The sequence below is a fragment of the Astatotilapia calliptera genome, chromosome 23 (genome assembly GCF_900246225.1).
Source record: "Astatotilapia calliptera chromosome 23, fAstCal1.2, whole genome shotgun sequence".
Lineage (NCBI taxonomy): Eukaryota > Metazoa > Chordata > Actinopteri > Cichliformes > Cichlidae > Astatotilapia > Astatotilapia calliptera.
This window is the reverse complement of record NC_039323.1, coordinates 42,971,468-43,042,966: the sequence shown is the minus strand read 5'-3', so window position 1 is coordinate 43,042,966 and position 71,499 is coordinate 42,971,468. Positions and strand designations below refer to the sequence as shown.

General features: G+C 43.4%; 3 protein-coding genes across 11 annotated transcripts in view; 2 read left to right on the top strand and 1 right to left on the bottom strand.

Moving 5' to 3' along the window:
* Positions 1–16,062: 16,062 nt before the first annotated feature.
* On the top strand, positions 16,063–30,987 carry cd99 (CD99 molecule). 6 transcript variants are annotated; one of them, XM_026158248.1, is made up of 14 exons: positions 16,066–16,393; positions 20,776–20,808; positions 20,891–20,950; positions 21,417–21,449; positions 21,660–21,707; positions 21,872–21,910; positions 22,294–22,347; positions 22,786–22,863; positions 24,765–24,785; positions 25,045–25,065; positions 25,433–25,453; positions 27,740–27,850; positions 27,948–28,001; positions 29,350–30,987. In XM_026158248.1, the coding sequence occupies exons 1-14, from the start codon at positions 16,333–16,335 to the stop codon at positions 29,376–29,378; spliced, it is 663 nt and encodes a 220-aa protein (XP_026014033.1). In that variant the 5' UTR covers positions 16,066–16,332; the 3' UTR covers positions 29,379–30,987. The 6 variants fall into 6 exon arrangements, with proteins under 6 accessions (XP_026014039.1, XP_026014038.1, XP_026014033.1 ...); XM_026158250.1 differs by lacking the exon at positions 24,765–24,785; XM_026158249.1 differs by lacking the exon at positions 25,433–25,453 and having other exon boundaries at positions 16,067–16,393.
* Positions 30,988–32,773: 1,786 nt separating this feature from the next.
* gyg2 (glycogenin 2) lies at positions 32,774–43,866 on the top strand. 2 transcript variants are annotated; one of them, XM_026158237.1, is made up of 9 exons: positions 32,774–33,186; positions 35,953–36,091; positions 37,815–37,989; positions 38,799–38,961; positions 39,991–40,117; positions 41,265–41,451; positions 42,163–42,288; positions 42,761–42,809; positions 42,890–42,999. In XM_026158237.1, exons 1-9 carry the CDS (start codon positions 33,180–33,182, stop codon positions 42,937–42,939), a joined length of 1,023 nt encoding a protein of 340 aa, XP_026014022.1. In that variant the 5' UTR covers positions 32,774–33,179; the 3' UTR covers positions 42,940–42,999. The 2 variants fall into 2 exon arrangements, with proteins under 2 accessions (XP_026014022.1, XP_026014021.1); XM_026158236.1 differs by lacking the exon at positions 42,761–42,809 and adding an exon at positions 43,731–43,866 and having other exon boundaries at positions 32,775–33,186; positions 42,890–43,021.
* Positions 43,867–62,221: 18,355 nt separating this feature from the next.
* The window catches only part of mxra5a (matrix-remodelling associated 5a), a 21,068-nt gene continuing 11,790 nt past the window's right edge, over positions 62,222–71,499 (bottom strand). For all 3 annotated transcript variants that reach the window (XM_026158219.1, XM_026158216.1, XM_026158217.1), the window contains 4 exons: positions 68,828–71,499; positions 67,205–68,120; positions 66,758–67,084; positions 62,222–64,965 (listed from right to left, as the gene is read on the bottom strand). The exon at positions 68,828–71,499 is cut by the window's right edge and continues 1,126 nt beyond it. In XM_026158219.1, the coding sequence (XP_026014004.1) occupies positions 63,375–64,965; positions 66,758–67,084; positions 67,205–68,120; positions 68,828–71,499 (5,506 nt within the window). In that variant the 3' untranslated portion in view covers positions 62,222–63,374. The remainder of the gene's footprint in view (positions 64,966–66,757; positions 67,085–67,204; positions 68,121–68,827) is intronic.

The following is a 71,499-nucleotide window of genomic DNA, read 5'->3' as shown; positions in this document are numbered from 1 at the left end:
TCTACCGCAGTGAGAGTCAACACCAAGCGCGAGCCTCATTACATGGCAAAATATAATGGCACAAAAGGAGGGTGTGTGTGATGTTTGGTGATGCATGTTGTACCTTCATCCCTGACAATACTGCTGCTAATAGTTCTTTTACATAAACAGTCAGTAAATTAGAAACATTGGCTGATGGATTTAAATATAACATTTGATAAAGATGTCTCACATAAATGAACAACTTATTTAAATAAAGTTTTAAAGCTCTCTTTATGCAGTAGAACAACTAATGCTAATGTACTATGTGCTAACTAATGCTTTGTACAACGAGTGTGAAGACGGGAAAAGAACTGACTGTAAGCTTTGCTCAAGACCATGACAAACTTCATTATCAAGCTGGTGTCATGATGGTGAGAATTTCACTCCCAGCCACTGAGTTGAGGAAGGAATCTTGTCTTTTTCTCAATGCTGGTACAAACCCCATTATTATTATTATTATTGATCACTTTGCAAAGTTTTTAACGTTCGTTCAATAAATCTCAGAAAATCAGTTTGGTTTCGATTCTCAAATAATTTTTCCACAACAGCCAACATGAGCGTTGAAGTCCTGTTCTTAAGCGTGCTGTACCTGCTCGATGTTATCGTGCTTTTGGCTCAGATACCGCCGAGCGGTTCTCCATATTGTTTGACCAATTTATTTCTTATCCTCCTGAGTTGTCCATCTCAGATGGATTAGTTTCTTGTTAAGATTCTGCTTGTAAATCTGTCGCTCCTTTTATATTCAGACGATGCAAGCCAAAGGCTAGTCCTTGGCTAACTGATTTTACCAGAGTCGCTAGAAAAGAATGTAGAAGATGTGAAAGACGGTGGAAAAAAGATAGGCTGTGTGTCTCTATGGAAGCTCTTAAGACTAGCTGGAAAGTCTATCAGGGAGCAGTAAAGGCTGCCAAGCACTCCTATTTTTCTCAACTTATTGCTGCCAGCTCGCATAACCCTCATGTTCTATATAACTCTATAAATTCTGTACTTAATCCGGAAGGCTATATTCTTTTGCACTCTTCTGCGGTTATGTGCAATAAGTTTCTTAATTATTTTGTGGATAAGGTTGCTAGTTTGAGACCTCCGACTCTACCTATTGCTGACCCAGCCATGCATGGTTCTTGCTCAAGTCTGTTCTCTGCTTTTCTACCAATTGTTTTATCTGATTTAGAGAAACTTGTGTTGAATGCTAAACCGTGTGGCTCTCCAAAGGATGTTGTTCCTCCCCGTTTTCTTAAAAAGGTATTTCCTGTCATTGGAACACACATTCTGAACATCATTAATACTAGTCTTTTGTCTGGTCAAGTACCTAGGGAATTTAAGCAGTCATACATCCTTTACTTAAGAAACCAGGCTTAGACAGTTCAGTCATATCAAATTTTAGACCCATCTCTAAGCTTCCCTTTCTTAGTAAGATTCTGGAAAGGGTTGTTTATACTCAGTCGATGGACTACTTGAATGACTCTAAATTGTCAGAAATCTTTCAGTCCGGCTTTAAGCCATTCCACAGCACGGAGACAGCACTCGTAAAAGTTATGAATGACATCCTGATAGCGACAGACCGTGGTAAATATGCAGTGCTGGTCTTGTTGGACATGACCGCTGCATTTGACACAGTGGATCACGATTTGCTGATCGCAGCACTGTGTGGGAATTTCTGGTTCGGCACTTTTGTGGTTAAAGTCCTATCTCTTAAATAGGACCTTTTGTGTTAAGTTGGGGTCGGCTTCATCCTCTGAACAGAAGGACACGCATTCGGAGGGAAAGGGGTTACCCGCACACGCAGGGTGGATCTATGAGAAAAAGAAAAACGAAACTTTAGGGGGAGATGCCAAACCACCGATAAGAAACAGCAATAAACATGGGGAGAGTTGGAGAGCTCACTTGTCACACTCGGGCGAGGGTTAGGGTTAGGGTTAGCCCGAGCCCTGTACAGGCTCGGGCGAGGATTCTCGGGATGTGGGAGAAACGCTGTGATTGATCTCCGTAGTGATCCCGGAAATGCGGCTTCACAAACAGCTGACAGGTAAGCGGGTGATGGATCCGGCTGAGGATACAGGACAACAGGTAAGCGAACAAAATCCCAGACATATGTAACGTGCGGTGGAGATGAAGCCAGCCGCGGAGGTGTGCAGGTGGATAGCGAATGAGCAACAGCTTCTGACTTTCCAAAAAGTACTCATTTATTTACAATATCAAAAATAAGTGCTACCTCTACCACACATTACTGAAGAGCACACTAGTCCGCGTACACACGGGAGCATCCATTACAGGAGGAGTGCGAAGAAGAACAAAAAGGGGGTGACACCAGTCGTGAGACAGGAGGCGCCGCCATGTGGTGATACACTGCATTACGATAGCAACTGTTACACATAGGTTGGCCGTAATGCACACCGCGGAGAATTAACAAACACGTTACCACTCGAGGAGGTGGCAATACTCCGACACCAGACGTCAGTCGCGCTGCTCCTGAGTAACGCTTCATCAAATGACGTCTGATGCACCGCCGGTGTGTCAGCATCCTGTGACACACCACCCCGCCTACCTGTGCTGAAAACAGAAGCAGACCCCGTGACACCACACCAGAGAAACACCACCAACTCCTAATAGTTATTACGTGAGTTATCATAACATAAAATACAATATCATTGTATTGAAGCAATCAAGTGATGAATAACTGTTTTCCAGTACGATGTTTTGCAATGTTGTTGGTTTTTTGTTGCATTGTTGATTTGTTTTTCACCGAAGCAGCTAATAAAGTACGATGGATTTTTACAATTTTGCCTCTTTCTTGTAAGATTCTATAATAGAATTAAATAATAATGCCAGTTATAAATAAAGACAATAAATTGAGTAAATTATGAAACACTTATTTTATTTCTATTAGATCTGAAAATGTTGTGTAACACTACAACCTGAAAGGACAAATAGATGCGTTGGCCTGTAACAACAGCTGTGAGATGGAATCGTCCAAATCACCAAAGTAAACTGGACCTGGGCTTGTTGCAGGATCTGAAGTTACTAAACATGTTGTGAGTGTGTGCACTCTCACTTAGGACCATATAATAATAAATATGTGCGTGATGAAAGTTGGGCAGCACGCTAACGTCCTTACTCCACTCTGTATGCTCGTGCGGGTCTGACCCTTTCACTCCTTTGATTTGTTCCTCGTACTTTCTTTTGCCTCTTCGTCACGTCTGTCTTCGTACGCAGCTGCCGTGTTCTCCGTCGTTTTGTACAGAACTGTTTTTGGGACAAATAAAATGCAAGTAGGGATTAAAACCGCAGAATTAATGATTACCGGTGCTGGAAATGCAAGTGCTTGATGCAGTGTTTTGATTTTGTTGCCACTCATACCCACAATGCAATGTGCAAAAGTCACGTGGTCTGTGAGTCTCTATTGTCTTCAGACACCGTGAAAACTGAAGAAACATAAGGTTTACAACATAAATGTATTTGATCTTATCAGAGTCTCATGTTTTGAGCAAGCAGAACAGAAAAAATGCAAAATAATGGATATTACTGAAAATGTCCTCTTGTTACCAATGTAGAACGTGTATGCAACCTTACGATATACATGAAAACCATGCTGTGTGCGCCTCTTGGACCACACGCAGAATAACATTCATGTTGTGCTGTAGCCCCATCTGTAGCTTCTGACCCACAATGCCATGGTTGTGCTCTCAACCAAACTCTGCTCATGTGACCATTACAAACTCTACCTAATACAAACTCTACAGCACTTTACATCTGTAACAAACCATTATTTTGTAACCACATATTTTAGCCAAGGTTTTTTAATCAATGCTACACTTTTATCATCTTATCCAATACATGTTTAATTCTTTCCAACAAATAAATGAACTAAATTAAGCATGAATCTATCACAGAAACATGTGAAATAAACAACTTTATTTTAACTGTCTCAGGGACAGTTACATCGTGGAAACATCTGAGCACAACAGAGAGCGTCTCCAGATATTCTGACGATGTCAGAAAATAAATGAGTATGTCATCCAAGTAAGCTTCACAGTTTTTCACTTGAAACAAAACCTTTTGCAGTAAACGTTGAAATGGTGCAGGTGCATTTTGCAACTTGAAAGGCATAACCGTGTATTGGAAGAAATGATCCGGAATTACAAAAGCAGAGATTTCAGAAGCGTTAACGTGTTAACAGAACTTGCCAATACCCTTTAAAAGGTCATCATCATCATCATCATCATCATCATCATCAACTTTATTTATAAAGCACTTTAAAACAACCACAGCTGACACAAAGTGCTGTACATTGGAACTGTAAAATAAAATTACATGAGATATAAATAAAAACAAATAAAAGAAGAGTGAAATCATTAATTAAATAACTACTGCATTAAAAAAGAAACTAAGTCTCACTGAGGTTAAAAGCCAAGGAATAAAAGTGGGTTTTAAGACGTGATTTAAAAGTGGACAGTGAAGGGGCCTCTCTAACATGCATGGGCAAATTATTCCATAACTTTGGAGCCACAATAGAGAAGGCCCCGCCCCCTCTGAGCTTCCTCCTGGATCTCGGTACCTCCAGGAGCAGCTGGTCAGCTGACCTGAGAGACCGACAGGGTGTGTGGGGATGAAGAAGCTCAGAGAGGTAAGGCAGGGCAAGACTGTGTAGGCATTTAAAAACAAACATAAGAATTTTAAAATTAACTCTAAAAGACACAGGCAGCCAGTGCAGAGAGGCTAGCACGGGGGTTATATGCTCTCTTTTTCGAGTTCCTGTTAGGAGTCGTGCAGCCGCATTTTGAACCAGCTGCAGACATGAGAGCAATGACTGACTGACCCCCACATAAAGTGAGTTACAGTAGTCCAGGCGGGAAGAAATAAAAGCATGGATCACTGTTTCAAGGTGCTGCCTCAAAAGAAAAGATTTTAGTCTTGCAAGTCACCTTAAATGATAAAAATCGGACTTCACCACTGCTCTGATTTGGTTGTCCAATTTAAAATCACTGTCCAACTTAAAACCAAGGTCAGTAACAACAGATTTAAAATAGACTTCCAGGGATCCTAAAACAACAGAGGAGGACTCACAGGGACCACTGGGTCCAAACACCAACACTTCTGTTTTCTTTTTATTAAAATTTAAAAAGTTTCGAGCCAACCAAGCTTTAATGTCATCTAGACATGTGAAGAGAGGTTTTATGGAGATGGCATCCTTGCGTTTTAGTGTCAAATAAATTTGGCAGTCATCGGCATAACAGTGAAATGAGACCCCATGCCTTCTAAGGATAGAACCCAGAGGCAGTAGATACAGAGAAAAGAGCAGTGGCCCTAAAATTGAGCCCTGTGGGACACCACATGACAGAGGAGCAGAAGACGATTCGTAACCGAGAAGGCTGACAGAGAAAGTTCTATCTGACAAATAAGACCTAAACCAATTGAGTGCAGTGCCACCAATACCCACTACATCATGTAATCGAGAAATTAAAATATTGTGGTCTACTGTGTCAAAGGCAGCAGTTAGCTCAAGCAAGACAAGAACAACATGGTTACCAGAATCACATGCCAGAAGGATGTCATTAAAAACCCTTAGTAATGCAGATTCTGTGCTGTGAAGGGTTTTAAAACCTGACTGAAAAACCTCAAAGATGCCATTACCATCTAGAAAATCTTTCAGTTGACTAAAAACAATTTTCTCTAAAACCTTGGAGACTAAAGGCAGCTTGGAAATAGGCCTATAGTTCGCTAAAACTGTGTGATCAAGGCCAGGTTTCTTAAGCAGTGGCTGTACTACTGCATGTTTGAAATTTGCAGGAACCACACCAGAAGACAGACTGCTGTTAATAATGTCAAGGACATACTGTTGTATACTAGGAAAAATTTCTTTAAAGAATTGTGGAGGGACAGGATCCCGAGGGGAACCTGTGGGCTTAATATGGCGAACCACATCCTCTAAAGTGGAGAGCGTCACAAGCTCAAACTGAGTGAAAACAACAGCGCAAGGGACAGAGACAGAGGGTCAGAGTCAGGAGCTGTGATAAGAGCCCTGGTGGTGACAACCTTTTCAATAAAAAAGTTCAGAAAATCATTGCAAATCTCAGGAGAAACTTCCAAACAGACATTCAAAGGAGTATTAAGAACAGTGTCAATGGTTCTAAATAACACACGTGGGTTATGACAGTTGGAACAAATAATATTTGCAAAATATTCCCTTTTTGCCTCTTTAACAGTGTTCTGGTAGCGATGCCAGCAGTCTTTGAGAATTTGAAATGATACATGCAGTTTATCCTTTTTCCACCTCCGTTCTGCTCGACGACATTCCCTCTTAACAGCACGACTGCTCTCATTAAACCAAAGCTCAGGTTTAGCCTTAAGCTGCCTGGTTTTTAAAGGAGCCACAGAGTCCATGATTTTTTGACAGCAAGAATAAAACCAGGAATGTAGGTCTTCTGTGTCAGAGGAAACAAAGTCAGAAGGCCCGCCGAGCTGATTAAAAGCAGCAGAAAACTGCGCAGCAGTGGCGGGGTTAATAACCCGACAGCACCGAGTAGCAGCGCCAGATCTAACTGCGGTATATGTCAAACCAACGTTGAATAACACAGGCATATGATCTGAGAGTGCACAGTCACAAATCTCCAAGTCAGTGACAGGCAGACCATATGACAGAACAAGGTCCAGTGTGTGTCCGTGCTCATGTGTAGGGCCACGTACGGACTGTACCAGGCTAAAAGAGTCAATAAGGCTTAAAAAGTCCTTTACCAGTGGCTTATCAGGACAGCATACATGTATATTAAAATCTCCAACAATAAGAACACTATCATAGTTGGGCATAATCCCAGCTAAAAAATCAGAAAAGTAGTTTATGAAGTTCTTATTGTATTTTGGGGGGCGATAGATGACAGCGCAGAAAATCGGGTTTGTACGACTCACCTCAAATGAGGTAAGTTCAAAGCTGGAGAACGAAGGCTGTAGAAAACACTGCTTACATTTAAAATCCTTTTTGTAAACAGTCACTGTGCCTCCACCTCTGCCTGACGTCCGTGGCGAGTTAAAATAGCAACAATCCACAGGTAAAAGTTCAGATAGAACACTGGACTCACCAACACTCAGCCACGTCTCAGTCACACACAGAAAATCCAGATCACGGGAACTGAAGAAGTCCCGAAGAATAAAAGTTTTGTTTAAAAGTGATCTGGCGTTCACCAGGCCAATCCTAGCTGGAGCTGGAGTTGGAGCTCGGGGTTCAGGAGGTCCAGAAACCCGCCGCAGCGATCTCAGATTCCGATAATGTTGACAGCGGAGGTTTAGCCTGGGAGGGCATGGGCAGCGAGGCCGAGGAGCATCATCATCAAAGCCGACCACAGGCACCAAACAGGCATCAACAGGGTCCAGAAAACGCCGAGACGCAAACAGCCTTGGCAAGAATCCATGCACTGGTCGGAAAACAGCAGAATAATTCTTTAGGTAAACCTTTAGCTTCACCAGGCGACCGCTTCGTTTACCCCGGCGACAAGGACGCTTTCGCCGGGAAGGTAGCGTGGGAACCCGGTACAGGTAACCCGGGGTTTCCGATGCAAATGGGGGCAGGGGTTGCTGCCCACCAGCTCCAAAGGACACAATATTTTGGACCACAGGTTTGAGGTCCAATAGTGTCTGGCGATCATACCTCAGCAGAGACTTTGTTTCGTGGATGACACAAATTAGAAATAACATAAACAGGAACAAACATGACAGTGACAGACGAGCAGCCACACACACCGGCGCCATCTTGCCTATATCATGCAATTTCCTTATATGCCAGTAGCATATAAGGAAATTAGGTTCAACTTTGTAACAAATTTAGCTGACTCAACACTACGAATCCTCCCCCTCCTTCCTGGAATAAGGTAAGTCCAGAGACCAAGACTTCAACAGAACACCATTTTCAACTAAATACCTTACTGGGTCTTTAGATCCATCCCTCTACAACAGAAGAAAAACAAGACGCCAGTGAAGGATCACTCTGCTGTGGTTTGATCAACGTTTCACGTCTATTCACATTCAAATTCAAATTTATGTCTGCAGGAATAACTTCAGAAACATCACATCTGATCATTTTTACAGAATTACTGGGTGACACAAAAGAGTCTTTTTCATCAAGTGTAGCCATAAATGATCCAGACAAATCCACAATTTCATCCATTTTATGAGCTTGTGCGCGTGTAATTGTGCATGCAAGAAACACATCTGAAGATAGTGCACCAGTCAACGAAACAAACCAGCATAAGATGAATGGCAAAAACTGTGGATCAACGTCAGCTTTTGATTTTTCCTCAGCATCAACATGCACATTCAGCGGAGAAGCTGCCGGAGAAGCCCACACTGGCAGAGCTTTAGTGGCTTGAGCTTCCTTTCTCTTTAATGCTGGACATGCAGCGTTCAAATGTCCTCACGACAGTAAAAACAGACATGATCATTTGACTTAACAGCAGAGGATGATAAAATTTTTCAGAGAGGTTTTGGTGATTTTTTTTTGTTCAGATGAAATTTCTTGAAAGAGCATTTCAAGAAATTTCATTTCATTGAATTCTTTGAACGAAACACACTTTTATGAGTTAAAACAAACTCATCAGTCAAAAGTGCAGCATTAGTGAGGGAGGACACCTTTTGTTAACATAAATGAGTCACAATGCGTCAAATGCTTTTTGTATGATACGTTTTAACTTTACATAGGATAAGATAAGATAAGACTTTATTGATCCCACAACGGGGAAATTTTTGCGTCACCTCAGCTCAGGTACAGATATATGAAGGAAATACAAAAATACAATTAAGTACAATCAATGAAAAAAAGTAAGATAATACACTATATACAATGGTAGCACACACAGTATGTGATTATGGATATAGTTGGAAATATGGAAATATGGAAGACATAAACTATATAGCTTGGAAGGTCATGGAAGGTCCATTATGCATGAAGTGGTGACCGTGGATGTTCACAGTGTCCAGTGACTTATGACATCGTGATTGAGGAGTTATAGAGTCTAACTGCTGTTGGGATGAATGATCTGTAAAAGCGCTCCTTCCTGCAGCGAGGGTGTTTCAGTCTCTGACTAAAGGAGCTGCTCAGCCCACTTACAGACTCATGCAGTGGGTGATGTGGGTTGTTCATGATGGATGTCAGCTTTACTAACATCCTCCCCTCACCAACCACCTCCACAGACTCCAGGGGACATCCCAGCACGGAGCTAGACCTCCGCACCAGTTTGTCAATCCTGCTCCTGTCCCTGTCCGTGCATCCACTCCCCCAGCAGGGCACTGCATAGAAAAGGGCAGATGCTACCACAGTGTCATAGTATGTCCTTAACAGAGTCCTGCAGACTCCGAAGGACCTCAGTCTCCTCAGCAGGTGGAGTCGACTCTGGCCCTACAGGACGTCTGTATTTGTTGTCCAGTCCAGTTTCTTGTTGAGGTGAACACCCAGGTACTTATAAGAGTCCACTATCTCAGTGTCTTTCCCTTGGATGTTCACCGGTGTTGTAGGGGGTGACTTCCTCCTGAAGTCTATGATCATCTCCTTTGTCTTGCCGGCGTTGATTTGGAGTACGTTGGTCTCACACCAGCCAACAAAGTCACTGATGACCCGCCTGTATTCCTGATCATTCCCGTCTGATACGCATCCAATGATGGCTGTATCATCTGAGAACTTCTGTAGATGGCAATCGTCCGAATTATAACAGAAGTCTGAAGTGTGAAGGCTGAACAGAAATGGTGAACCGTGCCCTGTGGTGCCCCCGTGCTGCCCACCAGTGGCCGAAGGTGGTGCAGGATGAGCCTTTCCATGGTCTTCATCAGATGAGAAGTCAAGGCAACAGGCCTGAAGTGGTTGGGCTCCCTGGGGTGTGCGATTTTTGGCACCGGAACCACACAGGAAGTCTTCCACAGTTCAGGAACCCTCTCCAGGCTCAGGCTCAGGTTGAAGATGTACAGGGCCACCTGACAGAGCTGGTCTGCACAGTCCCTGAGCAGTCTGGAGCAGATTCCATCCGGACCTGCTGCCTTCCTTGCCTTCGTCCTCTTGAGCTGATTTCTCACCTGATCAGCTGTGAAGTAGATGTGAGGCTGGGCTGGAGTGGGGGGTGGGGCTCGCTTTGTTGTGGATAGATGTGTGGATAGGGGTGAAGCAGGGTTGTGGTGAGAGGAGAGCTCAGGTGACAATGGCATTGCACCGGGAGGGGGCGGCGGCAAACGGAGGGGGGTTAATGGAACCTGGGGGGTGGGAGAGGTGATCAGTGGGCCATTGTCAAAACTGTTAAAAAACAGATTCAAGACGTTAGCCCACCCCCGGCCAGAAGACTCCGCGGCTCCTCCATTGTCCTGGAAGTGTCCAGAGATTTGTTTCATGTTCCTCCAGACGTCTCTGACGTTTTTCTGTTGGAGTTGGTTTTCCATCTTCCTCCTGAAGCGCTCCTTGCCTTCTTGGATCTTGTATTTAAGATCCTTTTGGACTTTCTTAAGTTGAATGACATGAATAACACCATTTATTAAACAGAACTCTTTTCTCTTGCATCTCAATGAAGGTCAGGTTAGCAGTTTGCTCATGTTGATCACTTTATTTCAGTCAGGGTCACTTTAAATCACTCATACTGCAAACTAAAGCTGCTACGTTTGTCATTTTAAAGCACTTCAAAGTCACTTTAAATCTCAATTGTAAATTTTAGACTGTTACTAAACCATTTTTTCCTTCAAAGTGTATATTTACTCCCCTTACCTCAGTCTCAAAGAGTATATATATTTATTCTTACTCTTCTTATATTTATTGTTGTTCTTTTGCACTGAATGGAACTGGAGCCTCGTCGTCTCCTCTCTCTAATTACTGAACTGTATATAGCAGAGATGACAATAAAGTTTACTTTGAATTTTAACGTGACTTTGAGCTGAGAAATTTGTGCTTGGTGGTGTTGATGAAACTGCAGGTGAGCCCTTTTCAAGTTCAAGAGCTCTGATATCAGTCGGTATAGCTCCATCTATCACTGCCACCATCCTCCTCTGCTTGTCCATCACTACAATGTTCAGTTGGTTAGCCATCACCAGTGTGTCACAATATTTATTATGTTTTTATTATGTCATACAACAACAAAGACCTATAAAATCGAGTCAGGTTGGATATTTGGGTAATTCTCACAACATTAGTGACAATTTTATAAGCTTTATTTGGCTGTGCAACAAACGCTGTTGCCAGTAGATGTCAGCCATGAGTGAAGTGAATGAATAGAATAGAATAGAATAGAATAGAATAGAATAGCCCTTTATTGTCATTGTACATGTACAATGAAATTTTGAGTGCTCCACACCAACTGTGCAGAAATAACAAGCAGGAGAAATATCTGCAGGCAGGAGTAAGGCACACATTAGAAGAACAGGTTGGAAGTAGTGCAGGGCTTGAGTGGAGTCTGTCTTTGAGTGGCCTGAGTGATGATGGTTTCTCCGAAACACACAAACAGGAAAACGGGGAATCAGGACTGGAGTCGAGAAAACAAAACACAACACACGGATTACATGATCTTAAACTGAAGCTGTCAAATCATCATGAAGCAGTTTAATTCAAGCTGCTTTTCATATTTTTGCCCAGCAGATGTCACCAAAGAGACTGTGTTAAAAGTAGAGTATTGAACCTTTTTCAATACAAGCTTCAATGCTCGAGAAAAACTTAATTTGGCCATCACTACTGAAAGCTGTTCAAAAGGACCTAAGAACAACTGAAACAAAAACCAAAGGCTTGGTCGACGGCCATTCTTCTTACAGGGTCACCTTGAACAATCCCTCACCTGCATCAACCCAGGTGTATAAAGCTTAAGCTCCTCCCCAGAAAAAACTGTGTGTCACAAACCGGGCCGCACGGCCATGACAAAAAACCCAGACATGATTAGGAAGGTTTCCAGACTACTTTATTTATTTATTAATAAATAAAACAGAAGAAAACCTACTGTCAAAAAACACAAACTGTGGTGTGTGTAGTCAGTACCATCAGCAGAGTGAGGGAGTGCATGGGTGGGAAAATGGCGCATGTAATGGTGTAAAAAGCCAAACCAAACGCCTGGTGGCATTTGGTTTGGCTTTCCCCGAAAAAAAATGAGCCCAACACAGCTATTTAAGGCTTTTTATGGAGCCTTGGCTCACTGGCCCAGGTGTTGCCAGTGTCACTGATTGTAAATGCAAACTCCGCCTCTCCAACACCTGCAAACAAGACACACATAAGCCAAAAGGGTCGTCACATATGCAAGCAGTTATTAGTTAAGTTACATATCAAATACTTTTGCACACTAGCATCTATTTACCCCTTCTGAGGCTTTTACACAAAAACACCAATACACAATTTTGTTAACACGATTCAAGAGACAATTAAAAAAAAAACTCTGATAAACTTTGTTGTTTTTTTCCCTCTTTCTTCCATAACTGGTAAGCTCCAAATTTGCACTCCTATAAAAAGGCTTGGAATCTGCCACTTCCTGTTTGACTCTTTGCAATAAGTGGAATGAGTCCTTGATCAGTGATCAAAGCCCACTGATCAATAACCATGAGTCCCATTCACAGAGAGTTGGGGAATGGCTGCAATCACAGCATTGTAAGATGGGGTCAGATGTACCCTTAAGCCCCCCTCCTCAACTCAGAGATGGTCTTTCCCTTTTCACGTAAACGGAGAAACCAGTGAGTGGACAGAAGTGGACAGTTCTTTGGTAGCTAGCTCGTCTTGGATTTACAGTACTTGCTTAAAGATGCAGTCCCACCACCTCTCTTACCACTTCTATGAACCGAAATGTTTTGTAATTACTGAATGCATGTTTTTGATACCATCTCTTCTCTTTATTGCACCTGCATGCATAAAAGCCTCAGTACAAAATTAAAGCATGATCATTACCTTTTCCTTGTGTTATTTCTCATTGTGTTTGAAGCACAATTGAAAACAATAATGTTATGGTGTAAACCAACACCAAAGAAGAGGTGAGGTGGTTCTTGGGGCTGGCTGGCTATTATCACCAGTTCAGCTTTGCCAAGCTGACCAGCCTGGCATAGATTAGTATGGGAACCCTAAGATCAGTAATGAAGCATGGAGACAAGTGCCTGTGATCAGCTGACCTGTGCTGATATTCTTTCTGGATTTTGCCACACAGCATTCAGCAATACATAAATGAGTCATCACGACTGCTAGACATGTGGAAATCACTGAGTTAATCTAATCAGCAAAACTTTAACTTGATGTCTGCTACTATTGATGTAACCCAACTTTGACCATGAATGTCACAACTGCTCTGTAGCAATTCAGCTTCAAACTGCAAACTAACCAGTGGAGCCTGCACTAAACTGTTTAGGAGGTTCATGCAACCTTAAGACATCAATTTGTTTTGGAAGGATGTTTCCCCACATGAAAAGAGAACTTCAGCAGCTACGTATAGATCCAATGTCTGTTTAAAAACCTCTAAAATTAATGGGGACATTACATGTGAGCTTTTGTTTTCAATTGGTACTGAAGGAAAAGCCGGGAGGTGCCTTAATTAGAAGTTTTGTGCAGATATTTACATGATGCTACATGTGTACAGATGTGTTTTGTGACCAAATGATGTAGATCTGTCTTTTATTGTTTCACATGGATAAAAATCCACTAAACAAATAACTGTCCTCGATACGTTAAGAAGGAAATGCAACAATGATGCAGTAGAATTTAGAGATTCACTCTAACATGTATCCTGTCAAGTGAAAGCCTCGATACTAGCTCAACGTTACCCATGAAAGGGTTAGCTTGGAGCTAGCAATGCACTGTTTTAATGACATGGCAATCTTTTCATTTTGTAAAATAGTAAACAGCATGCAGAGCACTTAAAAGATGTTCTTCCTCACACACTCACTTGGTTGAAGCAGCATTTTCCACTGTAAAAACACAGAGACTTTGGTAAACCAGTAATAACATGAATTCATTACATTAACTGTCACTGGTGACTGCCTACAGCCAGCTTTACTAGTGTCTGTTTAGCATGACTTGTCTTTCATACCTGGTTCGGTCCAGCCATGCTTTAGATGTGGTTTAAACAAGTGTTTAACTGACAATTTCTATTTACGTATTGACGTTTAAATCCATAGGTGTCTATATTTCTAATGTGTTCAGTGACACATGTATTAGCTGCCATACTCGTGTAAAGAAGTTCTTTCATGCTACACCAACTGGTTAAATGTCTGTTTATTATGAGAGATAAGAAACGTGCTGATTGCTGTTCCTCTCTATGGTGCAAATGAAATGGCTTTGAGACTGACATAACTTTAACAGGCTGATGGGGTATGTCATGCTGCCAGGTGGGCAGGCAAGGCTGAAATACTAGTTTGTGAATGTGATACATGGAGAAAGCAGTGACATGGGAGTTTCAAATGTGTCTACTAAAAATAGAATAGAATAGAATTCAACTTTATTGTCATTGCACATGCACAGGTACAGGGCAACGAAATGTAAGTATATTACAGAAATGGGTCTATTATGGTATGTTATAATGTACACGGTATGAAGTATGTTGTGAATATTCTATAACTATAAGTATGTACAGGCTGTAGTGAGTACAAGCTATGTACAGGATATGAACAGGATATAAATATGAAAAACTATACAGAATATGAAATAAATAACTTTACAGAATCTGAGATATACAGCTATACAGAAATGGGAACTATGCAAGTTGTAAACAGTTGTAGGGTTAAAGATTATCGAATGTACAGAATGATTATTTACACAGAGCTATACAGTAGTGCAGTTAAGATAAGTGAGGGTGTAGATAGTTTCTACAGAGGCTATATAAAGTGCTAGTGGTTGTGAGTGGTGGTTCACTCCATGTTATTATTGTGTTTGAGGGTACAGTTGTCCATTGTGGGTGTGTGTATGTTCAGTCCATGAGTTAACGTGGGTCAGATGTCAGGAGGCAGAGTTCAGGAGTCTGACAGCTGTGGGGAAGAAGCTGTTCCGGTACCTGGTGGTCTTAGTCCGGAGGCTCCTGTGGCGCCTCCCAGAGGGCAGGAGGGTGAAGAGTCCATGTGATGGGTGACTGGGGTCTTTGATGATTTTCCCAGCCCTTTTCAGACACCGCTTCCTGTAGATGTCTTTTATGGCAGGAAGTGGTGCTCCGGCGATGCGCTGGGCAGTTTTCACGACCCTCTGCAACGCCTTCCGGTCCGAGGCAGAGCAGTTCCCGTACCAGACTGTTATACAGTTGGTCAGGATGCTCTCGATGGTGCAGCGATAGAAGTTCACCAGGATGTCTGAGGACAGGTGGTTCTTCCTCAGAGTCCTCAAGAAGAAGAGGCGCTGGTGAGCCTTCTTGACCAGCTTGGAGCAGTTGGTCGTCCAGGTGAGATCCTCGGAGATGTGGACTCCCAGGAACTTGAAGCTGCTCACACGCTCCACAGCCGTCCCCTTAATGTGGATGGGTGGATGTGGGTCAGCATTCCTCCTGTAGTCCACGATGAGCTCCTTGGTCTTCTCGGTGTTAAGCAGCAGGTTGTTTGTGTCGCACCACTCAGCCAGACGATCCACCTCCTCCCTGTAGGCGGCCTCATCGTTGTCACTGATGAGGCCAAATCTTGAATGAGTTTGAATCTCAGTGACCTCAAGGTCAGAAGTTGAGTTTTCTGAAACTCTTGTGATCATTTACAGGGATCTGATAAGCAGAAGGCATCCCAGGTGTGTTTATGTTGCAAATCTAGATCAGCTCTTACTGTTTATAGTTCTCTGTAATCACACAGGCATGGGCATACACCCCTGAACTGTTGCATGTCATAGTAATCATAGCCAAAAATCAGATTACTTGTAAAAGTTAAACTGGAACAAAAATGGATGAACAATGTGGAGAAAGGGTGTAAAATGACAGAGGCGGACACACACTAGGCGGCACACACGTTTCAGAAACTGTTGCTGGTTCTTGTTGTATAAGCTGGTTAGGAGCCTGAGCCCTTGGGCTACAACCAAGCCAGAAAATATGAGTCATCCCATGAAAGACCTCCCACCTGCCTTAAAAAAGCTCAGTCTTATATAGCTACAGGCGTAACTGAAGTACATAATCAGCAGCAAACATACGAACTGCAATATTTATATCGGCTGATGTAAATTTTGGGGAAATCACTGAAAGATTTTAGGCTCCGTTTGCTGTTCTTGTATCTTTCCCTGCGTCTCACGCACAACGCCCTCTCAGAGGCTGCCACACCCAGTCTGTGCTTCACAGGCAAAGTTGACTCATGAAGTGTAAGAAGACACCAGCGGAGTGTTTCTGAGTCCACAAATACCCGCCGCCGACCCGCGCACACGGCTAAAGAAGAGCCAACATGAAGCTTTGTTTGAGGATTGCGGTGCTGCTTTTCCTGGTTACTGGAACATTAACACAAGGTAAAAGCACAGCTGCCATTATTATTGTGTGTAACTGCTTTTTAAGGTCAGGCGAGACGAGTATAGCGAATTAAAAAGTTGTTTGGCCACTTGCCAAAAACAAACAAACAAGCAAATAAACAAAGAAGCACTTCTTTGAAAAGCTGGGTATTATTTCGTAGTAATAACGTCTGCTCTTTGCACATGCGGACGATATGATCCACACGCGTAAAATAAGACAAATGTTTGTAATAACGTGTAACTTTTGAGGACTGTGGTTCAATGCACACAAAAACCTGCAACCTGAGCACACGCTGAACTGTTTGCCTCGATCCAAACCGGGATACTCATCCTTTATTCACAATTTATTTAGTTCAGCTCACGAATCCGAACATTGTCTCTGTTAACAACCCTCCTGTGCGCACAAACGTCTGAAACTGCGCGTAACACGTCTCTCAAAACTTTAATGCGTGTGCGCCAATCGCTGATCACGTCATGCCCACGTGGGGTTTTGAAGCAAATTTAATGTTGCCAGCTTCGCACAGATCTACAGATATAGGCTGCGTTCAATTCCCAGTGTAAAACTGGGAGATCTGGGCTTCCTGTGTGGGGTTTTTGTGTGCTTTTTCAAATAAAGCGGACGTTTCTTTCGCTAAACAAACTCATAACCCGTTTATTAGAAAACATGTATCAGTTACAGACGCTACACAGTAGCCGCCGAAATGTTCGAGTTATTGATTGAAGGATGTTCCTCCCAGAGCGCAATGATGTCATTAAAGAGTTTAGGCTTGAAGCTCATATCATTTGCAACATATTCCATACTCGAGATGTTTTTTGGAATAATTACATTAACACTACATTTCATATAATGTTGAAAAATGTTTATTACATGTTTGTTACAGTGTCCTTAGTGTGGTCCTCTGGTCTTTTTGTTCTTTGGGTCAAACACATGATAGCTGGTTCCTCTGAGGTTTCCAGGATTATTTCCTTTTTGGGAATACACCAAATTCCAGAAGTGGAAGCAATTTGTCACACGACTGGTACGAGTTTAGAGCGAAAAGATGCTGCTCGTCAGGATCAAGCAAACAGTTTTATTTTCATTCATTTACAAATGAAGGTTGGGGTGCCTGTAGAAAAGATTGTGAGTGCGAGTGTGAGTGGGCCTGACGTGGCTGGATATCTGTTTGGACTAATGTGAGAAGATCCAAATCAACCAAGCTGATCTTCTCCTCGGTTCAAACACTAGTGTCCAAGTCCCTGTTCACTTTACATTACATTTATTTGACCTCTTGGAAATCCAGTTCATGTTTTGGAGACGGACAAATAACCACAACGATAATTCAATTCAATTTTATTTGTACAGCACCGAATCACAACAACAGTCACCTCAGGTGTTTTATATTGTAAGGTAGAGCCTACAATAACACAGAGAAAAACCCAACCCAGTGGGAAGGAAAAACTCCCTTTTAACAGGAAGAAACCTCCAGCAGAACCAGGCTCAGGGAGGGGCGGGGCCATCTGCTGTGATTGGTTGGGGTGAGAGAAGGAAGACAGGATAAAGACATGCTGTGGAAGAGAGACAGAGGTTAATAACAATAAACACATCACACTAAATTACAGACATTAAAGACACTAACAACAAGAAAGTGCTCAGTAACAACTCCAAAAATCAAATACAAGTAACACACATATCATATCACATCATATTATACACATCCAGGATTTGTTCAACATAGTTATACTCCAAGGTATAAACTTTTTCCACGGGAAAACGTCATGGGGACAAAAATACATCCATTCATTTTCTGCCACTTATCTAGGTTTGGTGTCCTTTCTGCATCCTGTTTGGGGGCGTTACTAAGCTAGCTGACAGATATCAGTCCAGCCTTTGTGAGTGTCAGCTACATTTAAAGTTTGCACGCCATTTGCACGTCTTCCTCTGTCATACTTCCTGTATGAAACTCAAACAGAGCTGGTATGGCAAACCACAGGCATGCTTTCTAAAGTAGATGGCACGCACTGTAGTAACTGAGGTTTTCTACTTCACCCACAGCTCGTCACGATACTTTGCATAAATCTTAAATTATAACTGTAACCCAGGAAACATGCCGAAACACCCACACTGGCGTGCTCACCGTGGGGCCATACGCGCATGTTTGATGGGAAATTGATATTTGGAGAAAAGAATTAAAACACATTCCAAACTGCAGAACTCCCAGGATGGACCTCTGAGCCATCGTCTTACATCACCTGTCACAGGTCATGTGACCATGAGCAACACTGAATCAGAGCCACAAAGAGCTGATCAGTAATCTACATGTAATACATATTGTCCTGGCATGAGTCAGAAAAGGCCGTAGGTTTGTGGTGCTGTGTGCATATGTGCGTTTTGTCTGTCTGTCAGCACGATACCTTCAAAGCTGTTGACTGAATTCTGGGGGGGATTAGAGTGTGCTCATGTCCACTCAAATGTTGCTTACATCCACCAAGGTTGAAACAGACTGAGAAAAATAGACTGAAAAACTCAACTTGACCCCAAAATGTGTCAGATCTTTAACGACAGAACTGTGAAGAGAGGCAACGTTGTATGTTCAGTTGTCTTGTATTCAGCACAACAACAACAGTCGCCTCAAGGTGTTTTATATTGTAAGGTAGACCCTACAATAATACACCCAACAATCAAATGAAGAAACCTCCCTTCACACAGATCTACAAATATAGGCTGCGTATATATTACATAATAAGCCAAACAATTAAACAACAAACTCCCAGCATGGATAAACTAATTGTAGGAAGACACCAGAGAATGAAACTAAAATGAAACAAAATCCGAAAGCTCCTGTTGTCCATCACCTGCTGCTGTACAACATTTGTCATGCTGCACTCATCTGGTCACAAACTATATTTAAAAAGTGCAAAGCAGATAAAAGGAATATATGCAAAAACTAGTTCGAGTACTGGCCAGAGAGCTGCCTTAGTGCAGCTTCGTGCTTCTCGTTTCTTGTTTTTCTGTTTACTGCTGCATTCATGTGGTTCAAAGTGCGTCCTGGTTGTGCTTTATAACCACAGATGAACCAAAAGGCACACGAGTCCTCTAAGACAGCGGTCTCCAACCTTTTTTGCACCACGGACCGGTTTATGCCCGACAATATTTTCATGGACCGGCCTTTAAGGTGTCGCGGATAAATACAACAAAATAAAACTAGTACCGGTACCGAAAAAAGAAAATCTATTCATAACACACGTGAAAAGACCCAGGAAAACCGCGTAAATGCTAAAAACGATAACAAAATAACGCTGAAAACTGATAAAAACCCTGAAAACCAGACATTTCAGACCTGAGCCTCAACTCTCGCGGCCCGGTACCAAACGACTCGCGGACCGGTACCGGTCCGAGGCCCGGGGGTTGGGGACCGCTGCTCTAAGACGGTCTGCAGAGCTGCTGCTCTGAGGCAAACCTGTCTGTGGGCGCGTACAGTACAAGATCAACGGGCCCAGCAAGTGCTGGATTTCTGCACTTGTTCAGGCAAAGTGCGGCTCACACCTCCTACTTTCAGTTGTGACTCGTGCTTTTTACAGCTTCTTGATGTGTCAGTCAGAGCTGCCCTAGCAACCAGCAAATACACTGTATGACTGTATCCAACACGCAAGGGGCACAGTGAGCTGTGGGCCCGGCACATCTGGCATGCGATTAGTGTGGACTGTGGGTTGTGACGACTCAGTGCTGCTTTCAATAGCACAGGGAACATTCTGACTCCATTCTGCAATAAAAACATGAATAGGTAAAAAATTCAATTGGTTAATTTCAGCCAGTTTTCCCAGTTCTAAGTTCGACTTAGTGAAACTGGTATTTAAGATTAGTTTTACAAAGTACAGATCGTGAAGGTATTTAAAATATGTTAATAAACAAAGGCTACAAATAAACAACACGATACCAAACATCTTAATAATTCAGTGATGATATCGTAGAAAACATGATAGAAATGTAAAACTATGGCGTTCAGCGGGAAATAAAAACAGCAGTCACTGTGAAACATGAACCTCACATCTACCTGCCACCGTCCACACTGTGCATGAAACCATCTAATGTGACGTCACCATTCTGGACATGTTCGCTCTGCTGGTACTCCCAGCACTCCCAGTACTCCCAGCCTTCCATTCATGACCCAGGTCACTCACAGCTTCCCACCATGGGCCCACACGGGCATGTTTGTGTCTGCTAGTTAAAGACTCAGAGGAAATCAGACATGCTGACAAAGCTGGATATAAACATATATAGATATAAATATAAAGGGTATTTATGTGAAGTGTGATGTAGTGTGACAGTGTTACCCTCCTGTGGTTACAGTCAACAGTCTCCACTATTAAACTGTAATGCTCTTCCTCATGTCTTCTTCATACAGAACTCAGCCTGGAGGATGGGTTGGATGAAATAGGTGAGTGACCGTCACATCGGGCACTTTTCCTAGCATTGTTTTTTTAAAGGTTTCATTCACTCGTTTCTTTCTGTTTCTTTAGAAACGACAACCCAAAAGCCCAAAGAGAAGCCAAAGGCACCAGAGCAGCCCAATAAGGATGGTTTGTAGTATTTCATGTGTTACGACTGAACTTTGAAGCACGCCATCAGTGGCCTTTTGTTTACAGTGATGTATACTACACATATGATGATCTGTGTTAGTCTGTCCCATTGTCCTGAACACAATATGTCAGTGCTCAGTAATGACATGAATGACATACATATATATGTATATATATGAGATTACAGGTGTATCCATTGTAACATATCGTCTGTGTAAATCAAACTCGATGAATCAAACTTGGATGTTTTTCATGCTCTTCTTTGTGGCTCTGGCAGTCATTCGTGCCATCTTTAAATTTCCCAGAAACTGCTTCATAATAAGAACGTAAGACTGTGAAAGCAGAAATAAAACGGTATAAATATAGATTTAAACGTATGTCCCAGTTGATATGCTGCACAGCTTCCTGTTTTGAAGCCACACACGTGGACGGGTTAACAGACTAATTCCATGTGTTTCTCCTTCAGGTGAGCTAGACCTTTGGGATGCATTTGGACCAGGTAGATACGCTGACGTCTTATTTTACTGATTGTCTTCTGCTGAGTGTCAGAATTTGTTCTGCGTAATATATTTGTCCTTTTTTAATCTCATGTCTGATTTTTACTTCTACAAATGCAAAACTGTTAAGCATAAATCATAAAATAGCTCCTCGTTAGCCATGCTTGGACTGTCCACCACTGTTTTTGTTTAAATTAATCTTTCTTCCACAGACGAGCCACAGCCGGAAAAACCCAAGAAACCAAGTCCTGGAGACTCTGGTAGGTCTGACAGCCTTCATACATCCTGTGCTTTTGTATCATTTGTGATGCAGGGACATTGATGCTAAGATGGATTTTACATGTTTGTTTTGTGTGTGAGTGTATTTGAAGGTAAATGAATCATCACTTACAGTGTTTGAAGAATTTTCTTTTTTATGTCACAGATTCCAATGGATTCAATCTGGGAGACGCTGTCAATCCAGGTAAAGACATGGATCATTCCCATCAGTCACTCCAGTTTTGTTAGTAGTAGCAATGGTGAGTACTGGGAAGCGTTTCCTTTACGCCTCAACAAGGGTGAGAGAGTGTGGAGCGAGTTCATCTGTGCTCGAGCTGGCTGGCCCTCCCCCGCCTGCTTTGAGCTGTCAGCTGTAGATTCAGTCTGGACTCAGTCATTAATGTTGAGTCTGGCTGATTGACTGCTGTGTGTGGCTCAATGCTAACATGGTGCTATCTGCACAGAGCATGGACGTATAGCACTGCTGCTGTGCTCACAGGTGGGCCTTTGCCCACATAGACTTTAATCCATCTGCTCTGTTTATCGTATATATTATTATTGGTTCTCATGATGCATTTGTATTTACAGGACCTACCACTAAACCTGACAAACCTGCTGTCAACCCACCAAAGGGTGGAGGAGGTAAGCCTCTGTTTCATAAGCTGCTGTCAGTGGCAGGTTGTTGGTTCGACACTGATTTATGGATGAGATTCCAGTTTAGCAGCTCTGACCTGAGGCTCTGTCTCTTTGCTTCCCTGTCAGTTCTTCAGTGCACATCATGAAGGCAAATAAACATAATAATTGAGGCATTTTGAGGTTTTGGTCAGATATAATCACGTGACCTTACATATGCTTTTCCTGTCACAACCATGAATGGAAATAAATTTACCTTTTTAAGATATGACAACGACTGAATTCATCAAGAAAACCCACATTTGTGTTCATTGATCATCAAGCAGTGTCTTTGTGGCAGATTTTCAGTCTCAGCAGATGTTGTTAACATGTGGAAACAGCTGTAGCAGTACAGAAGTGTTGGTGTTCTCATGTGACGGCATAATTGGTTGTTCATCATTTTTTCAGGTGGTGGAACGTTTGATGATTCCGACTTGTTTGATGTAAGCACTGGAGACTACAAGCCTGATGGAGGCCGCTCAGGAGGTACGATAACGGTTGTTTTATGATGTTATTTCTATCGTTTTTTATGTCTCTGTCTTGGCTCTGTGTAACCCTAAATCACAGGTGTCCAGCTCCAGGCCTCCAGTGCCCTGCAGGTTTTAGATGTGACCTTGACCCAGCACAGCTGGTTTAAATGACTAAATGACCTCCTCAACATGTCTTGAAGGTCTCCAGAGGCCTGGGAATGATTTGATTCAGGTGTGTTGACCCAGGGTGAGGAGTTGGACACCCCTGGGATAAATGCATCAGGATGTTACTCGTTGTGCTTCCAGCTGTATACTGCTGGTGTTTGCAGCTGTAGACCTTTGATTATATAAATGACAGATGGCACTATAACGCGGTCTAAATCTGCACTGTAGCTGATAAGTGTTTTGTTACTGCTGTTATGCAGTTTGTTTCCCATTTGTGAGTCAGAAAATTCAGTGGTTCCAGTTTGTATTTAGGAAACATTTTGGAGTTTGTGCAGTACTTCCTCTCTGTTGTTGTGTTTTGTTGCCCTTCACTACCGCTGACTCTGCCCAGCTGCTATAATGGTATCATGTGTCACTGGAAGACAACAACACATTGATATAATGTCACGGTAATGTTGACGCCCTGTGGCTCTTCTCCAACACTGTTTCATTATTTATCCTTGATGTTGTCTCGAGGGAACTAAAATTACTTAAAGACAAAAGAGACAGTTTCATATGCACAGAAGCAACTATCTTTTTATTTTTAGTCTTTATTGCAGTAGATTCTTTTGGCCGTCTTTATCATTGAGGTTAATGCACTTTGGCCCCTTATTTGTTATTTAATGAGTTTACTGCACATCTGTTTAACCCTTCCATGCATGAATTATGACAGCCGCACTCTGGATGTTTTTCTTTAGTATTTTTATTCTTCTTTAGGCTTAAAAAAAGATTTTTGAACTTCTTCTTTTTAAACGTGTACTTTTCAAAGAGTTTTTTACATCCACTTAGGTAGACACAAATAAATAATATACGCTGTGTAAAAACTATAAAATAGCTCAAATATTTTTGATAAAAAACATGTCAATATAACAGCATGTATATAAACTATAACAAATAGGGTTTGGAGGGACACATCAGTGTCCAGTGCAGTGGTTTATGTGCAAGTATACCATCAACACTGACAGACGTACAAGTAAACAGCCTTTGAATAGCTGCAGTGACCGCTGTGTGAAAGGTTAAAAAGCTGCGATGGAGCTTTTGGAACTGTTTTTATTGGTCACATTTGGAGGTTTGAGGATGGGACATAAAAGCATTTTCACTTTGTTGTTTTTGTTTAGACTTGAAGTGGTCACCAGAACTAGAAAGGTGCTACGTTAGGACCAGTCTGAGATGCTCCTGTGTAGATCAGTACTGAGCTGCTGATGCTGTTCTGCTGACCTTTAAATGGTTAGAAGCTATTTTTACCAAAGGACAGATCAAAACGTCTCATCGTTTATCAGAACTGCTGCAATGTTGTTTCTTCTTATCATTGGAAAAAAGGAAAATACAGAAAAACAAGTGTAGATCTTTTTGTTTTTTAATTCCTAGATAACAGGACACAGGCCTCGAGGGCTGGTGTCCTGCAGGTTTTAGAGATCACCTGAATCACATGATCAGTTCATTCCCAGGCCTCTGGAGACCTTCAGGACATGTTGAGGAGGTCATTTAAATCAGCTGTGTTGGATCAAGGACACATCGAAAACCTGCAGGACACCGGAGGCCTGGAGATGGACACCCTTGGTCTTGGTTTAGTGACAGCATTAGAATAATTAGTTGTATTTTGACCAAAGACAGGAAAGACAAGTCATGACTGAGGTATGTGATGTCATGTTGACTTGCTGTGCTGAGAGTCTGAGGTCAGCTCTCTGACTGACGTCTAACCTTTTCTTCCAGGTCGTGCCATGGGTCCTCAGGGTATGCAGTATTTTGGTTCATCTTGTCTCGTTTTTACCTTACAAATATTATGACTACATGTTTCATTTAACAAGAGTAGCAGGAGTGCACTGCTGTCCTAAGTTATCATGCCACAAAAAATACTTATACTTTGCTCAAGATCAGCCAATGAGCACAATCGTCCTCGTGTTAGCATTAGCATGACATGACATCAGTGTCACAGTATGAAGCACGTCTGTAATAAACACTGTTGATTAATGTGAATCCCGTGTTCTCACAGGTGGCGCTGACCAGCCTCAAGGTGAGTCCCACGTTTGATCTTCAGTCCATGCTTTGCCTGGATGAGTGCAGAAATGCAGCACTCGATGGGCCTGTTGTACTGTACCCACACACACACAGGTTTGCCTCAGAGCAGCAGCTCTGCAGACAGTCTTAGAGGACTCGTGTGCCTTTTGGTTCATCTGTGGTTATAAAGAACAACCAGGACGCACTTTGAACCACATGAATGCAGCAGTAAACAGAAAAACAAGAATCCAGAAGCACGAAGCTGCACTAAGGCAGCTCGCTCGTCCTCGTGTTAGCATTAGCATGACATGACATCAGTGTCACAGTATGAAGCACGTCTGTAATAAACACTGTTGATTAATGTGAATCCCGTGTTCCCACAGGTGGCGCTGACCAGCCTCAAGGTGAGTCCCACGTTTGATCTTCAGTCCATGCTTTGCTAGACCTGCACAGTGTGTCCTCCATATGAGGCCCATGCTCAGTCTCCAGCACTAACAGTGTTCTTGTTTTTATGATCACGTGGAATTTGTTTAAATGTGGTGATGATGTAATCATGAGCTGTAATAATAACAGTGGATCATTTGGTTGTGCAGTCGCTATAAAAAGGTTTCAGCACATGAGACCAACATTTATCTATTCGGCCTTGAAGACGCGCAGCCCTTCTTCCTGTGTGTTCGTCTTCAGAATCGAAGCTCTTGAGTTGTTGTTGGTCATTTCCTGTTTCCTGTCATGGAGGAAGCACCACAGAATGCCTCTGCTTTCCTACATAAGTTTTTATCATTATGGACTTCCTGTTACTAGTTGTTTTGAAAGCTCATTACCTTGGTGGGTAGGAGCTGGATTATGTGCTGGCTGTTTGATGGGCTGCATTTTGTTTAAGTTGCTAATGGCCCCCCGGTCTGGTTCCTCTGGTTAAAACCCTGCTACGATTGTGTCGTTGCAGATCCAGACTTTCTGTGGGGCCACATCCTGAAGATGTTAAACGCTAACATGCCCGAGGAATTCTATGTTTGGATGTCCAACTTAAAGCAGATCTTAACACCTCTGTTAGAGCGGGCCATGGATCTGTTACAAGCTGTGCAATGAGCTGTTGGGTCATGCGGCGGTTTACAAAAGCTGTTTTCAATATCTGATGGACTCAAAATGAGCAGTTAGACATGTTGTTTTGCTGGGTGCCAGGATTGTGGTCATTGGGATACTTTTTTATGTTACTTCATTTTCTGTGTAATTTGTTGCTGTGCAAACAAATGTGTGCTTTGTAGTACTTTGACAGTCAGAGGGGACCACATACCAGCAGCACCTCATACTGGGAGAGTTTTTTAAAGAACGTCTGACTGTGAATGCAGCTAAATATCACATGTTCATCCATGTTCATGACAACTGGTTTGCTTACTGGAAATCAGGTTTTTTACTGCCATCCCTTTGTGTCAGGACACGCCTGCGTATCTCTTCCACAGTCGGCATTCTTAGGATAGCACGCATTGAAAGCCTCAGCTGACACATCCAACATGTAGAGCTGCAAACTTCCCGGGGTAGACTTTCTGATGTGTGATCCGATGATGCTTCTTCTCTCTGGCACAGCTCAGCTTCTGAACTGCTCTTTGTGTGACTGGACTTTTGGTTTTTGCTTCGAGTCTTTAAGGGATTTGGATTTTATTTTGAGAAAAGTGTAACACATAATAATAAAATCATAAAAGCAGCTTGAAACGGTCAGTGTATCTGAAATATGATTCCTAAATCCACAAGAGTTGTTGTGCTGTAGGATTTAGATTTTATAATGACCTCGACTTATGTCCCAGTATCATAATAACATAACAGACACATCACGCTAAGCCCTCGGGGGTCCTGTGTGAGACAGGAGAGCAGTGAGTGACATTCTCCACATTTCTCAGCAGTAAGTCATGCACACAGCTGCCAGCCTGCCTTGTTTTCTTGTTGTTTAATATCCAGGCAACTCCCTGTTTTAGTGATCGGCAGCATCATGAGACAAAGCTCAGTGACTCAGTGTGGCTTCAAAGAACAGCTTCATTATTCATGCTGCCACGCCCTGCACTGGAGCTGCTGCATCTGCTTTTCATTTGCCTTCCTGCACATTTTCCCAGTGCTGCCAGTAACTGTGGCATTGAAAGTTATTAACGCCACAGGTACCGCCATCGTGTGGTGAACTGTGGTCATTACAGCTCATGGACTGGGTCTGGATCAAGCTTTTTGAATTGTTCCTAAAATCTTAAACTCTAACGATCATGTTTGTGAGCCAAACAAACACAGAGCGCTGTTTCGATTTCTCACTTGAGCAGGTATCAAGTTACAAGTATTTGCAAACATTTGCCACTCTTAAAGCAGAGGTGCCCAACTCCAGGCCTCGAGGGCCGGTGTCCTGCAGGTTTCAGATCTCACCCTGGGTCAACACACCTGATTCACAGGTTTAGTTCATTCCCAGCCTCTGGAGAACTACAAGACATGTTGAGGAGGTCATTTAGCCATTTAAATCAGCTGTGCTGGATCAAGGACACGTCTAAACCTGCAGGGCGCCGGCCCTCGAGGCCTGGAGTTGGACACTCCTGCTTTAAAGTGATTTTACTCTGATCTTGATAAACGAAGTCATTTGACATACCGATTAAAAAATAGAATTTGAATACATTTAAAGTGGGTCCCTTCCAGTAATGTCTGTGTCCTTTTTCCGTTCGAAGGGAGTGGTCCGATTGCAGGAATCATCAGTGCCGTAGGCGTTGCCCTGGTGGGAGCAGCGTCCAGTTACTTTGCTTATCAGAAGAAGAAACTGTGCTTCAAGCTGCAGGGAGGTCGGTATCCCTCGTTTCTGTAATAATGAGTTCAGTATTACTGCTGATTACAGATAACAGGACTCTGACATCATCCTGATAAGTGTTTCTGATCCAGGTGCAGATCCAGAGAGTGGTAAAGGACACCAAGGCACTCATTCCGAGCCTCAAGGTAAGTTCTCACAGTCCACGCACGGTGGCGTGACACGCCCCAAAGCTGCCCGCGCATGCGCCAGTTTTGGTGTTGTTTCGGACGGCCTGCACATCTTGATTTTTGTAACCTGGGTTGAAGACGGGAGTGTACGATCGTATTCTCTCCACCACCAGGGGCGAAGGGCTTCAACAGATGAAAAATGTGAGGTTTTTGGAGAAACAAGACTGTTTTCTTTGTTTCCTGTCTTTACTTCTACACCAGTGATAATTCACAGTTTATTTGTGAGAAGGCTGCAGAGCGTCAGGGCTCTGTGACACGGCCATGAATCAGGCTCAAGCTGGCTGCTTACTACGAAGTTGCAAAAGGTGTCTTAACTCATTCACTGCCATTGACGTCTATAGACGTCAATTACGTTTCCAATGGGAGGGGCTAGAATACAACCTCGGGCAGCTTGTCAGTGAACATCAGACTGCTTGAAATGTATTTTTCACAAAAAGCTCGTTTTCTCCCTTTTTGTGGTCAAAACAGGCATTTTTGGTGGAACCCACCTCTCTTCTACAGCTGATTACTAAAGAATGGAAAATGGTAGAAACAAGCTTTTTTTTTTGGATGGAAGAAGAGAGTCTGTTCTTCATTTTGGTAGGTTCAGCGTTTATATGATCATAACACACAGTTTTCTGTGGCTCTTCAAAAATGAGTAAAAATGCTCAAAAACCCTGGCAGTGAATGAGTTAATAAGGAGTGTTCACTGGACTGAGATCTGCTGAGGACAGCAGCATCACCTCATCAAACCGTTCAGTGAACCTTCATGACGAGACCACACCCATCACCAAGGTGATCACTGAGACCTGCCTGGGGTGCTTGACTGTCACGCTGTCACAGAGTAACAGTAAAGAGTACCTCTCAGCCCCTCATTACAGAGTAGATTCTAGTTACTGTAGCTTTAGTGTTACTTGTTTTCTCAGCTGTGACACAGGAGCGATGACTGGTCAGTCAACAGTTTTAAAACTGTTACGCTCTGAAATGTGTGACCTGAGCAGTGAGTGAGCTTGTTTGCTAACAGATGTTCATTGATATGATAAAGTCATGTTAAGTGTGAACTGGAAGGAGAAAAATCAGAGTGCACAAAGTGAATATTTAAAATGTTTGAATGCAGATCAGTCTGCTGTTCGCAGCTCGAATACTAAAGAATGATTAGGGGGAAATAATCAGTGATTATATGTAACAAGTCTTAAATGAAGGTCCGATGGAGCGTGATATTGGCAACATCCAGAACAGCACCAAAAAGACTAACTAAGCCCAGCCTGCCCCCTGGTGGTGACTGTGAACAGGCACTGGCTTATCTCTGTGCTCTTTCTAACTTCAGTTCTCAGCAACCTGCTCCAGACAAACTAGACGCGTCTCTCCTGCTGCCAGAGGACTTCATTCAACTTCCAGTCAGCCTTGTTGGTGGTGCTTCTGCAGCCTGATCGACTTAAACCAGAACTACAACTGTAGCCCAGCTTGAAGACTGTCCATTTGCAAACATCTGAGTGTGCATCTTCTCTTTGTGTCTTTAACAAAAATCAGAATATCCCAAAGGTGATTTGAAAGGAGCATTGTATTTGTGTTTGTTGGCTGTGTGTAACTACTGTAAAGATGAATACTCTGGCACTGTGGTAATACACACATTTATTTTAAAGTAGGTGCAAATATTCATGCAGGTGATATTTTTAACAGTAAGTCTCCTCTGTAGGGTTCCCGTTTAAAACACTCGTTACTACAGTTTACTAAATACACACATATACTATTCAGCGTAGCGCACACCTCTGCAGCACACCTCTGCAGAGAACAGGGATATAAAAGCTGCTGGGCAGCGCAAAATGAACACATCCAAACACAGCAGTGACCCCGTTTGGAGCAGGGTGTGTTCATGCTAGCCAGCCTGGTCCCTGGAGGTGTTTCAAACTGAAGGAGAGCTGTAGTTTAGGCTCAGTGTGTGACCGATGAAAATCAACTGAAAATGTGTATTTTAGAGTAAAAGAACCGTGTTTGTCGCATGATTTAAGCGTTTAGTGGAAGTGCACATTCTTCAGGAGGCCACGCACATTTCCAGTGCTGGTAAACGACAGCAGGAAGCACAGCCCGTGCTGAGCGCATGGAGATGTTTGTAGTGTTGGTTGCAGTGTGAGCACATCTGTTCATGAAACACAAAAAATGCACATTTATTATTGCACTCGTTGTAGCCAACTCTTAGGATCTTTGCTCTTAATGTAACATACAGCACAAACATGAGTTTCTTGCTATCTTGAGCTTGATTATAAATATTCATTTTCCTCCGTCTGTCCAAAACCTTTTTATCGTCCTAACAGTCAGTCTGCTGCTTTGTAGATGAACGCTCAGAATCAGCAGCTCTTTATCAACATATGATTTATGCCAAAAGATGAGAAGTAATTGTACACAGTGTCCTAAATACGATGTCACTAAAAGTTTGAACATTTAGCAGCTGAATTCAGGTGTTTGGTATATTTACATGGGATGTGTAGATGTGTCGGCTCATGTTTAGCAAACAGAGAGTTTGTGAAAGGTTTAATGAATCAGTGCCTCAGACGAGCAGCAGCCACAGACCACTGGGCCGACGCATTTATGCTCATCAGGTGTTTGTTTTAGTGTGACACGTTGTGTGCTGTCCCACAGACTCACACTGGGACATTGGTCATAAATGAGCTTCACATTACAGTCTGAGGGCTCATCAGCAGACACTCAGACTGTAATGTGATGTGAACTCTTACGATGCTAAAATATTGAAATAGTTTGCATCCCTGTGAGATGTAGATAGTTGGGGAGCTGGTGTGTACAGATGCTTTGAGCTTTGTTAGTCTGTTACTAATTTGTCTGGGTTTACAAACCGAGATGTGATCCAGGTTATTTAGTTGTTTACATCTGACTTAGATGAGAGAAATGTTGCATTTGTGAGTGGATTTAATGTACGCTAATGTTTCAAATAAAATGATCTGTGTTTGTATTTTGGAACCCTCGTTGTGTTTAACCTGCACCAAGTCCACACAAACGTACCTGAGCAGCTGAAAGTCTGCTCCCATTTTTATGCTTCATTTTAAATCCTTTTGTTGGAGTGCAAAGGCAAAGCTGTTGGACTTGTTTCATATCTAAATGCTTCTCTAGTTTTTATGAGAATACACATATTCAGGTAAAGACTGTAGAATAATACAGAGAAGATCCCCTTTGAGCGCTTTGGTGACAGTGGGAAAGAAGACTCCCTTTCAACGGGAAGAAACCTCCGGCAGAACCAATAAAAACGAACGATTCAGTGCAGAGAGGTCTATCAACACATAGTGAGTGAAGCAGAAACACCCAGTGCATCATGGGAATCCCCGGCAGCCTACACCTGTTGCAGCATAACTAAGGGAGGATTCAGGGTCACCTGGTCCAGCCCTAACTATATGCTTCAGCAAAAAGGAAAGTTTGAAGCCTAATCTTGAAAGTAGAGATAGTGTCTGTCTCCTGAATCCAAACTGGAAGCTGGTTCCACAGAAGAGGGGCCTGAAAACTGAAGGCTCTGCCTCCCATTCTACTTTTAAATACTCTAGGAACAACAAGTAGGCCTGCAGAGCGAGAGCGAAGTGCTCTAATAGGGTGATATGGTACTACAAGGTCATTGAGATAAGATGGGGCCTGATTATTTAAGACCTTGTATGTGAGGAGCAGGATTTTGAATTCTGGATTTAACAGGAAGCCAAAACAGGAGAAATCTGCTCTCTCTTTCTAGTCCCTGTCAGGACTCTTGCTGCAGCATTTTGGATTAGCTGAAGGCTTTTCAGCGAGTTTTTAGGACTTCCTGATAATAATGAATTGCAGTCGTCCAGCCTGGAAGTAATAAATGCATGAACTAGTTTTTCAGCGTCACTCTGAGACAGGATATTTCTAATTTTAGAGATGTTGCACAAATGGAAGAACGCAGTCTAACATATTTGTTTAATATGTGCGTTGAAGGACATGTCCTGCTCAAAAATGACTCCAAGGTTCCTCACAGTGTTACTGGAGGCCAAGGTAATGCCATCCAGAGTAAGAATCTGCTTAGATACCATATTTCTAAGCTTTTCAGGGCCGAGTACAATAACCTCAGTTTGATTTGAATGAAGAAGCAGAAAGTTAGAAATACACACATAAAAAACAGGAGTTTCTTTATGTTTCATCTAGTTTATAATGAAATCTTATGTCATATTCAGCCAGATATGATCTAAAAAAATTTGATGGAAACCACTCATTTCCATTTTAATTTCTAACCTCTAATATGGACTGGCTTTGTCGATGTTGCACCACCTACACACATACGGTTTCAACAAATGCGCTGTTATGAACAAAGAATGTAACGGTGACACACAGCGTTGCATTCTTACTGAGCTCATAATAGGCAGCTGTCACTGGGTCAGGTGGGCATCGCACTGGTCCTGGGGTTGGTTGTCACACCTGTGAGGTGGACATGTGAATGCTGGTGTCTTTTAAAAGATACATTAATGCTATCAATGATACAAAAGTCCATAAAATAGATTAGATTAGACGGGCGGAGATGGTGTAGTGCGGTGCTGCAGAGCTGCTGGAAAAGCTGCCACAGCCACATAGGTCATGAAATGCAGGATTTGTTCTCTTTGATAGACGCTACATCATTAAAGCACTTCACTGCTCATATGCACAGTTATTACTCACACTAAGTCAACTTATATCTGAATAAATGACGAGTAAGGCTGTTTTTACTGAAGGTGTTCGTGTTGTGATGGCCAGCTTCCTTTTTGCAGCAGTTCGTTACAAACAGTAACAGAGTGGGGGTGTCGAGCCGAAACACCGGCTGATTGGTAACCTGTCACGCATGTGGAGTGAAAGGAGGGCGGTCAACAAAGGGGCATTAGGGCAGAGTGTGTTGCACAACATCAGTCAAAGCTTCCTTTGTGCTGGTTGAATGACCAGTTGAGCAAACAGGTAACCAGCAGCACCAGCAGCCCAGTGTCACACGGTCGGGAGGAACAACTGAATGAGCTGTGGTTTGGTGGCGTTTCTCGGGATTTAGCCGTTGCTAACCCGGGTCTGTCCCGGGCCTTTGTGATTGGCTGCTCCCACAGCGCTGCAGGGAGACTTTCACACACGTGCCGCATATTCCTGATCTCCTCTGTGGATACGTGCAGCTGTCAGGTGTGCACAGGAATGTCAGGTAGGTGGCTTTTCCTTTAACACACACGATCTAGTCTTTATCACGTTATACTTTGTTCTACTGAGGAATCAAGTACGCGTCAGTGTGCGTGACCTTCTTTCAATTCAGTTTTATTTATACAGCGTCAAACCACAACAGCAGTCGCCTCAGGGCGCTTTATATGTAAGGTAGAGCCCACAGTAATAACTCAGTTAACCCCTCCACAGGTTAACTTCTTTAACTGAGTCGTAACTCGCTCAAGCTTCCACTCAATGAAAAACGGCGCAGTGTAATTCTGACATGAAAGTCTTTGCTTGCTGTTCCCCAGCACTCTCCCACACAGTGAGCCGCGTGAAATGTGACACTCGTGCAGACAAAAGGTTAACATGCTTGTGATCTGACTGCATGCTCGGGATATTAAGCCATGCACACTCTGTGCTCTACGTGACGCGTGATTTACAACCACAATAGGAGTGTAACCATATATCCACGCATCAGAAGAACCAGCAGTGGGCTGTTATTTATTATTAAGAGTGTTCCCAGCAGAGGCCAAGTCTAAAGGTTATTAAAACATACTTACATTCACAGAACTTCAATCCTGTGTCCTGTCATTGCGATGGTGGCGATGCAGCCACTCTGTGAAACTACTGACTGTGACTGTGGCTTTTACTGACACACACAAACAACAACAACACAAATCGCACCTAAAATACATCCCATCCTAAATGTACAACCACAGTTACCAACTTTGTGTAAATGTAAATCAAAACAGAATGCAGATATCTTTAAGCCATATTTGATCCGAGCATCTCAGCAGTTTAAACGTAGAAATCTACTGTATTTTTTTTTAAACAAAGTAGGTTGAAAACTGAAACCAGTTTGTTGTTGATGTTGTTTCTTGATGATTCAAATGTTTTTAGATGGAAGATTTCAGGCTGGTCAGCTCACAACCCAGACAAAGGCATGCCTTTCTAAAAACACAGCAGAAATAAAACGCACGTCTGGACTCTGTGTGTGACTCTAAATCAGGGGTGTCAAACTTCAACGAGCCACTTTAGTGTTCGAGTACTACAAAAACCCCAACAGACAAGAAAACAGCCACAAATATTTCCTAAAATGTTTTTTTTTATGTCAAATATTGTAAAACAAGCCTGTTTGCTCCTCCCTCTTCACTAAACGAATCCTTTCAGTGAACTACCAAACAAACACACTGGTCCTCTGTGTCTGTGCACACACACAGCAGCACTTGTGCTACACACTAGTTTGTGAACTAACACAGCCAATCCCTCAGCACGTTTGTGCTCTCTGCTCATATTGCCTTCATATTAAATCACTTATTTTAACAAAAAAAGTCACTTCAAAGGCCAAACTGCATTATAATTCTTCACTTCAAGATTTGGTCTGCAAGCAGGGGTGACGTGGGCCGCAAGTGGCCCCCGGGCCGCGAGTTTGAGACCCCTGCTCTAAAACCTGTATGTACTTTCAGCCTTGATGGTACCTTTGCAGAGCTGACCGCCCCACAGGCATTGAAGTATCAGTTGACCAAAGTGCTTAAGTAACCCTACCCTTCTTTTACTACTACGAACTCACATCAGCTTAGGTTACTTCAGTCTGTATTATGCAGCTACCCTTTCATATTTGCATTTATTCTGATATTACGCTTATATTTATCTTCCTGCCAGTAGAGCTTCCCATGTTTCAGAGGTCCTTCTGCTACCGCCCGTGTATTGCTACCCACCTTGAGAGGTCATGTGTGTGCTGAACCTACTTTACAGTACAGGCCCCTGCGCCCTGCACTACAAAGTGAATTTAGCTCATCTGTAGCAGTGACGATCCAATGATCAGGTTTGATGTGTTCCAACTACTCCAGAGACATTCTCAAATGGGGATTAAAAACTGGTAAAGAAGGTAGAAAATGCGCCGGTAAAATGCAACGCTGGTGCAAAATGCACAGATTGAATGGTGTCGTGGTGATTTTAGCGCACAGAGCGGTAAGATAAAACATTTTAGCTCCAGTTTATTATTTGATGGCTGAGTGTGCTCTCAGTGCTGCTGCAGATTTCTACACATCAGACGTGCTAAAACTTTAAAGCATAATGGAAATCACTTTAGTTTTTTGCAGATCACAGTGAAAACAATTTAAACAGTTACTCACTACAACAATATGATGCACAGCTGGTGCATTTACTGGTTCTCGTGAGGTAAGCTTGACAACAGGCACGTGTAAAACGTAGTGCAGTGTTCTGAACATGTTACGACTGGTTTTTTAAATTCTGTCAAATAACATTTTGAAAGGTACAGTTTCAGAGTCTGAACCTCAACATATTTTCCACTGAGAATGACCAAAATTAGTCTCAGTTGGTCTTACTAGAAGTGCATCTGCTTGATGTTAACCTATCATAGGCTCCTTAATAGGTCATTAAACAGTGTCTGGGGTGGAGTGCGTGGATTTGGACCAGGTCAGGCCTGGATCTGTCCATAGTGGCTTTCTGAATTGTATTCTTTATTTAAAATAGCTCCTTGTTCCACAAAGATCCTGAAATATTTTAAATACTACAAGTATTCTTTTTCTTTCTAACATGCCTTTACTGATATCGCTTGTGAAAGGGTCACTGTTACTTAACTCTCAGTATGAACAGGGTATCAGGACCTCATGTAAAAGTCAAACCATGCAGTGGTTACTTTTCCTGCTGCAACAAAGAAACACCAAATCCAACAAAGATTAAATGACAAACACACGTCAGCCGGGTCAGTCAGCCTGATGGGGTCTTTTTGTTCTTTCTCCAGCTGCTGAGGCTTTTGTGACCCTTGCCACCACAGACTCTTACTGCATGGGAGCCGCTGTAGTGGCCAGAAGTCTGCGGCGGCATGGAACAACTCGCCACATAGTTGCCATGATCACACCAAATGTCTCTGAGCAGTCAAGGTGGGAGAATGATGAACCATGTGTCAAACGTTAAAAGAATTTAGTCTCACTCCCTCATGTGTGCTCGAAGTATGCTCAGCCATTGTTAAATATCTTTTCCAAGGGTGTTTTCATCTTTATGCAGTGGCTCCAGAAAGCTTTTGTTCCACATTTTGTCCTGTTACAGCCCTATTCCAAAATATATTAAGTCTAAAAATCTTCATATGTATATAAGTATTCACAGCCTGTGTTTAATGCAGCTTTTGCAGCAATTACAGCCTCAGTTCTTTTCGTGTATGACTCTACAAGCTTGATGCATCTAATTTTGGGCAGATTCTCTCATTCTGCTTTGTGGAACTGATCAAACAAAGGTGGGAGATGTTGGTGCACAGTCATTGTCTGAGTCCTACAGAAATGTACATTCAGGTCAGGACACAAGAGATAAAGGGAGCCATCAGGCTGAAGAAGCAGTTCTATCAGGCTTGGTTAGCCTGTGGGACTTTGGAGCCAAGACCTCCTTAAACCCACTGATACGTCTTCTGTAGAGGACGCAGAGTCTGGGGACGGGTGGATGACTCCTCCATCACTGAGGCCGAGGTCACTGAGGCAGTTAAACAACTCCACGGGGGTGGATGAGGTTCGCCCTGAGTTCCTGAAGGCTCTGGATGTTGTAGGGCTGTCTTGGTTGACACGCTCTGAAATGGTGCATGGTCAAGGGTGGTACCTCTGGACTGGCACACCTGGGTGGTGGTTCCCATTTTTAAGAAGGGGAACCGGAGGGTGTGTTCCAAATATAGGGGGATCACACTCCTCAGCCACCCTGGGAAGGTCTATGCCAGGGTGCTGGAGAGGAGAGCCCACCATCCATTAGTCCAGGGGTGGGCAACTCCAGGCTTCGAGGACCGGTGTCCTGCAGGTTTTAGATCTCACCCTGGGTCAACACAGCTGGATCACATGATTAGTTCATTACCAGGCCTCTGGAGAACTACAAGACATGTTGAGGAGGTCATTTAGCCATTTAAATCAGCTGTGATGCATCAAGGACACATCTAAAACCTGCAGGGCACCGGCCCTCGAGGCCTGGAGTTGGACACGCCTGCATTAGTCAAACCTCGGTTACAGGAGGATCGTCCCAGTTGCGCAAAACTGGACCAGCTCTTTACCCTCTCAAAGATATTCAAGGGTGCATGGGAGTTTACCCAACCAGTGCACATGTTTTGTGGGCTAGGAGAAGGCATTCCACCGTGGCCCTCAGTGTTCTGTGGAAGGTGTTTCGGGAGTATGGGCGTATCTTGCCCGTTGCTACGAGCCATTCGATCCTTATCCAACTGTTGTAAGAGCTTTTAAAAAAAAAATAAAAAATTTGCATCCAGACTTTTCCATTATGGGTTATTGTGTGTGTAGAATTTGGAATTGGGACTGTAACATGAAAAATGCCGAACAAGTGAAGTGCTGTAAATACTTTTACTCTGGTCTGAACCAGGTGATGAAACTTGTAGTTGTGGTTTGGTTTCTTTTCATATAGGAAAAATTCAAAGTGAAGTAAGTGACCCACATTTGTCACTACATGAAGTAACGTTAAGTTGGCATACTGGCCAGATGTTATTGGGATGGGAGCAACAAACATAAGGTGAAATGGGAGCTGTGTGTGAAAATGTTAGGTGTTCCATTACTCTTGAACAAACAGGCTCTGAAGGTGCATCTGCTAAAAATCATATACTGACGTTTATGAATCGCCCGACAGACTCGCCCTTGAAGATGTGTTTGATGAAGTGATTGTGGTGGATGTGATGGACAGTGAAGATTACCACCACTTGTCCTTGCTGGGACGTCCTGAGCTCGGTATCACTTTCACTAAGATCCACTGCTGGACTCTGACACAGTATAGCAAATGCGTCTTTCTGGATGCCGACACTCTGGTGAGTTCACTGACACATGCCGATATGTCTGAAGCTGGTTGAGGGGAGGATCACAAACACTCGGGGTGGGAGCAGTGGGTAGCAGTTTCCCTTGTGTCCTTGTAGTGAAGGCACATTTGAGCCAGTCGCCTTCTCAGCACAGAGGAAATGGTGTCTCACAGATATCTTCATTTAGCATAGAAAAAGAGTTTGTTACAATAACAATAAAAACAAGAACAACCCACCTACCTACCTACCTACAATATGTTCCTACTGAATGAAACTAATACCAGCTGAGGTCCAAGGAGCAAAGAAAAGCGTCTGGACTTCTTTAAGTTGCTTGAAGACGTTTCACCTCTCATCCGAGAAGCTTCTTCAGTTCTAAGGTCAAATGGTGGAGAGTCCCAGATATAAACCTAGTGGGAGTGACCCCCCACAGAGGGACAAAGGACCCCCTGATGATCCTCTAATCGCCTGAGCCAAGGTGTGACCTCAGGCGATTAGAGGATCATCAGGGGGTCCTTTGTCCCTCTGTGGGGGACCAAAGTGTCCAAAGTCCAGACGCTTTTCTTTGCAAGCTCCTTGGACTACGATGACCTGGATGACTGAGAACCTTCACAGACACCAGCTGAGGTGTTTCACAGCAGGCTCTGTAATGAGTAATGTTCTCATGCTTTCTGTAAAAAAGCACGTTTGAAGACTAAAACTTATTTTTTTATCCCTTATGACGCCTGTTTCTACACAAAGGTAACATGTATACCTCCAGATGTCAACTTAAGGTGGATGAAGTCCGTGTAGATGTGAGTTTAGATGACCTCTGGTCTCCTCAGGTGCTGTGTAACGTGGACGAGCTGTTTGACAGGGACGAGCTGTCAGCCGCTCCTGATCCCGGCTGGCCCGACTGTTTCAACTCAGGAGTGTTTGTCTTCAGACCGTCCCTGCACACTCACACCAGACTGCTGGATCACGCCAGTCGCCACGGCAGCTTTGATGGTAACGCACGACTACACGGGCTCAGGCACAAGCAATGAGCTACAGTGCTTTGAATTCCAATGGCTCAACTAATTGGAGTCATGTGCTCATAGAAAGCAAGTCAATGATGTTTTATTCCCAACAAAAACATTCAGTCAGCTTTTGGTTTCGTTCTGATCAGGGAGAGAGCGGTGACTGGTCTGATTCAGAAATGCATTATATTATGTCAACCTAGCCTCACCAGGACTTCAGCTATCTTAGTCAGGAACTTCATTGACATAATGCTTTCCCTAGCCCCTTACCTAACCATTAAAAATGAATGCCTAACCCTGACCCTAAACCGAACCATAACCTAATTGCAACCCTGACACTAAAACCACTGTTTGAGCCTCAAAAATGCCTTCAAACTTGTGAGGACCGGTGAGTGTGTCCTCACAAGTGACTGTCGGTCCTCACAAGTATAGTAGAATGCAGATGACGGTCCTCACAAAGATAGCTAGACAGGAACACACACACACAGACACACACAGGCAGCCTCTGGTGGGTGTGGATCTCACAGTTAACCCTTTCACAATGAACTCTTGGACAGCTTTGCATCAAATGCACTGACATAACATCATGTTTTTAATGTGCAGGATCCTTTAGCACCTGCACACCTACCAAACTTTAGGAAGAATAAAATAAAAGAATATTGAGATTTTGGCCTGTTTTCAGCTCTTTATATCAGGACTTTGTTTCAAAGATTTAAAAAAAAAAATCTAATTCCTCGAATTGCTCGATGAATCGTTGCAGCCGTTGAGCTGATCTGAGGACAAATTCTTTGCTTCGATGCTTCGTTTATCAACTGCGGCCTATACTCAAAAAATGCACGGAAGGATCAATAGGATACTCGATTACTAAAATAATGGCCGCAGTCCTTGTAAATGTTGTGTTGCTTTATTGTTCAAACCTGGGTAATTGTTACACAGTCACACAAAAAAAGGGGAACAAAAGATAAAAACCATACATTGAGTTTGTTTTATTGTGGACTTTGTTCTTGTGTGCTGACAGGAGGAGACCAAGGACTGTTGAACTCTTTCTTCAGTAGCTGGTCAGTGGAAGACCTCAGTAAACACCTACCGTTTGTTTACAACCTCAGTGCCAGCTCAGTCTACAGCTACCTTCCTGCTTTCCAACAGTGAGTGTGTCTGCGCTGCCTGTGGTTCTTTTCCACTTAAAACCCACAGTTAAATATCTCCACGTGTAAAGGCTAGTTCTAGTCCTATAATGCATGTCATTGTTTTGGGCATAAATCAAATAGTTTTGTATTTATTGTCACAGGAGCATCATCTGCTGCCTGCATCACTGAGGTGAAAACATATTTGCTAGACGTGCAGTCGGCACTGAAATAAAACTTTGATAACAGATCAGTCGCTGACATCACTCTGAGAAATCTCTTTAATCTGGACTCCAAAATCTAGTTTTCTTCAGAGGTGGACTTTCTATGCTCGTCTTGTCGCTTTAGCTGTCCTCTTCCATCTGTGCAGGATGTGTTTGCACAATGCCGTCGAAGCAGAGCCGTTAAAGTTGACTGACCGTTCACCCTTGTGCTCGGTACAGAACTGCCAAGTTTCCAGACTCCTGAATGCTCCATGATATATATGATATATACATGTCCAACTGCTGCTGTACATGATCAGTCTTAATGCTGCAGTTTTGAATGTGGCATGAAAAGCTCTGTATGAAAAATGCTGGCTAGAAAGCACTTATACATAGAAACGTGCTGGTGTGAATGAGGCAGTCGGGTAAAGTAGAAAAGTGCTGTAGCAGAAGGCCACCGGTCCATAACCCTGTTGGTGTGAATGTGTCCTGGTGTTTTCGACAACGCTTTGCTTCTTTTTCATCTCTGTGTTAGTGTGACACTTTTCAGCTGGTCTATGAAGGCGACCGTTGATTGGATGCTGCAGTTATCTGGCTTGAGTGTGTTTTTAGTATAACATCTGTAGTATTGTAGTGTACCTTAATATTAGGATCAGGAGGGTTTTTAAGCCCTGCACGTTTTCTGTTGTTCATTTTTAATTTGAGCTAACTGTGCATCTCTGCATTGACTGTGAATGTAATCTTACAGTCTGAACACAACTGATAGAGTTCTTATGAAACGAGAATAAACTGACAGAAAACAAACGGTGACAGCTGATGACGCTCCAATGAACCTTCTGGAACATAAATATAGGTTTGAGGAATTGATAAATTGGGAAATACTCTGAACCGTGTGGGTTTCAGTCTCCTCTGTGTTACTGGTTTCCACAGTTGGACATGTTGGAGTTACAGTTTTGTTCTTGCAGGTTTGGCCACAATGCAAAGATCATCCACTTCCTTGGAGCAGACAAACCCTGGAACTCGCAGGGAAACAGCAGCTACTCACACAACATGGAGCAGTTTGTGTCTCTGTGGTGGAAGGAATACCTTATTCACACAGTGTCATCTGCTCCAGTTGTCCAGCCCAAGCAAGAGCAGAAGAAACCACAACAGGTAGGAATGTGCACGAGGGCGGGTAGGACAGTAAAGGTTTAATCGGGGGAAACGGAACAGGTGTGGGACTCACTGGTGGGTGGAGGTCCAAAGTCACACACCAGGAGTCAAAGGAAGGGATCTGAGTGGGACAAAGACAAAAATGACATCTGAAGCTAAAGATTGGCTTTAAACAGCAGCAGACGTTACCAGCATGAGTTACAACTGAGCTATGCAAACGTTCACATGGGATGAGCCATCAGGCTGATAGTGAAACCCCCGAGATGTCTCTGCTTTACCATCATGTGCCTGTGCAGTACAGCAGCTCACAGGTGGTGTCCTTGTTAGTAAACCAGTATCACTGTCATGATGTTGTAGTGAAGGCACCAGACTGGCTTACTCACACTGTCTGGTTTAAATCCGATGCTTTGTTGGACTCATGTAAGGATACATTGTCACCAGTTTGCTGGATTTTGTTCCATTGTGAAGAGTGTTGCTTTGCCACGTTTGGCAGATGCTCTGCACGTTTTCTCTGCAGCCGCTCCAGCACCAGTTTTCACTGCTGACTTCTCCCTCTGTAGCTGAAGATTTGTCAATCTGTCACATAAGTTGCTGCAGAGTTTGGCTGCAACATGAACGTGGCAGCTAGACGTGTCAGATGGCTGTGCAGCGCTGGTCTTGGTTGTCAGCCCAACATTTACTATCCTCCTTTTTTTTTTTGTCTTTGTGCAGATCCAAGAAAGAGAAGCCAAGATGCCGTTTACAGAAAACTTGGACACCTCGAATTCACTGCTTGCACATTTTTCTCCTCCTCCTCCTCCTCCAGAGTACCTTTATTCACAGTCTGAACCAGCTGTGGTAAGCTGAGACTGACATGCTGATCTGTATGTTAAGCTCTTGGACAGTTTCTGTGTTTTGTTGAAGCATCATTTTTTGCTTTTGTTTATTACTAAATATAATTGTCATAGCTGTGCATCTCATGAGTCAGAGTAGGGGGATTAACTACTTTAAACACAAGTCAGACTTTTCCTGTAAGTACTCATTCGATATAATCTCTTATCAGTACATTAATTAGCTTAATGAATAACCTTATTAGCTAGTTGTGTTTTTCATATATCATAGTAATGATCGTAGTAGTTGTGAGTATTTCAGCCTGACTTCATTTGACTCCAGGAAGAAAAAACACAACAAGACAGGGATACAGCCTGCTGTCTGCCACGGGCCTCCGAGCTTCTCGTTGTCTTTGGTCATTTGTTTAATTCATTACAACTTGATGCACTGTGTTTATACAAGCTTGTACGATTAGTTTGAACAACCACATTCCCTCCAGTATGATCACAGCTATGAACATGCATCAGCAGAGTTATCCCCACGATCAGGTGATGTAGAAGCTTTTACAACAGCGTACGGCACATGCAATCACGTTTGCTGTTTAGTAAAATGATTCCTGCGTCTGCAGTGTTCCCACACAGATGGCACACAGTTGGAGGAGGAGTCGAGATCGTCTGAGGAGTCAGAAGCTGAGGATCCACCTTTGGGGGCAGAAGGCTCTGAAAGCAGTGACGTTCCTGCAGACACGGCTGCTGATCCCGTATGTAGTCCTTTAAACCGTAGAAGTATGAATTTACAGCTGCCAAATTTATGTTCTGTAAAACAATTTATGTTGTAATAATCTGCAGATTTTGCTTGTCAACAGAATCGCAAATGAAACCGTAATTATGTCATTCCTTAGACTAGTTCTGACGGCCCCTCAGACGTAGTGTGGAAATATTAGCACGTTCTCCAGGCTCACAGCAACTTATAACTAAAGGTTTCAGTGAGGTGTGTCTGAGCCAGCGCTATGCAGGGCACATTCTTTCAAGGCAACACTGGTTGCTCAAAACCGCACAGAGCACATGCTGGTGGCAGTTATCATTTTGATTTGGTTTACTTACAATATTTCAGATCGATGTTTATTGTACCAGTTGAATCTGTTCAGAATGAAGTAGAGCTACTGCACTGGTTGAAACGTCCTTTGACTGTCAGTGTTCCCTTAAATGTGTGGCACAGAGTAGCAGACAGCTTGTGAAAGCTTCACTTGTGTTGCCAGAACATGATTCGTGGAGCGGTGGTTTGGTTTTTTTTAGCTACTGTGATACTCCTCCTCCTCTTCACAGACGATTCACACTGACTCTTTGTGTTTACACTGTGTTGTCTTTGTGTAAGAATTCAAATCCGGCCAGATTTCAAAACGAGACTTCTGTTAAATGCATCTATATGGAATAATTATGTGATGTTTATTTCCCACTTTGTCGTGGCAGACACCTGCAGACACTGAGCCGCTGGATCACCGCAGGCTGTGGGAGATGGGACAGGTGGACTACCTCGGCAGAGATGCCTTTCAAAACATCCAAAGGATGCTGGACCGCTTTTTGGATTAAAAAATGTCAAACTTCATCAGCCTTAGTGTTTCCATGTTCTGTAGTGTGGTTACTAAAATGCTGGGGTTTGACAGTTTGCATGCCTTAATACATAGAAGGGCACACAACTATTTATAAAAACTGAAGTTACACACAGTAACACGCTTTCTACCTGTTTACTTACTGATTTATTTATTTGAGCAGTCTGATAGACATCTACATCGTTCATAGATGGTTTTGTTTTGTTTTTAAAGTATCTCCCCTCTGCTGCTTATTACTAGATGGCCCAGTCAGGACAGAGGAGAGCTAGTACCCGTTTTAGTTTCTGTAGTTTTCTTTTCTTTTTGTTCTATTAACCTGTGCTTTCTTGGTATTGTGCTGGATTAGTCTTCATCATTCTCTGACAATGACCACAGGCCAAAACCTGTTGGTCAAGGATCAAAGCTGTTCTTTATACTCCAAGTGTTCTTTGGACCCTTGTTTTTCTCCATGCACCTTGGAAGTAGGTGACGCTGTGGCAGGAACAGCCTTTGTTTTTTTTTCTTTTTTTTTCTTTTGTTTTTTTTTCTAAGTGACATCAGAAACAGCAGCATGTGACATCACGTGATGGCGGAGCTTCAGTTCATCCTTTGTCATCCTTTTTTTTTTTTTTTTTTTTTTTTTTTTTTTTTTTTTTTTAATAGGACAGGGGGAAAGAATGAAAGAAAGAGGGGGAGAGGAAGAAAGAAAACCAAAGGGGAGAAGAGACGGTGAGAAGGGGGGGAAGAGAGAAAAAAAAACAAAAAACTCCTGGGTCACCTGTATGGAGAGAAAGAAAAACAAAAAAAACAGGGGAGACAGCAAACAACAAAGAGCAACATAATAATAAAATTAAAACAAAGCACCATCACAATAAACTAGCTAGTCATAGATATCAATAGTTACTAAATAATAAACGATATTGTGCAGCACGCAAGATAGACAGCGCACAGTGTGCTTTGAGGCAGCAGCCAAGAAAGCTGTAGTCCGCATCTGTGAATACCCATGTGTGCATACCTGTGTGGATCAGCATGCTTGCATTCCAAAGGTTTCTCCATGTAATGATCTGCTAGGGAGTGTGGGGAGCCACAGCCCTGTCCTCTATGGTATCAAGCAGGTATGGAGGAGATCAAAACTCCAGACATCCAGAGGCCCCCAGAACACAAGAGACCAAGGAAGACCAACAGAGGGGCAGCCGCGCCACTGTCCCAGTAAGAGCTGAGGAGAGTCCCAGATGAGGGCTCATTCAGAGAAGCCAGGGGGAGTTGCAGTGACGCGCCCGTGAGCTCCGCCGGCAGCCAGCTGTGCCTGAGTGACCGAGCCCCAGGCCGAGAGGCCGGGGGCACCCCACCTCCACAGCCTTTGTGCTGGAAGTGGCAAATGCAAAATTAATATTGCATGTGAGAATCATAAAAATATGATATAGATAGTTTAATTGGAAACTTTAAATTGCCCATAGGTGTGAATGTGGAAGTGAATGTGAGTACAAATGGTTGTCTCCTGTCTATATGTTGGCCCTGCGACAGACTGGCGACCTGTCCAGGGTGTACCCTGCCTCACTAAGACAGCTGGGGTGGGCTCCAAGCACCTCCCGCCATCCTGAAAAGGATAAGCGAAAGCGGATGGATGGATGGATAGTTTGAAGTTGACTTTAAGTATGCACTTGGCTTTCAAACTTGGATCATTTGAACACCAAAATGCAAGATGTCATGCTACTCATATCCCACCGAGTCATGCAAACTTTGATCGATTCTTTTAAGACAGTCCTTATAAACACATAAAGATTTATGACTATCCTTATAAATAATGAAAATCCATAGAATTTACAGAAATTCTGAACAAGAGTGACTCCAAGATGAATAGGTTGTAAAACCTTAAAGGAAAAGGCCAAAAAGGCAGATGCTTGACCCCTGGAGTCTGTCTATACACATGCTTGTTTAAATATTTAAACCTTTAACACTGGCACTTGTCTGGTGATACCACTAACACTCACTGATGGCTAATAGATGTTTTTCCCATTAAAAATGGTTGCAGTCCTTGAGTTGGTTTTAAATGACTTTTGATATGAACGATTAAATAATGACCAAATTCTACATACCTCAGCACTGACACGATCTGACCAGTACAACAATGAAAAGGCCTAATGTCTCAGAGTAGTGGATGAGAGGACCTGCAGCTCAGCCATCAAGGTCTCGTTCACTCAGTGTTGACTGGAGTGGGCTCCAACCCTAACCCTGTCTCCCGATGTCTCCTCCACTCTCATGAGACTGCTGGGAGATGGAACAAGCCCTGTGGGCGCACACAAGGATGTCTTTTCCTCGATGAGCTCAGCTGCCGCTTCATGCCTGCAACAGTGATATGGACACAGCAAAGATACACCTGTGGCCAATACCTGCAGAACCATTCTTTTTTTTGGAGGTTGTCTTCTTATTGTCAGTGTACAACGGTGTTATTTTTGTGCCTCTATTCTGAGCACACGTAAAGAATTTACAAATGTACAAATGTTGCATTTTGAGGAGAAAATAATTTTGAGCAAAGAAAAGTTTAATTTGAGCGAACAAAATTCATTGCTGCATGCAAGAAATGTATTTGAGTGTTTGCTATTATCCATATACACACACAATAACAGCCCCTCTCGCTCAGTTGTTGGCATTTGCTCTTGCTCAGATCTCTGCTCTGTGCGCTCACAGACATCTGCTCTCAGTGTGTCGTTCTCGCTCACATCATCTCTGCTCTCTGCACGCTCAACTCTTTCTGTGCACTGTTACAAATGTGCCACAAAACCAACCAATCACAGACTTGGATGCAAAACTTATGATTGGCTGTTTTGGTCTCCAATCAGCTCCCTAGCTACTGCATTCGGGAAACATGGTCCAGAATGTAACTAAATCCATTTTCGGTTAGTATTGTAGCGTCCCTCCGACAGAAGACGGAGACTATCGTTATTCCGGTTACCTGGTGTTATATTAGGAACAGTAACACCGGCTACTGTGTGCCATAGCCAACGCCAAAACAAGAGGGAAAAACGCACTCTCTTGAGTCAAAACAAACCCCCAACTTGCGCTCCTTTTCCCCTGCAAACACACACAACAACATTCTCTAACACCCCCAAACACTCAGCCAACCACACACATGCTCTTCTCCAGACTCTCTGCCATTGGTAGATGATCTGATTGACAGGCCAAACGGCCTCTAGACTACTACACATTCAAGGATACTCAAGGATAGTCCCTCGCCGGGCGGATAAAGTCTCTCAGGTGGCCTGGTGGTCTATGGTGCCTCCTTGGGCGAAGGTGCCACATCTGAAGCGGCCACAGGCCCAAGGCTCACGGGGCTCACTGTAGGGGGAGTCACAATGGTGATGGAAGAGTCTGTAGGGGTGGAGTCCAGGTCTGTCCGTGCCCCGATAGGGGGCCAGTGTGTCCTGGTGCAGGGCGACCTTCCTTCCCTTGGGGGGGGGGGGTAGTTGTACCCTGTACACCACTTCTCCCAGGTGTTCCAGAACCTTACAGGGCCCAACCCAGTTACTGTCCAGCTTGGGGCATCTGCCCTTTTTCCTCCAGGGGTTGTACACCAAGACCAGTTCCCCAATGTCAAAATGTCGGCCTCTGGAATGGATGCTGTAGTTCGTCTTCTGCCCCACCCCCGCACTTAGTTTCCTTCAAGCAAAGTCATGAGCAGACTCCATGCGATCCTGGAGCTTCCTCGCATAGTCAGAACCTGGTTGATCCTCATCAGCATCAGAGGGTCGGTCCATCATCATTTCTGCTGGAGTCCGAATCTCCCTTGCCAACATCAAGAGGGCAGGGGAGCACAAAGTCGAGCCTTGGACCACCAAATGATATGCCATGAGGACCAGGGGAACATGAGTGTCCTGGTCACGTTGATGTATAGCCATCACTAGCGGCAGTTGCTCTGCCAGTGTACGGTTAAATCTCTCAACGAGTCCCTCACTCTGTGGTTGGAAGGGTGTTGTATGGATCTTATGGGAGCCTAGTTTCTCGCACATGGCCGCAAACGCACAGGACTCAAAGTTCCTGCCCTGCTCCGTGTGGATTACTACAGGCACCCCAAATCTGATGAACATCCCCTCCACCAGAGCATCCACAATCATCTCGACCTCTTGGTTAGGCAATCTGTGTGCCTCTGGCCACTTTGTGAAGTAGTCCATAGCTGTGAGGATATAGCAGTTTCCCCGTTCTGTGCGGGCAAAAGGAGCCAGGATGTCCATCCCCACCCTCTCCACAGGGTACCCTGCTGGAAACGGTTGGAGTTGGGCATGGGATTTGGTTGTGGGCCCCTTCCGTGCTGTACAGCTGTCGCAGCAGTGGCAAAAGTCCTCTACATCCCACCTATGTCGGGCCCAATAGAATCCCTGCTGGAGGCGACAGAGTTTTTAAGTGACACCAAAGTGGCCAGACCCTGGGGCTCCATGCATTGCGTGAAGCACCATCTCTTGCAGGGCCCGCGGGACCACCAACTGCCACCTCATCTCGCCCGTAGCTGGTTCCTTCCAGCCCCTTTGCAGCACTCCATCGTACTGCCGCAAGGCATTAAACATGGACCAGAGTCCCTTTGTGGCCTGTGACAACATGGCGATTTCCTCCTTTTGGGGTTGTCACTGTTCCTCACTTCTCTAGCTCCTTAAAAGACATGAGCCACTGCAAGGCAGCATGGTCAGTTCTGACCGTGAAGTGGAGGCCCCGAGGTAGTACTTAAAGTGGCGTGTGGCACATACCACTGCGAGCAGCTCCCGCCTTGTGACACAAAAGCGGCGGTCAGCTTTGTTGAAGGCCCTACTATGGTATTCAACCACTTTCTTCCCGCCGGGTATCATCTAGGCTGGCACTGCACCAGATCCGACACTGCTGGCATGTGTGTCAAGGACAAAGGGCAGTGTGGGGTCAGGTGGAGAGAGAACTGGGGCCCCCACTAGGGCTTCCTGCAGTGAGGTGAAAGCTCCCTGGCAGCCTGCTGTCCACTGGAATGGAACAGTAGCACAGCTATGCAGGAGAAACCCCTTACAAACCCTCTGTAGTAGGATGCCAAGCCCAGGAAGCTCTGTAACTCCTGCACAGATTTTGGGGTGGGCCAGTCCTTCACAGCTTGGATCTTATCATCCATGGTGCCGACCCCCCCAGCCCCCAGTGAGTGGCCTAGGAACGTGACCTGACATTGCATGAAGCAGCATTTCTGTGGGTTGAGTTTTAGCACTGCTGTCAATACCCTCTCCAGGACCCGTCTGAGGGCCCCAAGGGCAACGTAGAAAGAAGCACCATGTACCAAGATGTCGTCCAGGTACACCCAAGGCTGGACCGGGACAAAAAATCGGCCCGGGCATTTTGACTAGAGACCGGCCCACCAGGATAAAGATTGAAAATGTGACGTCATTCAGGGGTAAAACCGCAAAGGATTCTGGGAACGCGTGGCAAGAGGTACTAGCGCACGCAGGCTTTCAATTGAACTCAGTTACACAGCGATAAAAAGAAGCCCAAAAAATGGCACGAAGCTGTTGTATTATTAACTGCAATAGCCGGTCGCATGACAGCCACGGGAAGCCGACGGGTAAAGAGATAGTTTTTTTTTTTCTTTTTATCGGATTACGTCGTTGAAGAGAAATTTTTTAAGCCATGTTTCCGAAGTAAGAGCCGACGGATGGTCTGGATATACCAAATATAACGTCCCAGAACTCTCCAGCTCACATGTTAGTCTGCTCCAAGCATTTCCACAAAGGTCAGAGTTTTGTAGTAGTTAATACGTCATTTTCATAACATAATTGGTGATATAGGTTACAAGCAAGTCTGGCGCTGAACAGAAATTGTCGCGCTATGCTCCTTTGTTTATTGTGCATAAATAGTGAATTGTCCTGACACAATATTGTGTTTCGCTTCTGTTATTATGGTACATTGACAAAAACATATACTTTTATTCACAGGATAAAACAGTTGTTTTGTATCACTAATTGCCCAGTGCGATTACAGCATACAATATTATTGTCACTGCTACATTTCTGTGATGAACCAGAAATTATTTCCACTACTAATTAATTACCGTTGAGCTCAAAGGTCCTATTAATAAACGGTTAACGAATGTGTATTTATGACGACGATTTGTGAGACTGGTAAACTTATGATACGTACGATGCTCTGTACTTTCTACACGGTGCATTTCAAGGTCCTGCACCCATCCGTCAGTAAACTGTACCTGGGCTTGTTGCAGTGACCTGAAGTTACTAAACTTCATGAGTGTATGCACTCACTCCAAGAACCGTATGATTATAAATATGAGCATGGTGAAGTTGGGCAGCACGCTGACGTCTTTTGTCCCTCTGTGTGCTCGTAAGGGTCTGACCCTTTCACTGGTTTGATTTTTTTCCTCGTATCTTTTCTTTGACTTTTCATCAAGTCTGTCTTTGTACGGACCGGCATTGTTCTCCTTCGTTTTGTACAGAACCTTTTTGGGGGGCAAAGAAAAAGCAAGAATTTATTGGAACCGAAGAATAAACGTTTTGCGGTGCTGCAAATGCTTGCATTTGATGCGGTACTTGGATTGTTTTGCCACGAGTTACCGGCATGCAATGCGCGAAAGTCACGTGGTCTGTCAATCTCTATGCACTCACTCCAAGAACCGTATAATTATAAATCTGAGCGTGGTGAAAGTTGGGCAGCACGCTAACGTATTTTGTCCCTCTGTGTGCTCGTAAGGGTGTGACCCTTTCACTCCTTTGATTTTTTCCTCGTATCTTTTCTTTGTCTTTTTGTCGAGTCTGTCTTTGTACGGACCGGCATTGTTCTCCTTTTGTTTTGTACATACTTTTTTGTGCGGCAAAGAAAAAACAAGAAGGTATTGGAACCGGAGAATGAACGTTTTGCGGTGCTGCAAATGCTTGCATTTGATGCGGTACTTGGATTGTTTTGCCACGAGTTACCGGCATGCAATGCACGAAAATCACGTGATTGCTAAACAAGGGGGAGGGTGCATCCGGCCTCCTCGGCTGTAATTGGTCCAGCCCAGAGTCGATCATGACCAATTGGCCAATCCAACACCTTTCATTATATATACCCTTCCTAAAAAAAAAAAAAAAAAAAATCCATCGGCCCATAAAAACAAAAAATCGCCAGTGGCCCACCGGGCAAATGCCCGGTATGCCCGATGGCCAGTCCAGCTATGGGTACACCACACATTCTCCATGGGGAATTCCAGTGAGCACCTTATCCATGAGTCTCTCAAATGTGGCAGGGGCATTGCAGAGGCCGAAAGGAAGAGCTTTAAATTGCCATAAGCCTCAACTGGTAATGAATGCGGTCTTTGGTCTGGCCTCTGGTGCAAGGGGTACCTGCCACTACCCTCTACGTAGGTCTAGGGAGGATAACCATGAGAATCCTGCCACAGTGTCAAGGGTCTCATCTATATGGTAGCGGATGTGGGTCCTTCTTTGTCACCTTATTCAAAGGCCGGAAATCTATGCAGAACCGCCAGTCATCCTTCACTTTCTTTGGAACTATAACAACTGGCGAGGCCCAGGGGCTGTTGGATGGTTCAATGAGTCTAGCACATTGCATCTCCTGCAGAGCCCTGTCCACTGCAACCTGTCTGGCCAGGGGGAGGTGTCTAGGCCTCAACTGAATGGGCTGTGCATCTCCTGTATTGATGTCATGTTGAATGAGGTCAGTCCAGGCCCATATTATCCTCTGAAAAGGAGAAGCAGTCCTTGAAGTCCAGCAGCAGCTGCCAGAGCAAGCCTTGCTTGCTAGCAGTCAGTCCATCGCAGCTCCCCTCCCACACCCCCCTCACAGCTTAAACTCTCCCGTCCTTGTCTGGCGGTTCTTTGGGGGGAAGGGGAGGGCATGAAGCAGCATAGGGTACAGTTGAGGTTGGTGTAAGCGGGTCCTTGGGAGCGGCCGGAACATCATCAAGATCGGGGGAGGAGTCGGCTGCCAGCTCAGACATGGCGTGGGCTGTAGGCTGATCAGGTTGGGGTGGCCGCCTCAACAACTGAACAACACACCCGTCAAGGAACAACAAGAGTGCCCCCCCCCCCTCCCCTGCTTGTATAAATAACGCAGTCCAGTGCCCCGAGTACCTCCAGCCCCAGTATACAGTTTGCCACCCATACCGAGCAGCGGACTGACTTCCTCCTCACACTCAGGGTGAGCAGCGCTTCCCCTAGCATGGGGGCCCACTCTCCCATGACAGTTTGCAGCTTCACCATGGTAGAGAGGATCCTACCCCCCCTTCCCACCACATCGGGTCTTAAAACTGTGGCTGAAGACCCGGTATCCACCGGGGCTGAGCAGCATAGTCCATTCACGACTAATGGGGCATAAGTGAGTGGCAATTCTGAACACAAAACACTGATAACACAACAGTCAACTAAGACCACCGTTGGTTTTAATCTAGTTTGTGTTGTCCTTGGGTAATTTTTCTCCTCTAAAGAAATCTTTTGCTATCAAAAATGTGTTTGTTATTCATCAAATGGGCTGAAAATAACAGAAGTTATTCATTACTATACTATGAATGATTGGAATAAGTTTTAAGTAATTTGATTTATTTATGGGGTTTTTATTGAATTTTATAACGTTGGTGGTCCTCGTGGACAAAAATGACCCCAAAGTACAAAGTGTTGCAAAGAGCCGTATTTTCACACCATACTGTTTTCAAACATCTTTGATCTTGGATCACTGATGTGTGGGGTCAAGCACTGGTCATAACAACCACAACAGGCAGCACAATGAGGAGGCAGGTGCTCTATATTCAATGAAATTTTATTTATACAGCGCCAAATCACAACAACAGCCGCATCAAGGTGCTTTGTATTGTAAGGTCGACCCTACAATAATACATACACACAAAGTATGCTCACAAGCCTCCATTTGCAGTAATGTAAGGAAACACTGATCTGGTCTTCTAACCTTCCCAGTGACAGACGATGCCTGACTCTCTCATGTGCCTCAGAGAAAGATGATCTACCACAGTCCAAGCACATGTGCCAGGTCCCATACTCCTTCAGTGGCTTTTCTACTCGAGTACTGAAAGCATTATACACAGTGTATTCTGCTTGTATTCTGCTTTTTAACGTTCACATGCCAATGGATGCATCAGAGACCAAGTTGGGGTTCAGTAACTTGCCCAAGGACACCGTGGTAAGAACTCCAGACTAGAGCACACAGAGATTGAACCAACAACCATCCAATTAGCAGATGACCTGCTCTACAGCCAACTCAATGACGAACAAGGAGGGACAACGAGAGAGGAAGAAAAATGGACCGAATGCAGCTGTAGGCATATGTGGGTGTGTTGATTCTTACTGCTGTGCATCCAGTAGAGTCGCTACGGCCAGTTTATGACATCCTGAGTCTGGTAGAGAAGTTTTAAAGGTGACACAAGATTAATCATAGAAGCACAAAAAGGTTATAATTTCTTGATAAAGACACAATAGATGATCGTCGTTCATGACACAAACGTGCTCCTGTGAGGTGTATGGAACAAGTGGGTGTTTCTCCTGCTGTGATGTAAGATCCTGGTACTGATGTGACTGTATGAGCACCAAGTCCCCTTCAGAGGACTCTGTCCAACAGAACATCCAAGTAAACCAGGGAGCTATGAGATACAAACATGGGCAGCATGTGATGCAGGTCCAGCTGCACATGGAACATGCTAGTGTGCGATGGCAAACCGTCTGTCCTGCAGTCATAAAGTATACTTTATGTAAACAAGGTCTGGTGGCCCTAAAATGTAAAATGTTGGGTAAATTTTGTGTTAATGTGTTGGTCTTAAGTTAAACTAAGGTGTAACACTGAATTGATTGACAATTTATACTTTGTACTTTAAAAAACACTCAAATGAAGTGGGGACATTTTTGACCCCTGAGGACCACAGGTGTGTGGAGGACATTATGAGGGTTAAACCAGTCCACTCCACTGGATTTAGCTACATTTTGGACAGTGTTTCTGGAATGCAGTAGATAACGAGCCGATTGGAGAAAGAGTTGAGCGTGCAGGGAGCAGAGATGTTGTGAGTGTGAGCGACACACTGAGAGCAGGTCTGCAGATGTCTGTGAGCGCACAGAGCAGAGATCTGTTATTGTGTGTATATGGATAATAGCAAACACTGAAATGCAGTTCTTGCACACAGCAATGAATTTTGTTCACTCAAATTAAACTTTTCTTTGCTCAAAATAATTTTCTTCTCAAAATGCAACATTTGTACTTGCAACATTTTTTTATGTGCACTCAGAGTAGAGGCACAAAAATAACGCCATAGTGTAGCTGGTGTCTCTTTAATGTGCACCAAAGCAGGTGAAATGATTGAGGATGGCTTCTGCTTTTTAACGTGTAATAAGAACTGCTTTCTGTTTTAGCTGGTTTTGAGAAACCAGTAGCACCAGTTTAATTTGTGATTTCTGAGCTGGTATTGAATCAACTTGCAACAAAATTGCTTGTTTTGTGGAGCTGTTACTTTTGGTCATGTAGTCAGATTTATAAAAACTTCCTAGGCCACCCCATGTGTGCATCTGCACAAACACACACTCTCACTACCTTATTTCTTAAGGATGTTCTTTAATGTTTCCAGTAGGGGGCACTGTGGTCCTTTAGAGTGGCCATCTTCTCAGCTCATCACAGAAGCAAAAGCAGAGATTAATAGCTGTCTCTCTGCTGTTGGCAGGATGCTGTGTGATCCTTATCCAATGGGCGCACAGTGCATGTAATTTTCATAAGCATTTCTCCTATAATGTTGTCACCACAACACAATGCAGTGTGCTGAATGTAAAGCAAGAGTAAAGATGTGAGAAGGCCTCGGCTAAGAGCAGTGATGTGCCCGGCTTTCTAAGCAATTCCTCCTTCAGTCTAATTCATTCAAGATTAGTGTGTGAGTGCAGAGTTGGGATAAGTCAACCCTTTCACACATAGTAGTCACGACAGTGGACAGCTATGCAAAGGCTGTTGTCTTGTATTCGTGTCAGTGTTGATGGTATACTTAAACCCCTACACTGGACACTGATGTGTCACTCCAAGCACTGCCTGGTCCTTTAATGTTACTATAGATGTATGATGTGTTTCTTTGTAATTATTGTTATTTAACTGTTTCATGCATGAATTATGATAACCTCAGTCAGGATTTTTATTCATCTTTTCATGCCTAAAGATGAATAAAAGTCCTGATTGAGGTTGGCATAGTTCATGCATGACAGGGTTAATAAGTTCACATGACCACCTCATTCATTAAGTCCTGAAAACTAAAAGGAATCAAGAGATCAGTCCACGGAGGCGATACAATTCTTGAAATGATTCGAGTAACTGCAGTAACCTAGGATGACCAACAGAAAGCTGGGTTAGATTATTTCAGCCTTTGTTGTGTGACAGTCACCTGCACTACGCTGGCAGCAGCTTAACCCTCATAATGTCCTCCACACACCTGTGGTCCTCAGGGGTCAAAAATGTCCCCACTTCATTTGAGTGTTTTTTAAAGTACAAAGTATAAATTGTCAATCAATTCAGTGTTACACCTTAGTTTAACTTAAGACCAACACATTAACACAAAATTTACCCAACATTTTACATTTTAGGGCCACCAGACCTTGTTTACATAAAGTATCGTCTGTTTTTGAGCAAAAATAAAACAAGACAATAAAATATTTAAATGTTTAGATTATTTTGACTGTCTGACTAACCACAGAGTGCTGTATGTTGAACTTTAGTGAGAATTGTTTGTTTTTTAATCATTTCAAATTTTTAAATGGCAGCACATAATCACAGCTGTGGTCCCATCTGCTTTGATTGATACTTAATTACTATGAAGTGGATTTTCCCCCACTTTTAATTAAAACTTAATTCAAACATTTTGACACAATTTCTTTATTCCATTTCAAATTTATATCTGATAAAACTTTATTTATACAATGTTATTGTATAAATAAAGTTATTGTATATGTTATTATAAAATGTTTTTGTTTTTGCATAAAAAATTAATGAAATCATCAGTTATCGTGAGGATCGTTTCACAACCAGAGTCGGCTGCTTTAACAGATGATCACAGACGGGTTTATGTCAAAGTTAATTTAGAAAGCTGTTTTTAAACTACTTCAAGTTTTTTACTGGCAGCACATAATCACACCTGTGGTCCTCAGGGGTCAAAAATGACCCCGTTTGCTTTGACTGTTTATAAAGCAACAAGTATAAAATATCATCCATCTCTGTGTTTCAAGGTTTTATTCAACTTTATTCCAACTCATTGCCTGACAGTTTTCTATATTTTGGCATGGTAGGAGGGCATGAGTCTGAGTGAAGGCAAACTTTCATGAGGACAAAGGCGTGTCCATATTTGACCCAAGTGCAGGAGGAAGCTCAGGTTTATTCCTCTGCACTGGTCCCATCATGGACAGCATTCTTTCTGCAGTTGCAGGCCAAGGGGCATATACAGTAAACAAGCTGTTACAGGTGATTGTTTTCTTTTGGAAACCTGCAATGTTAGGGACAACTCGTGTCCTGACTGCAGGACAGACGGTTTGCCATCGTACATGAGCATGTTCCATGTACAGCTGGACCTGCATCACATGCTGCCCATGTTTTTGTCTCATAGTTCCCTGGTTTACTTGGATGTTCTGTTGGAGGGGACAGAGTCCTCTGAAGGGGACTTGGTGCTCATACAGTCACATCAGTACCAGGATCTTACATCACAGCAGGAGGAACACCCACTTGTTCCATACACCTCAAATGGGAGCACGTTTGTGTCATGAACGACGATCATCTATTGTGTCTTTATCAAGAAATTATGTCCTTTTTGTGCTTCTATGATTAATCTTGTGTCACCTTTACAGTTTTTGCCCGTTGCTTGAACACTATAAACCCATGCTCAGACTAAAGTAACACAACGTGAAGCTTTTGTTACCATACCTCAAACACATGTACCCATACCTTAAACAAAAGCGCTGCTTTGCACCCCAGTACCAATTATGCAACACTCCTACTCCTTTATGCAACACACATGGTCCTGCATGCTACACTCTATTTCATACATAAGACACTTCGCTCACAAAATGAAATCTCAGGGTGCCATTTGGAAAACACATGTATCCAAAATACCAAACACATCGGGTAATTGCAACCACGCAAATACACACCTGAAGGCACTTACTTGCAAAACCGAACACCAATTAGCCAACTACAAAAAGCCCTCAGCGTAGCCATTTCAAGAACTTTGCAAGCATGGATGGAGGGAGAGCAAGAGGAAGAGGAAGAGGTAGAGGAGGAGGAGGAAGAGGAGGAGAAGGCCGAAGAGGCCATGAACGGACCCATATTTCTGATGAAATAAGAGCAACTTTGGTGGACCATGTCATCAACCATGGCCTGACTATGAGGGAAGCTGGGCAGAGAGTCCACCCACATCTAAGCCGCTTCACAGTGGCATCTATAATACGAACATTCCGACTAGAAAACAGGTCTGTCTTCACCTCCATACCTTCTGCTCTACTCAGATGGTTTCATAGCACTGTTCTACAGTATATCACATTACCATATCAAGTGTACGGGGTGCTAATGCTCCTTTTGCAGCCAAAGTGGCTGATTCCTTATATTGAAGTACAGTGTTGTACAGTGGATGACACAGTACGTACAGTAAAGTACTGTATGAAAAATAAGCAAACCGATGACAATATGTGGTTGTATTTCTCTAGAATGACTCGAAGACCTTCTGGGGGAGGACGCCAACGCCTGTTCACACAACAGCAGGAACTTGCCGTTGTGGACCTAGTGAGGGCAGACAATGCTATGCGTCTCCACCAGCTACGACGGAAAATACTTGCAGACAGGCAAGTGTTCAACAACATAAACCATGTGAGCATCACCACCATCAGACGCATCTTGGGTAAACACAGCATCACCATGAAGCAGCTCTACAGAGTCCCATTCGAGAGGAACAGTGACAGGGTCAAAGGACTTCGAGCTGAATATGTACGGGTACGTGTAACTGTCCCTTACATTTACAATAGAGTATTGGTGAAGTCCAGTAGCAGCTGAATATGTACCATATCAGTACCACATGGATCTATTCTGAGAGCTACACAGGTACCTGTGTGATGGGGTGAGGGTGCTGTATGTGTAGCACTGTAGTACAGTGACATGTTCCCCTTTTTTTCAGAGGATCATGGCCATGGATGGAGCTGCACAGCCTCATGAATACATTTTCATTGATGAAGCTGGATTCGACCTGAGCAAAACAAGATGACGGGGTCGTAATGTAATTGGCCAAAGGGCAATTGTGCACGTCCCAGGGCAGCGCGGGGGAAACATCACATTATGTGCCGCCATATGCCTTCGAGGACTTCTGCACCATCATGCAATGCTAGGTCCATACAATAGCCAACACATACTCACATTTCTAGATGCTCTCCATGATATAGTTGTACAGAACAGACCAGATCAGCCCAGGTTTGTGGTGATATGGGATCATGTCAGTTTCCATCGGGCTGCTCTGGTCCAGGCCTGGTTCTCCAACCACAATCAATTTCAAGTGGTATACTTGCCCCCTTACTCACCATTTTTAAACCCTATTGAGGATTTTTTTAGGCTTGGAGATGACGTGTATATGACCGCCAACCACATGCCCGCATGCCTCTTCTGCAGGCAATGGAACAGGCCTGCGGCGACATTGAGGTGACAGCGATCCATGGATGGTTTCGACATGCAAGAGGATATTTTCCCCGGTGCCCAGCGGGAGAGGACACTGCTTGCGATGTTGATGAGGTCCTGTGGCCAGACCCCAACAGACGGCGGGATCCATGAGCCCACTTATGCACAATTGTCATGGTTTTTTGTGTTTACAGTATAGTGTTTTTTCTATTGCAGTATTATTGTGTTGTGTTTTTTTTTTTTTTTGCTTTATCTGAATTCATGGTACTGCGATGTACACTATTGAGTAGGTCTATTTGCGTTTTTGGTTGTTTGAAAATGTGTCTCCTGTAAATGTGCCTTCTGAATACACAATGGAAATCAAGGACTGCAGTGTTTTATGTAAAGAAGACTAGTGTGTTCCCCCTGATCTGTAAGTGTTTGCATATGATGCAAGTATGTGTCATTTTGTCAACAGAGTTACATTTTGACAGAGGAATGTCAGGTTTTGATAGCAGAGTTTAGGTTTTGGGAGTGGAGTTTCATTTTGGCACAGATGTGTATGGTATATTTCCCAGTGTTGTGTCGTGTTTACTTGTGTTTAGAGTTTTGGCACAATGAGCGACGTTTTGCCAAATGTGTTCAAGCAACGGGCAAAAACTGTAAAACTTCTCTACCAGACTCAGGATGTCGTAAACTGATCGTTGATTCTTCCTCCTCATTTTATTAGAGGACAATATGTGCTTTGTTCTGCTGGTCATTGCTTTGCACAACATGGTAAAAAAATGTACTTTTTTCATACTTTCTGTGTATGTATTATTGTAGGGTCGACCTTACATTATGAAGCACTTTGATGCGGCTGTTGTTGTGATTTGGCGCTGTATAAATAAAATTTCATTGAATATAGAGCACCTTCCTCCTCATAGTGCTGCCTGTTGTTGTTGTTGTTGTGGTTGTTATGACCAGTGCTTGACCCCACACATCAGTGATCCAAGATCAAAGATGTTTGAAAGCAGTATGGTGTGAAAATACGGCTCTTTGCAACACTTTGTACTTTGGGGTCATTTTTGTCCACGAGGACCACCAACGTTATAAAATTCAATAAAAACCACATAAATAAATCAAATTACTTAAAACTTATTCCAATCATGCATAGCATAGTAATGAATAACTTCTGTTATATTCAGACCATCTGATGAATAAAAAACACATTTTTGATAGCAAAAGATTTATTTTCGGTTCAGAAATGACACAGAGAGAGCCCCGTCAATCAGACGACCCCTTTTGAGCAAGCATCCTGAGAAGGGTGGATCCAGGGTCACCTGGTCCGGCTCGGTGAAAATCTTTTTTGAAATTCTTAAGCCTAATCTTAAAAGTACAGAGTGTCTGTCTCCCAGATTGAAGCTGGAATATGTTCACACGTTTCCTTGATTGATGGCATCATCATTGAGGTCAAGGATAAGAGATTAAGAATAGAAGATGGGAGGTTGTTTGGAGCATGAAAGGAAACTCACCTAACTAAACAGGAAATTCAGAACTATAGATGCTTTTAAAACATGTATGCTTCTGTTTTTTTCCTTACCTCATTTCAATAGAACTCTTTGAATGCAAAGAAAAGCGTCTGGCTTCTTCAGTTCTAAGGTCAAATGGTGGAGAGTCCCAGATATAAACCTAGTGGGAGTAATCTTTGAATGTATACAAGTCAACTAGAAGCTTTTTCAGATGATGATATGATATGTTTGTCCCTCTTCTTCTTCTACTTTTGTTGTTTCTGACCCTGGTGGGTTGTCACAGGGACTGTGTCAGAGGCGGTTGGTCCTGCAGGTGGAGGTATGTGTGGATCAGGTTTATTGCATCCCATGCTTGGATTGGGATCTGGGGAGGCTGTTTGTGCTCACTTTGGATGGTGTGATGGGCCGTAGTGTACTGCTGGGGTAGCCCCCTGTTGTGTGGGATTTCAGGTGTTTATTCTTTAACACTTTGTACGTGTCAGAATAATGTCTATGTAAACGGCAAGGCCAGAGCAGGACACTGTATTACAAAGTGATAACCAATGCCCCACTGCCAGTGGATTTAGATGTTACAGATAAAATGGTCTCAATAGTTTTTATAACTGACTGAAGTTTGGATGCCAAACAAAGCTAATGTATATTTAAAAATCTGATTATAGAACACAGAAGATTTTGGTTACAGTGTTGAACACTGGTAAATATTAAATGGAAATGGTGAAGTGAACATGTTAGCACAGAATCTCATTGGACTGGCTGACCATCAGGCAGCTTGTCTCAGTCTCCCAGTAAATAAACTCGTCCCTTTTTCAGTCTCTCTGATATGATTTAGAATGAGCGCGAGCATTCAGCTCAGTGTCTTTGTCACAAATGAGCAACCTGCCACATTAACACTCACAGTTAGCTCAAAGCTCCAAATCTCATCATTACGATGAGCTAGTGCTGCTCTCATTGCAGAGGCATCTGTACGTCCTTATTCTCATGGTCCAAAGAGAGAAAGCATTTTCTTCTCTTTAACCATTACATTTATCTTCTCTGCTACGCAGCCATGAAGTGCCTCTCACCCAGCTTAGGGTTCATCAGTCAGCTGTGACATCATGTGACAATCTCTAGTCATCCATAGATCACAGCAGATTCTCCATATATTGATGTTTCTGAGCAGGAGGGCACATGCTTTCATTACCACTAATCCCTGAAGTAAGGGTCCTTTTCCATTTCCTATGATTTGACTTCCCTTTGTAAATCATCTGAAGTCAGAGCGGGTAAGCACAACAAAGTAACAGGTACATATGAAGAGCATAAACACCCAGAGGAGAGGCATTACATAATCCTGATCAGTGAGAAAACCACAGTTACAGCAGGAGGAAACCATCCGTGGTGGCATCTCCAAACTGTAGCCTAGTACCTCCTGGGTCACAGACCAAGACTTCAAGGTTATTCAGTTCTGCATTTAAATCTTTGTAGCCACATTATTAAAAACATGCACCATTGCATTCCAGTCATTTTACTGGTGAAAAAGCTGCACAGCATTTGAGAAGTTGGGTGGTGTACCACAGTTGAGTACTGCGCTCCGGGAGAGTGGAAAAGCACTTTAGAAAATCTGTCCGTTTACTGATTAACCCTGACAATTCTGATACCAGCTGTCACAAAAAGAGTAGCTGATGCTAAAATTCTCATAGTGGGATTGTTTTAGGACATATATGCTAATCTAATTGATTTCCTCACAGCTTTGCAGACTGTGGCTGTATTCCCCGAGGCGACTCAGCGTAGCTGCGACCAGCTTCCCTCGTCCTAATTGCAAAGTTCGATCTATAAGGCCAGCTAAACAAAAACTGCACTCTTGAATTATTTATTTAGAGTTAGAAAGTTATATTTCCAAGAAAATACTACAAACATTTTTAGCAGAGTGGCAAAACATTCTTGAGTCATCACTTTTTCAATTTGTTCCCTTTCCAACCTCAGCAGAAATAAAGGTTTTGTTTTTGAGCTTAGTGGAAATGTGGAGGAATTTTATATTCAAATAAGGAAAACTGCTACGCATCACAGTCTGACAGACACAAATTATTTACATATAAGAACGTAGTACAGTGTCAGCACTCTGCAGAAGCAGATTCAAAGATGCTCCACGTTGCTGTGAGTTATTGAAAAATCTGCACCAAGGTACAAAAACATGGAAATATTCAGGTTGGGCCTTTATTATGAAAAGCACAGGATACCAGCAGTTTCAGCTTCTTTAAATAAAAATACAACAACAACAAAATTACATATATTCTCAGTCAATTTTATTAAGTTCAAAAGTATTTCACAATTAAATGAGCTGTTTAGCAATTCTTTACAGGCTGACATCATCTGTCCTTGTCAGAAATAACTGTTCCACTGAAGAAAAGGTACACATACAGCTGGGAATATATGCTCACTGATCAACTGGAGATCAGCCAAAGGATAAAATGTTTTGTCGTGATTAACTTTGAGTGGAGCTGATAGAGCCAAAGCCGGATAGTTTAAGGCCGGGTCTGCAGAGTAACTCTTTGCACAGCTTTGTCCCGCCAGGCTACATTTTAACATGCTGAACAGTTTGGCAGTCATTGGCGTAAATGCTAATTATTCCAATGTTGTTCATTTAGCACCAGTCTCATGTAGACGATTGTGGTTAGGCGTGATCCATCTGTCATAACCTGCACATCGCACCCCGGCAGCATCATAAGCAGCTGAGGTAATCACAAGCCAGCAAAACAAAATCGCTGTCCACATATTTAGTTTGAATACAAATGTAGATTTCCAATTAACAATTATATTACAAAAGTTTAGAAAAATAAATTAAAGCATTGCACATCCTTGATAAGATAAGCATCTTATACTAAAACGAATCAACATCATCTTCACTTCTTTACTGAATAAAAGAGTCATTTTGTGTTTTGCATGCTGGCATGCACGCTCCACGTCCCTGAGTCACTTGAAACAACGATGTTTTATATTATTTAAGTCTATCTTTATTACAGTATTTGTCTTGCACATAGCAGGTGAACACAGCTATTCTGCTTGATAGTGTGAAGTGCCAGCACAAGACAATTACTTTTGCTTTCTCTTTCCAGTTGTGTAGGCTAATTACCTCACAATGTAAAGTGGCCTGAGGAAATCGTTGTTGTGAATTGGTCCTCTATAAAAAAAAACAAAAAAACTGCATATATTTCCTACATGCTTGAAATGGGAGGTTTGCAAAATGGTGAAAACTGTAAACTGGCACTCGGTGTCTTCAACTAACGGCCTCTAAAGAGCAAACACTCAAAGCATCACTGCAGGTTTTAATCAACTCATCATTATAACTGAAGTTATTACTACATGTGGTGATTAAACACTTCCTTTTAATCAGGCAGTTGTTTGGGCAGCAACAGACGAAGAGGAACGGTGACATTTTAGAACACGTTGAGAACTGTAGCTTTAGAGTCCAAGCCAATGGCGTTTCTGGCTGTGCATCGGTAGATGCCAGCATCTCTTTGTGTTGGATTCTGGATGATGAGGGAACCTTGCGGAAGGAGGTACTTGTTTTCAAAGAGCTTTGGCTTTGCATTGGCAGCCAGACGAATTTTGTCAGGTGTTTCCCATGCTACCTCAACTTTAGGGATGCCAGTTGCTACACAGTTTAACTGAACAGCAACTCCACGTTTAGCATAAGTCACAGAGGGAGGGCCGTTAGTAATTTGAGGTGCGTATGCTATTACATTTACCACAGTGGAGAGCAAGGAGCTGCCATATTCATTACTAGCTCGGCAAACGTAGGGACCCCGATCGTGGACTGACACTTGTTGAATGGCAAGGGTTCCATTGGGCTGTATGGCGTATCGCCCAGCTCTCTGTGGTCTGCTGAGGACGACTCCACTAGGCAGAGTCCATGCTAGTCTGAGTGCTTCACCAGTGGTTTGACAGTGAAGCCAAAGGTTTTCCCCATTCATGACACTGACAGGGGAATTATATCTGCTGTTGATCTCTGGTTTTTTTCCTGGGGACAGTGTAACAGTATGCTCCACAAGCCCCCTTGAATTATGTATCAGACAGCGGTACATACCAGCCTCAGCCATAGAGGGGTTGCTGATGATCAGCAAGCCGTCAGGCTGGTGGAAAAACTTGGAGAACCGAGCACCACTACGCAAAGGTGTACCACTGGGCAGGATCCAGGTGACAGGCAGTAGTATTGAGCCCTCAAAGGAGCAATTCAAAGCCACAGCATTGCCTACACTCAGTGACTGAACATTTGCTTTGGGAGCTCTAATTTGTGGCCTCTCATCAACTGTCTTCACATCCAAGTTGACCACCAACCTGACCTCTCCTCCTTCATTACGAGCAATACAAACCAGCTGCCCCGAGTCTGTCTCCTTGGGTGAATGGATTTCTAAGGTACCATTCTGATGAACTACCATTCTATTGCTGTAATATGGAGCAGAAAGGGTCAAATTTCCTGGCAGAAGCCAAGTGATTCGAGGGCTGGGGTTTCCATGTACATTGCAGTCCAGCAGCTTTTGCTGATTCTGAACTGCGGTTACTTTGATAGCATTCAAAGTTCCTCTTAACCCACTGATCACTGGAGGTGTTATCAAGACTTCGAGTCTGGTAACTTCACGGTCCTGTCCTGCATTGTTTCTAGCTATGCATGTGTAGTTACCTTTATCAAAACCTTGGATCTTTTGAACTACCAATGTCCCATCATCCAGAACCTGGTATTTGTCTAATGCAGGGAAAATCACTTTGTTTAAAGGGGATAACCATGTGATGACTGGCGCTGGTTCACCTTTGGCATTACATTTCAGTGTAGCTTCGTTGCCATAGAAAACGCTGACAGTCTGTGGGTCTTTATTTTGAATTTTCGGTGGGGAGGGTGCAGCTTTGATCTTGACTCTGACCTTCATCTCATCTTTGCTATGTTGGTTTTCCGCGTAACATGTGTAGTCACCTTGTTCTGGCATGCGAACATTGTTGAAGTAAAGTGTCCCATTGTCAAACACCACATACCTACATGTAGTTCCAGAAGAGAAGGATAAGAAATGGTTACTCACTGTTACACTTTCATGACTGGATTCATTGGTTGGCAACAAAGAGAATGTATTAAATTAATACAACATATATAATTACATTATTTAAATTTAAACTTCACATATTCATGTCACATGAAGTTCTTTTCTTACCAAAGGAAAAATAACTAGTGATTACACCTGATGTTTCAGTCTGACTGAAATCTGTTAATTTAATTAAATTTCAGTTAATTTCTATAGCGCCAAATGACAACAACAGTCGCCTCAAGGTGCTTTATATTGCACAGTAGACCCCTACAATAATAGATACAGAGAAAAACCCAACAATCATATGACCCCCTATGAGCAGCACTTTGGTGACAGTGGGAAGGAAAAACTCCCTTTTAACAGGAAGAAACCTCCAGCAGAACCAGGCTCAGGGAGGGGCGGGGCCATCTGCTGTGATTGGTTGGGGTGAGAGAAGGAAGACAGGATAAAGACATGCTGTGGAAGAGAGACAGAGATTAATAACAGATATGATTCAATGCAGAGAGGTCTGTTAATACATAGTGAGTGAGAAAGGTGACTGGAAAGGAAAAACTCAATGCATCATGGGAATCCCCGGCAGCCTACGTCTATTGCAGCATAACTAAGGGAGGATTCAGGGTCACCTGGTCCAGCCCTAACTATATGCTTTAGCAAAAAGGAAAGTTTGAAGCCTAATCTTGAAAGTAGAGATAGTGTCTGTCTCCTGAATCCAAACTGGAAGCTGGTTCCACAGAAGAGGGGCCTGAAAACTGAAGGCTCTGCCTCCCATTCTACTTTTAAATACTCTAGGATTTCTCTAGGATGGTAAACTGTTCTTGAAGTTCACTGAGAGAGAAAGAGCTGTGCAGGAAGTGTGATTATGTTGTGGTGGAAGCAAAACAGCCAAAGTCAGAGGGAATTAACGATGTTTATCAAACATGAAGATTAGTTTGGATCTTCTTTTGCTGCTGGTTCAGTGAATTTTGGATGGAGAGAGACAAAACCTGCAGCATCAGAATCTGTGAGACGTCGGCCTTCAGCACCGACGGCGTGCCTGTTTACGTGCGGTCGGGTGAACGATCCACGCTCTGTGTTTATATCTTTGTGTGGTTGTTGAAATAGTTTAGTGAGCTTTGAGCACTAGAGACTCGACTAATCGTTTCCAAGGGAGTCTAGTTTTAATGAAATGAGACCAATGACATAAGACACCTTTCAACATATTTATGGGGTAGTTGCAGACTTTTCATAAGGCAAACTAGCAAAGCTATGTTTTTAGTCATTTTTGTTTAAATGGATACAATTTATTGGAGCAATATTGTACTTTTAAATAATTCATTTACTTGCTCTGTAGCTGCTCTTGACCCCATGGTGGCAGAATTGTTTAAGTTACAGTTAAGTCGAGTTCTTGCAGCAAAAGGGAAAGCACAGAGACAGAAAGAAGATTAGCTCGGTTTTCTGTAATAATGCCCAGAAGTTCATGAAACAGTTAAAGGAAGATGGATGTTCAGTCATTTCTCTAGTGACTAGGTTCCCACACTCACAGATCCTTCTGATAAACAAAGCATCACCACAGAATAGAACTTCATTAACCCTGGAGAACCCATGGGGTCGGATCTGACCCCATGGGTTCTCCAGGGTTAAAAATGGTTAAACTTCCATCTACACAGAAGAACTTGGATCAGACAGCACAAATGCTGGCTGGTGAAGGTGTTTTCCCCCTGTGTTAGACACTGGGAGCACTTTGTAGAAGTTAAAACAGCTCGTACCTGCGACTGCGCCCCTCAGAGACACCATCGCTCTGTTTGACTGGGTTAACCATCGTGCCATCCGGCAGAACCCAGCTGATCTCCGGGTTGGGGAGGCCAGAAGCCACGCAGTCCACCGTCAGGTCCCCACCGTACAAAACCTCCTGACTGGATCTTTGCTGCTTCTGTTCGATCTTGGCTGGTCTGCTCAGCACGTGTACCCGCAGCAGCACGTGGTCGTCGCCCATCTTGTTACGAGCCACACATAAGTAATCGCCACTGTCCTTGTCAGTCACTGGATGAAGGCTAATGCTGCCATTGGGAAACACTTTGATTCTCCTGTCAAAACTGCAAAAAACAAACAACCAAAGTTGATGCATATGATTAATAATTAAGATTGCTTTGAATGATTTCTAATGACAACACTTAGTTTGAGCATTTTGTTTCATTACAAGATTTACGTTTCACCTGTACTGAGCATCTACTAGCTTCTTAGAAGGTGTCCTCCAGAGGATTCGGGGCTCTGGCTGTCCTGTTGCCACACAGTTTAGTAACAAACTACTCCCATAGATGACATGTGTTCTTTGGGGTGATGATAAGGTGATACTGGCCTTGGCAGAGGACAGATTCTTCCTTATGTTCAGGATCACAGTTCTCCTGCTGGATGCCACTGTGTTACTGGCTGAGCACTCGTATCTCCCAGCATCTCTTTTGCCCACATGCTGTATGTAGAGAGTCCCATTGGGGAAAACAATTAGGTTCTGTCCAGTGTCTAAGGATGCAGTGAGCTGTGCACCATCAGGTGTAAACCAGCGAATAACAGATGGAGGGGAACCTGTAGCAGTGCAGTGGATGTAGGCAGGGCTGCCTTCTGAAATGGTGGCAGTCTCATGATGTGACTGCTGAATCACGGGTGGCAATGCTCGGACATGAAGACGTACTGAAACAGAGTCAGTTCCAGCTGCGCTGCTGCCAATGCACTTATAAATCCCTCTGTCTGTATAGCGGGCCTGGCTGATCCGGAGGATCCCGTTATTTCCAACAACTACGTGCTGCTGAGACGGAACAGAAACGGAACCAGCAGCTACATGGACGTAGTTAGGGAGTACCCATGTGACCCGGGGCGCAGGATGCCCTTCCACTTTGCATTCCACACTGACTTTGTCACCTAGATGCACAGTCATTTCTCTGTGCTGAGGATGCAGGACCCGCGGAGGCTGAGACAAGACCACAAGGTTGACCAGCATCGTGTCCGTGCCGTACTGGTTCTGCGCTGTGCACAGGTATTGGCCTCCGTCTGTGAGCTGTGTGCTCCTGAGGATTAATGTACCATTTTGGTGGACCTCAAACCTCTGGACCCTGGTGTTCTGAGGAATATTCGCCCCTGCAAAAGTGGACAGACACAAAATGCACAGTCTTTTCTCAAACACAGAATAAAATTTAAGATGAAAATAATTGAGAGTATAAAATATTTAGCGTAAGAGAAATTGATGTCACATTTACATAGTGTACAAAAATACAATAAATGAGAGGACTTATTGAAAAATGCAAATATTTTAGTGTGATTGCCAACCGTGGAAAAAACCCCCGTACCATATAAGAGCAAAATAGTTACTTTTAATTATGAGCAGGCTAAAGGCCCTTTTAAAAACTCATATCATAATAAAGTAAGTAAGTAACATAGATTATAAAAATGTTACAAAATTCAAGACTATAACCATAATCTTACAAGTGCATCATCTACATCATAGCATCGTCAGTCATGGAGGTTATATGGAAACACATCTACAGTAATAAGGAATGTCTGAACATACTGATATGCTTGCAAATGTTGCTGATAATCTGCTATTTGATATACTATGTGCCAATATTTCCAATAAAACATCTTTGCAAGCTATATTTATATAAGTCTGCAGGTAGTTACATTTTGCTCTGGTTAACATTTCACTACATCAAAATATTTTTGGATGTTTCCATTTGAATCAATAAATGATATGTTTTCTATTTTCATAGCCATGTTTCAGCAGACAGAAGTATGATGGCTCTGAAAATGTATGGAAAAAAGAATGAATGAGGTTGAGTCATACATACCACTAAGAGCTTTGGTCCATGACAGGAAGGGCTTTGGGTCACCTTCGGTCTCACAGGGAAGTTGAGCATCTGTTTCAGCTTTAACAGTGAACGTCTGGAAATGAGTCTTAGTTATCCTTGGCTTTCCTCTTGGAACAGATCCTTGTGTAGGTACCTGGTGCTTCCTGGACACATTGTGAGTACTTGTTAACAGTGTCCCTCTATGTGGATTCGTTTGGACTGTAGCAGTCGGAGCAGAGGTGACCGACTGTAAGACGATCTGTCTGCCAGTCAGACGTGTGCTAGTTGGTTTGTGGTCTGCCGACTGGGCTGTGGGCTGGAAGTTTAATTCTTTCCGTGGCTCTGATATGTTAATGATGGGGTTTATTTGTTGGTCTTCATTATGGCCGACTCTGATCCGGGGAGTCTCCTGCATGCTGGTCCTCAGTGAAGAGTCCATCTTGGCTTCTGTGGAAGATATTTTGGGAAGTGTGGTATCCACTGTCACTTTGACACGCATTATAGGATCAAGCCTCGGAGTGGCAGGAGAGGTAGGTTTTGCTTTAAAGGTACTAGCAGTAGAAGGAAAAACATTTTCATTTAGAGCTTCTTTAAGATTCTGAGCTACCTTTGAGGGTTTACTTTGACTAGAAGTATAATGTGAATTTTCAGGTACTGCAGAAGTCTGTGTAACACCCAGAGCTGTCTCCAAATAATCCTTGGAAAGTGTGCTTGGTGTCACAGTCAAGTCACTGGGAGTGTACCCAGAGGTTGTCTTGATTACTTGGTCGATCAAAGACGTGGAGGATGGGGACAGCGGTGCCAAAAACCCCTCCCCACTCTCATTCAACAGCATCCCCTCATTAGTTGTGTACTGCTGGCCCAGTTGGCTCTCCTCCACATTGCTTTGCAGTTCTAAAGTGTTGGTGGCGTAAAAACCCACCAACAAGCTGTCAGAGCTTGGCAGAGGTCCAAGGTCACCCATAACACTTGACCTTTGTGTCTCCTCAGGAAGCCTAATAGGTGGAGCAGGCGTGTTTATAAGCCTCTGCAAAGTGGCCGGTGTTGGTGCACTGAAGTGCTCTAGTGGACAGTCTGAAACTCCAAAGGCTGCTTGAGAGGTTGTCTTTGTATCACCCACTTCTGGAAAAGTTGCTGGAAGCGATGGTGCCGCTAACGTGCTTTTTAATAATGGCAGATGGCTGTCCTTTGTTTGGAGGAAAGAAGCTGGTGGGGAGGAGGGTTTAGTGGCTGCCTCGTGGTCGTGCCTGGAGGCTGTGCTTTCTTTATGACTCAGTTTTCCTGATGACGCTTCTTGGCTGCCAGTGAATGGAACAGTGGTACTGGGATTGGTTGCTGTAACTTCTGAGGAAGCTATTTTTAGCAGTGTGGAGGGAGTGGTCTTGACAGTTGCTGGGACAGCTTTGGCAGGTGTGATGGCCATAGACGGGACAGATTTCACAAGCTTTTGTTTCCTTCTGTTTGGCCTCCTCCTCTGACTCCCATTCCTTCGCCTGGAATTATGTTGTTGGAGGCGTGGAGGGGATTCAGAGCCTTCAGAGCCAGTTGTTGGAGATGCCCTTGCTACAGACTGCAAATCATCAGATTTTATGACAGGCTCACTAGGATATTTTTCTTCTTTGCTTTTCGTTGATTTGTTTGGATTTACTGAAAGGATCCTTTTCAAAAAGGGTTCGTTATCATTCCTCGAACTGGCAATAACCTTTAGTCTATCTGTATTGACATGCCTCTGTGATTCCTTGGACCAATCAGCTGTTTTATCCTCATTAACATCTGTGTTTGTGAGCGACTGCCAGAACGTGACAGCATACAGTGGAACAGATGTGGCCTGTGGGGAAAACACACTGTTTGAACTTGTGTGTAGGTCTAAGACCGCATCGTTGGATGTCTGTGCTGTTGTAGCTTGCATGCTGTGTGCGTTGTCTATAATGTTGCTGTTAGATGTCACACGTTGTGTGGCCTGGTCTTGTACATTTTGTTTATCAGTTTTGAACAGCGGATTGTGTACAGGAGTGTGCAGCGTCCTGAAAAAACCCTGCCGTGCCTGCTCAGTCACACTGTCTGCTGATCCTTTAGTAGCTTCATTTGACTGCGTTGTCCCCTCTGCAGCTTTCCTCTCTGTTGTGTGCTGAGTTGGGACTGGTGTCACAGCATTTTGAGCCTTTCTATCTCTAATCTTGGCCAAAATATGAGCCCATTTCTGTGGATCTATTTTACCTTTCGATATATTAATCCTCCTTGTGTTGTCAGTAGGATTCTTCCTGTCTACAACACGCGATCCTCTTGGTTGCTGAAGCATTGGGGGCTTCCGCCAGAAGTGCCTGGACGGGTGAATGCCCCTCCTGCTCGGGACCACACCTCCTGGAGTTCTCCTTCTCAAAGGCTCCAGGTGGCTCACTGGAGCCCCACCCTGAGTGCCTTCAGTGTCCCCTGATGCTTCTTCTGTGTCTTCTGTGGGGATTTTAATTTGAGTGTTGACTCCTGAAGCTGACTGAGGTGTTGCTGGAAACTTCCTGAAGTTGTGCCTGATAACAGCGAGTTTTGTGGCCAGTGTATCCACACCATGTTGATTCATGGCAACGCATTTATAATAACCACTGTCTAATAACTTGGACTGTGGAATATGTAGAGTGCCATTGGAATAGACTAAAGCTCTGGATGAGTTGGCTTGG

Coding starts and splice junctions, on each gene's coding strand:
- cd99 (XM_026158248.1), top strand. CDS start 16,333: ATGAAGCTTTGTTTGAGGATTGCGGTGCTGCTTTTCCTGGTTACTGGA. Junction 20,951..21,416: donor AGAGCAGCCCAATAAGGATG/GTTTGTAGTATT, acceptor TTTCTCCTTCAG/GTGAGCTAGACCTTTGGGAT. Junction 22,348..22,785: donor CCCACCAAAGGGTGGAGGAG/GTAAGCCTCTGT, acceptor TCATTTTTTCAG/GTGGTGGAACGTTTGATGAT.
- gyg2 (XM_026158236.1), top strand. Junction 38,962..39,990: donor TCGCCACGGCAGCTTTGATG/GTAACGCACGAC, acceptor GTGTGCTGACAG/GAGGAGACCAAGGACTGTTG. Junction 43,022..43,730: donor CAGACACGGCTGCTGATCCC/GTATGTAGTCCT, acceptor TTGTCGTGGCAG/ACACCTGCAGACACTGAGCC.